Below are 71,353 nucleotides of genomic sequence, written 5' to 3'. Positions count from 1 at the left end.
GTCCGGGGCCCGGAGCTCACTTTCCCCAGTCTGGTCTCCCCAGAAGGAACCTTTGGCCCCAGAAGGAACATCAGCTGCCTCCTTGGGACCTCCTCACTCTGCCTTCCACATGGGAAAGTCTTTGGGGGGGGGGGGAGTCCGGCTGCCGCTTACTATCTGACCCTGGACAAGCCACAGCCTCCAAGATGAGAAGGCCGGAGCCTGTGGTTCCGAAGCTCGCTCCCCGCTGGAAACCCCATCGTTCGGCTCTTCCTGAGCCCTAGGATGGACCCTAGGATTGGCTCATTGATAACAGGTCTCCTGGAGCCTCCAGACAGCTGACATTCTCCAGCAGGCAGTGGGGAAGCCGGGAGCTCCCTGCCACAAGGACCTGGAGGGGAGCACCAGGAAGGGTTAATTCTCACTGGCTGGCCTCTCTCCGCTGCTGCCATGGTGACAGGCATGGTCTGAGAGCAGGCTGGAGAGGCCTGCCCCCCTCCTCCTGCCTGCCTCCCCCTCCCCCTCTGCCCTTCCCCCCAGGCCCTGGACAGCTGAGCTCTGGCCCTTGGTGGAGAAGCAGAACTGGAGGCTTGGCTGGATGGAGCTCCGGCCTCGCTCTGAGAGTGGGAGACCAGAGGCCTGGGTGGGCGGAGGGGGCTGTTCTGTCTCCCACTAACAGGAGAAGGGGGAGGCAAAGCCGGGTCTGCGCAGAGCGGGGGGAAGGGCTCACCTGCACAATGGCCCCCCAGGGGGCTGTGAGGAGCTCCCTTTGTCAACCTGAGCGCCATCTGCGTGTGGGAAAGGGACTCCAGCAGGAACACACTACTGATACAGATATATATGTAACGTAGTGGCGCGAATAACAAAAAGAAGGCTCTGCTTAGTCTGACGGTCATCGGGCCGGAAGAACCACGTGCGCGGAGTCGCGAGTCACACCCGGGTACCCCGGGTTCGAATCCTGCTCGGGGGCCACGGCACACGGTGGGAGGAGAGCCCGGACCACGGGCCGTGCCTGCGCCCCGGGAGCCCCCCGTGCGGCAGGCAGGTGCCAATTGGGCGGCGGGGGGGCAGGGAAAGGGCTCGAGATGGCCGGGGGAGCCCCTCCGGACCCCCCACGTTGGCTGTGTCCCCCGTGGGTTCGGTGCCAGACTAAGGGGAGGGAAAGGAAGCGCTGGAGTGAGTTATTAGTGTCAGAATGAACTTCCCAGACAACAGCCCTAAGGGACGGAGCCCCCGGGACGGGGAAATCCGGTGGCGAGCGGGGAGTCGGGAAGTGTCTGGGGCGGGCTGACCCCCGGGGCCGCCTCTGTAACCGGCCATTTCCTACGGGGTGCTCTCACGTACCTAACGTCCGTAAGCAGCACACAGTAGGCGCCATATAAATGCTTACTCCTACTCCGCGGCTGATTCCCCCTCCCAGTGACAGGAAATGGCCCAGAGGTGACCAGACTCCCGAGGGAGGGAATCGGGGGAGATCGGATCTTCCCGAGGGCGGATTTAGTAACCGCCCCGGGAGGCAGGCCACGCCCCCAGCTCTGGGGTCCCCGGGCTTGGCAGAGGGGCTGCTCCTCTCAAATGGGAAGACGCCCGGGGCGGGGCCGTGGGCACAGGAGCCCCCAGCTTTGGGCACGGCCTCCCGCGGGAACGCCCCGTGCCTGGAAACAGCCCGGGAAAGCCGTGCCAGGAGCCGCGGCAGCCCAGCCCCTCCCCCCGCACATCACAGATGTGCCGAACAAAGCCTTCGGTCCTTCAAAGCGGACGGAGAGGCTGCCGGGAAAGCTCCCCCCGGTGCGAGGCTCCGGCGTTTGATCTCGCGCTAATTCTTGGCGCGAACGCGCGGGCTACGGAAGGTCGGCCAGCCGGGGAGCGCGCCAGGCTTTGTGCCCGGCTCCCTCCCGCCGGCAGCCTGCCAGGGGCCGGGGGCGGGGAGGCAAGAAAAGATGCGGGGGCAGCGCGGCCGCTCGAACCCGGCCCCGAAGGAGGGGGGGCGCGGGGGCCGCCCCCTTCTGGCGCCACCTCGGCAGCCTTTGTGTACAAAGACCACCCGCGAGCCCCGAGAGCAGCCGCCCGGCCTGGGGAGGGGCCCGCCACCCAATGACGTACAGGGCCGCGGCCCACTTCCTGCCCGAGCCTCGAGACCCCGCGGGGGAGGGGGAGGAGGAGGAGAGGCGGGAGCACCCCCGCTAACAGAGACCCCCCTTCCCTTCCCGGTCCGCCGCATCCCTCCCGCGGCCGGCCCTCTCTCCGGGCCCAAGGCTTCGGGACCTCCCGCGAGTCCTCCGGGCCGGGCCCGGAGCTCACCTGCCTGGCCCCAGCCCGGCCTGGAAGCGTCCTGGGCACATTCATTAGCCGCGACTCCGGGGGCCGTTTTTCCGAGCCGGGAAGAAGGCCGGAGGCCGCCCTGGCCCCTAATTAGCTCCGGCTGAGGGAAGGAAACCGGACGGGAGGATAAAAAGTCAAATACAGGAGAAGGGAAAGGGAAAGCGAGGGGAGTGAGAAACGAGCGGGGTTTAGGGGCGCTGCCCAGAAGGGGAACATTCCCGGCTCTTCGGGTCAAACGGGATGGCAGAGGTGATCCTGGAGGTGAGGAGGGAGGCCCTTCTGGGGATGACTGAAGAGATGATTGACACATTGGTGGAGAGCACTCAACGGGGAGGACTTTGCCACAGTCCACGCGCGAGGCTACAGGGGTTGGGGTTTATGCCACAGCCTTCAGGAAAGTGATGGATCTATGGGCCTGGGTGTACGGTGGGGGAGGGAGGAGGGAGAGCAAGGCGCTGAAGATGGCAGCCGGGTAGCGAGCCTCGGCCCCGGAACAGAGACTGTATCTTCCAAAAAAAGTTTTATTTTCCTCAATTACAGTTTTTGTAGTCGGTTTAAGACAATTTTTGAGTTCCACATTCTCTCCTACGCTTTCACCAAGAAGGCGAGCGATTTGCTAGAGATTATTTATGCTCGTGCAGTCGGTGCGAAACATTTCTATTTTATTCAGGTCGTGAAAAGAAAGACTAAGAAACAGTTTTCTTACATAGTAGGCTTTTATTTTCAAAATATATGTAAAAAGTGTCCAGCATCCCCCCTTGCAAAACCTTGTTCCATTTTCTTCTCCCTTCTCCCAGCCCTCCCCTGGACGGCAAACGATCCAGTCTCTCACACGTGGGCAATTCTAAAAATGTTTCCACAGTTAACGAGCTGCACGAGAAAATCAGACCAAAAAGGAAAAAATGAGAAAAAACCCACCAACAACCACAACAAAAAGATGAAAATACCCCGTTGGCACGATGGAGGAGGATGGGTAATTTTAGGGTGTGTGTCTTTGACCAAACTGTTCTTTTCCCATGATTTTTTTGCATCACTTATTTTTTCCAACATTTTCCCCCCATTTGATTTTAAATATTCTTTTTGAGCTGTTCCAGGATTTTTTGGGGGGGGGCGGAGTCTGAGATCAATTTGCATTTTATTTTTGCTGAATTAATTGGGGTTAAGTGACTTGCCCAGGGTCACACAACTAGGAAACGTTAACTGTTCCGATTCGATTTGAACTCTGACCTTCCTGACTTCAGAACTGGTGCACTATCCACTGCACCACCCAGCTGCTCCCAATTTACACTTTTTTTTTTTTATTCATTTTTCCAAATTTTCCCCTCCCTCCCTCCTCTCCCTCCCCCCCATGGCAGGTAATCCCATACGTTTTACATGTGTTACAATATAACCTAGATACAATATATGTGTGTAAATCCCATTTTCTTGTTGCACATTAAATATTAGCTTCAGAAGGTATAAGTAACCTGGGTAGATAGACAGCAGTGCTAACAATGTACATTCACTTCCCAGTGTTCCTTCTCTGGGTGTAGTTGTTTCTGTCCATCATGGATCAGCTGGAAGTGAGTTGGATCTTCTTTATGTTGAAGATCTCCACTTCCATCAGAATACATCCTCATACAGCATTGAAGTGTACAGCGATCTTCTGGTTCTGCTCATTTCACTCAGCATCAGTTGATTAAGTCTCTCCAGGCCTCTCCGTATTCCTCCTGCTGGTCATTTCTTACAGAGCAATAATATTCCATAACCTTCATATACCACAATTTACCCAACCATTCTCCAACTGATGGACATCCATTCATCTTCCAGTTTCTGGCTACAACAAAAAGAGTTGCCACAAACATTTTGGCACATATATGTCTCTTTCTGCTCTTTAGTATTTCTTTGGAATATAAGCCCAGTAGCAGCAATGCTGGGTCAAAGGGTATGCACAGTTTGACAACTTTTTGGGCATAGTTCCAGATTGCTCTCCAGAATGGCTGGATTCTTTCACAACTCAATTTACACTTTTCTTGAAGGCTTCGGATTTTCTTGTCACCATAATAACTTTCTATGGTCAGGTTCTTGATCACTTTTCCAGCCTATTTCTTGACTTTTAAGTGCTCCCAAGTGAAGGGGGCACCAGCCTTGGTGGCCGAGGCTTTCAGATTCAGGGCTAGGGACCTGTAAGGTTTTAGTTCCTCCAAGGGAGTACGGTTTAAGGAGGGGGAGGGGGTCACGCTCTCCTGGCCTGTAATCTAGTCTGTAAGTGGCCACAAACACTCTTTACCCTGTGGTTGTGAGCACCCTCTTGCTCTTCCTGGTTTCGAGCTCCAGATCTGCACGTGGCCCTCGTGGGCCTCGAAGCGGAATCCTGCCTCCAAGGAAGGAATCCCTGTAATCTTGTTCTGACCATAGTCGGATCCCTTTATCACCTTTGGGCCCAGAGCTCAGGAAGGTTCGGTTAATGATCCAGTTGCCCCCAAGGCTGCCAGTCTTGCCTGCCCTGGATTGCACTCCACTTTCTTCCCGATAGGATAGAACCTTTCTGCCAACCTCATCATCTTGGGCTGGAAAACTGCTTCGCCCCAACCTTTTGTGGGTTCTATTTTAGGATTTGTTTCGAGGTGGTATTTTAAAGCCATCTGGAGGGGACTTGGCAGAGCTGGAGCGAGTCTTGCCTTTTTTTTTTTGCCATTTAGGCTACGCTCCTTTGAGCAACCTTTGAGAGCAACAGGAATGTTAGGAGCAATGGAAGGTTAGGAAGGTGGAAATAATGAACATAATGGCAGATAACTGGAGTTGATGTTTGTGAGAAGTTAAATTTAAGGGATATGTTGGAATTGCAAGACTGGCAGTCAAGAGAGAGGTTAGGGCTGGATAAGTTGATGTGAGAATTAATTAGCAGCACAGAGAGAGCAATTAAATCCAATAGGATCCGCTGAGATCATCAAGACAAATCATATACATGGAGGGAAAAAAAAAGAGGGGCAAGGGCAGAACCCTAAGGGAAACCTGGGGAGTGATTTACATGAAGATCCAGCAAAGGAGAAAGGAGGGAGGGTGGAGAAGAACCAGGAGGCAGGGAGTTCCAAAAACCCAGAGAAGATAAAGGACCAAGGAGAAGTGACCAATGGTGTTCAGAGCTGTAGATGAAGAAGTGACCAATGGGTCAAGGAGGACAAGGAAGAGACCTTCACTTGGGGAGAGCCATTTCAGCTGAGTAAACTATAAACTAGAGAGTATTTCCAAGAGAGGAAAGGAACGGAAGGCTTCTCAAGGAGGGCAGCCACGGAAGAGAGAGCTTTGGCTAATGGATGATGGGCACAGAAGGAGCCAGTCAGGGTTTTTGAGGATGGGGGATGTTTGCAGGCAGACAAGGGAGAAGTGTGGCTGAGGGAGGAGATGGGATGGAACAGTAGCGATTGTACAGGGAGAGGGGTTTTCTGGGTAAGGAAACTGACCACCTTGTCACATGAGATGGCAGTGAGAAGGTAACAGAAGGCATCTAAGTGATGGGCGATGAGCAAGAGAACAAAGAACCTTGTTTTTAAAAAATGAAATATAAAGCAAGAAACATGGTGGAATAAGACAGGAAGTACCAGGCCCTCCAATTTCTTCCGCAAACAAGGTAGAACATCACCAGAAAGTGAACATAGAGCGGCAGAAGTAAACAGGGGTCAGGGTAACGCAGTTGCCTCCCTGAGACAATGTGAGAGAATTCTTCCAAATTCTTGTACTCTACAAAGTGGAAACCATTTTTTTCCTAGGCAATATAGCAGTTTATTAACAATCTCGAGGCCCAGGCTTGGCCAGACAAGTGCAAATTCTCTCCTGGCAGACAGCTCTGAATCAATAAACTGGAAGCCCCAGGGGCAGTTGGGTTGGAGGCAGCCTCAGCCTCAGGAACTTTCATATCACAGTGTGGGTGTCCCATAGCTGAGGGGGGGAAGACTAGAGGATCCTTGGCTATCTCTGGATGCCAGGGATGTCCAGCTGTGTTAGCCAGATGTAGCCCCATGCTGTGGCTGTGGGTCAGGAGGCAGCACATGCCCAGTGAGTCTGGTAGTGGAAGCTCAGGGACCCTGATGGCCCTGGGCACTTGTAGGAGAATGGAGTCTCCGGTTGGTCCCAGAGAAAAGGGAAGAGCTGCAGATTGTAGCCACAGGAGTGACTTCAGGAAGCAAGAGCAGCTGAAGGGCCAAGGCCTGTGGCTCAGGGCAGAAAAGAAAGCTTAGAAAACACCCAGAACTACAAACTGACTATAATGAAGAATCCACTAATAAATAAATGAAGGAACGAAAGAGCCCAACCATAAATAGCAAACTGACTATAATAAGAATCCACTAATAAATGAAGGAACAAAAGAACGAATGAATGAAAGAATCCAACCATAAACAGCTACTATGAGGACAGGGAAGATCTGATTTCATACTTAGGGAAAAATCCTGAAGTTTCAAAAAGTCACTCCTTCCCCCCTCCAAAAAAAAAAGTCAAATTGTCACAAGCCCGAAAAAGGTTCTTGAAAGTTTTATTTTTTTTTATTTAGAATTTTTTTCCACAGCATATATGCATGAGTAATTTTTTTTATAATATTTTCCCTTGTATTCATTTTTCCAAATTATCCCCCTCTCCCTCCATTCCCTCCCCTCAATGACAGGCAATCCCATACATTTTACATGTGTTACAATAAAACCTAGATACAATATATGTGTGTAAATACCATTTTCTTGTTGCACATTAATTATTAGCTTCCGAAGGTATAAGTAACCTGGGTAGACAGACAGTAATGCTAACAATTTACATTCACTTCCCAGTGTTCCTTCTCTGGGTGTAGTTATTTCTGTCCATCATTGATCAACTGGAAGTGAGTTGGATCTTCTTTGAAAGAGTTTTAAAAGGACTTTAAAAGTCAGAGAGACTGAGGGAAAATTAGGAAAAAACAAAAGACCAATTCAAGAAAATTATGAAAAGAGTCAACCAACTTGAAAAAGATCAAAAACCTTAAGAAAAAAATTAGAATCGGGCAAAGGAAATCTAATATTATAAAACACCAAGAAGTATTTTTTTTTTAAAAAATCAAAAGAATGAAAAAATAGAGAATGTGAAACATCTCAGTAGAAAAACAAAAGTTGTGAGGACAGGTCAAGGAGAAACAATACAAGAATTGTTGGGCTATGTGAAAGTTATGATTTATGAGATACAATATTATAAGAAATTGTTTAGGAAAACTGTCCTGAAGTTCTAGAACAAGAAAGTAAATTAGAAACAGAAAAAAAAAAATCCATTGATAAACACCCGAGATTCCAAGATGAAAACTTTCAGGAACATTATAGCCAAGTTTCAAAATTCTGAGGTTAAGGAGAAAATACTCCCAGCAATAAGAAAAAAAAATTACCGAGGAATTACATTAAGGATAATACAAGACCTAGAAGCTTTCCATTAAAAGACCAAAAAGACTTGGGACATTCTATTTCTAAGAGCAAAGGAGCTGGGTTTGAAACCAAGAATAACTTTACTCAGCAAAGTTGAGTATAATTCTGAATGTGGGGAAAAAGGATATTTAATGAACTAAAAGATTTTCAGGTATTTGTCACAAAAACACCAGAGCTAGATGGAAAAATCAACATATAAAATATAGGAGAAACAAACATTAAAGACTATAAGGGATTCGATAAAGGAAAATGTTGGAATGTTATTACTTGGGTAGTTAGAAAGACCATATATAGACAGAAGACTTGGGATTGAGTTGAGTATGATAGGATGATTCTAAAAAATTAAATTGGACAGGGAGAGGTAAAATGGAGCAATTATTTCATACAACAGAGATGAATGGAAGAACTGTTACAGCAGAAATAGGGGAGGATGGAAGGCTTGTAGTTCTGGAACCTTATTCGCATCATAACTAAGTTTAAAACGGAATAACATCTAGAAAGGTATAAAAGTCATAAAATAATAAGAGGGTGAGAGGATAGGATAAGGGAAGGATTTCTAGAAAGGTATCTAGAATCCAACCATTCTGGAGAGCAATCTGGAATTATGCCCAAAAAGTTATCAAACTGTGCATGCCCTTTGACCCAGCAGTGCTACTACTGGGCTTATTTCCCAAAGGAATACTGAGGAGGGGAAAGGGACCTGTATGTGCCAAAATGTTTGTGGCAGCTCGCTTTGTAGTGGCTAAGAAGCTGGAAGATGATGGATGTCCATCAGTTGGAGAATGGTTGGGTAAATTATGGTATATGAAGGTTATGGAATATTATTGTTCTGTAAGAAATGACCAACTGGAGGAATACAGAGAGGCCTGGAGAGACTTACAACAACTGATGCTGAGTGAAACTAGTAGAACTAGGGGATCATTATACACTTCAACAATGATACTGTATGAGGATGTATTCTGATGGAAGTGGATATCTTCAACGTAGAGAAGAGCTAATCCAATTCCAATTGATCAATGATGGACAGAATCAGCTACATCCAGAAAAGGAACACTGGGAAAGGAGTGTAAACTGTGAGCATTGTTTTTTTGTTTTGTTTTGTTTTTCTTCCCAGATTATTTTTACCTTGCGAATACAATCTTTCCTTTGCAACAACAACAAAATTCGGTTCTGCACATGTATATTGTACCTAGGATATACTGTAACATATTTAATATATATGGGAATGCCTGCCATCTAGGGGAGGGGGTGGAGGGAAGGAGGGGAAAAATTCAGAACAGAAGGGAGTACAAGGGATAATGTAAAAGAAAAAATTACCTATGCATATGTACTGTCAAAGAAAATGTTATAATTATAAAAATGAATAAAAAACAAAATAAAAAAAAGAAAGGTATCTAGATCAAGAAGTAGAGCATGAGGAGAGAGGATAAGGGAGGGATTCTTCTTTTTTTAAAATAACTTTTATTTTCAAAATATATGCAAAGATAGTTTTCAACATTCATCCTTGCAAATTCTTGTATTCCAATTTTTTTTCTCCCTCCCCTAGATAGCAAGTAATCCAATATATGTTAAACATGTATAATTCTATATATATTTCCATAATTATCATTCTGCACAAGAAAAATCAGATCAAAAAGGGGGGGAAAAACAAGCAAACAATAAAAAAGGTAAAAATACTATGTTGTGATCCACATTTAGCCCCCAGTCTCTCTCTGAGTCTAGATGGCTCTTTCCATCACAAGTCTATTGGTTCCATCATCTCACTGTTGAGAAGAGCCCCATCCATCACAGTTGATCATTGTATAATCTTGTGGTTGTTGTATACAACGTTCTCTTAGTTCTGCTTGGTTCACTCAGCATCAGTTCCTGTCAGTCTCTCCAGGCCTCTCTGAAATCCTCCTGCTGATCACTTCTTATAGAACAATAATATTCCATAACATTCATATACCATCACTTATTCAGCCGTTCCCCCAACTATTGGGCATCCATTCAGTTTCCAGTTTCCTGCCACTACAAAAAGGGCTGCCACAGACATTCTTCCACATGAAGGTCCTTTTTAAGGGAGAGATTCTTAAATGTTTGGTAGTTTAAGAAACAGGAGGATAAAGGGAAAGGAGAAAGGAAAAATTCTTATGAAGATCAGGAAGCTATTGGTTAGGAGTAAATCAGAAGGGTGAGGGGTAAGAGTAAAAAGAGAGGGTGAGAAAAATGATAAAGAAAAATGGGATGAAAGGACATTCACAACTAGTAATTATAAACCCATAAAACAGAAAAATAGCAGAATGGATTTAAAAAAATCTAAATCTAATATGTTTACAAGAAACATTTTAAATTGAGAGATACCCCAAGAGTTAGAATATAAAACTAATTAATATTCAACTGAGATTAAAAAAAAAAAAAGCACAGGGATAGCAATCATGATCTCAAACTTAAAGCTAAAAAAGATCTAATTAAAAGAGATAAAACAGAGAAGCTACATTATGACAAAAGATACCATAGAAAATGAAGAGATAATGAAACAATATCAGTACTAAACCCATGTGCCATTCTATAGCATCTACATTTTTAAAGGAAAATTTGAATGAATTACAGGTAGAAAAAGATAGTAATACTATGATAGTGGGGGACTTGAAACTTTCCTCTCAGAATTAGATAAATCTAATAAAGAAAGAAGAAAAAAGTTAAAGAGGTGAATAGAATTTTAGATAAGCTAGATATGATAGCTATCAAAGAGAACTGAATGGAAACAGAGAGGAATATAGCTTTTTCTTAGTGATACATGGTATCATCACAAAAACTGATCATATATTAAAGCATAAAAACATAATTAAATGTAGAAAAACAGAAATATTAAATGTACCCTTTTCAGACCACAATGAAAATTATGTTCAATAAATGACCATGGAAACACAGATTAAAAACTAATAGAGACTAATAATCTTAATTTAAAAAATGAATGGGCTACAGAATAAATTATAAAAATAATTTTATTAAAGAAAATGACAAGACAACATATCAAAACTATGGAATATAGCAAAAGCAATAATCAAAGAAAAATATATATTACTAAATATTTCATATCAATAAAATAGTAAAAGAAGAGACCAATGAATTGGGTGTGTGAATTTTAAAAACTAGAAAAAGAACAAATTTTAAAAACCCCAATTAAACACTAAATTGTAAATCCTAAAAATTAAAGGTGAGATTAATAAAATTAAATATTAAAAAACCACTGAATTAATAAATAAAACTAGATGTTGGTTTTATGAAATAGATAAACCATTGATTAATAATAGAGAGCAAAGAAAACTAAATCACTACTATTAAAAATGAAAAAAAGTGAGTATACCACTAATGAAAACAAAATCAAAGTAATCATAAGGAGTTATTTTGTCTAAATTATAGGCCAATAAGTTTGACAATGTAAGTGAAACGGAAGAATATTTCCAAAAATATAAACTGCCTAGAGGAAACAGAATGTCTAAATAAACCTATTTTAGAACAACAGGCTTCCTAAGAAAAAAGCATCAGAACCAGAAGGATTTACAGGTAAATTCTACCAAACTTTTAAAGACTGACTCATTCAAATGTCAAATAAATTATATTGAATAATAGGCAGAGGAGTTCTATTTTTATGCAACAAATATAATACTGACACCTAAACCAGGAAGAGAATAAACAGAAATAAAATCACAAATCAGTTCTATTAGAGAATATGGATGCAAACATCCTAAAGAAAATACTGGCTAGGAGACTACAACAACATATATTACAAGGATCATACATTGTGACCAAGTAGGATTTGTATAGGAATGCAGGGATGGCTTAACATAAGGAAAACTATTAACACACTTATTTAGATCAATAAAACATAACAATCATATGATTATGTCAATAGAGTCCAGTTTTTAACATAATACTATTCTTATTCCTATTAAAAACAAAAACAAAAACAAAAACACTTGCAAGCACAGATATGAAAGGATTTTTCCTTAAGAAGAGTCTACCTAAAATCATCAACAAGCATTATTTTTAATATAGATAAGCAAGAAATTTTTCCAATAAGAATGGGAGTGAAATAAAGATACCCATTGCCACCATATTATTGAACATTGTATTAGAAATGCTAACAGCAGCAATAAAAGAAAAAAAAATCAGAATGGATAATGAGGTAATTTTAATTTAATTTTATTTTTTGCTGAGGCAATTGGGATTAATTGACTTGCCCAGGGTCACACAGCTAGATTTGTTAATTGTCTGAAAGCAGATTTAAACTCACAGGGCTGATACTCTATCCACTGCGCCACCTAGCTGCCCTGGTAATAAAACTTTTTATAGATGATGATGTACTTTGAAAATTCTAATCAACAATAAGGTTAATGGAAATAATTTTAGCAAAGTAGTGGGATATAAAATAAACCTGCAGAAATTATTAGCATTTTTACAAAATTCTGTAAGAAGCGATAATAAGGGATAACCCATTTAAAATAATTGTAGACAGAATGAAATATCTGGGAGAATCCCTTACAAAACAAATCCAGGAACTATATGATCATAATTATAATTTTTTTTTACCAAAAAAATTAAATAACTGGAGAAATATTAATTGTTCTATACTTTAACATATTTAACATGCATTCGTCAACCTGCCATCTGGGGGTGGGGGGAAGGAGGGGAAAAATTGGAACAAAAGATTTTGCAATTGTCAATGCTGAAAAATTACCCATGCATATATCTGGTAAATAAAAAGCTATAATAAAAATAAAAAAGAAATAGTAATTAATTGTTCATGGGAATATAGAGTCAGGATAACAGAAAAGACAATTTTACCTAAACTGATCTTATTTATTCAATACCATCCCAAATAAATTATCAAAAAAAATTATTGAGGCATATGTAAAATTCTTTTGAAAAACAAAAAATTAAGAATATTAAATAATTTAATGGAGAAAAAAAAAGTTTAATAGTAGCCAGATTCTTAAAGTATACTAAAATATAGTAATTATCAAAATTATCTGCCACTGTTAAGAAAGGTAGACATGTTCAACCTATACTGGATTACATGACATCTAGGGGAAGAGTGGGGGAAAGGAGGAGGGAAAAGAACACAAGGTTTTACAAGGGACAATGGTGAAAAATTATCCTTGCATATGTTTTGAAAATAAAAAGCTTCAATTAAAAAAAAAATGTAATGTAGTGAATTAATATTGTTGCAGAAACTTCAACCTTGGCATTTATTACTTTCTGTGTGCTTGGGTATTCAACCTTAATAGAGGTAGTAATGCTTTAATATAATTAAGTATTCATTTTCAAAGTTTAAAAGACAAAAAAACCACACACACAAAGAAAGAAAGATAGAACAGTGGAACAGAGTAGATATAAAATACATGGTAGCAAAGTATAGTAATCTTTGTAAAACTATAAAGATTTAAACTTTCAAGATCATTGTTTGATTAAAAAAACCATTATTGATTTGGGAAAAGTGGAAAGCAATCTTATAGAAATTGGGCATAAATCAATATCTTACACCATTTGCCAAGATAAAGTCAAAATGGATACATGATCTATATGTAAAGGGATATATAAGAAAAGTAAAAGAACATGGAAAATATTACCTATAAGAACAATTTATAAATAAACAGGAGAGAAAGCATTGTTAAGGTATAAAATGGAAATTTTCTATTATTACATTAATTAATGTGAAAAGATTTTGTACAAATAAAACCAATGTAATCAAGATTAGAAGGAAAATTGGGGGAAAATTTTTGTAGACAGTTTCTCAAAGGTCTTATATCTCAGATATATAAAGAACTTTGTCAAATGTATAAGAATACAAGTCATTCCCCTGTTGATAAATGGTCAAAAGATATGAAAAAGGCTGTTATTTGATGAAGAAATCAAAATAAATAAATATATTTAATATAAAATAAATACATATATAGTCATATGAAAAAATACTCTACATCATTGCTAATTAGAGAAATGCAAATTAAAATAATTTTAAGATATCATCTCACCTAATATATTGGCTAAAATTATAGAAAAGGAAAGCAACAAATGTTGGAGGGGATATAGAAAAAACGGGAAACTCATTGGTGTTGGTGGAACTAATAGGTGGAACTGTGTATTGAGCCAACAATTTTGGAGAGCAATCTGGAATTATGCCCAGAGAGTTTTTAAACTGTATACCCTTTGACCTAGCTATACCCCTTGGGTCTGTTTCCCAAGTTGATAAGGGAAAAAGGAAAAAACAAACAAACAAAAAAACAAACCTCCAAATGTTCTAAAATATTTTCTGGTGGTAAAGAAAGGAAAATGGAGGAGATGCTCATGAATGAGTAATGGCTGAAAAAAGACGTCTGTATGATTGTCACGGAATACTACTGTGCTGTAAGGAATGAGCTCAATGATTTTAGAAAAAACATGTAAAGACTTGCAGGAAATAATGAAAAATGAGCAGAACCAGCAGAATACACAATAATAGGAATATTATTCTAAGAACAATTTTAAACAAATTATTTTGAGTATTACATCAGCTACAAAGGACCTATGAAGGAAGATGCGATTGTTAAGGAATGTTAAGGGATCCCTTGACCTTTTTGAGTTGCTACATTTTCTGGAAACACTGGACCAGAGGATACAGGGGAACCTGAATGTGTCTACAATGAAGTCTCACTCCCACCCCACCCCTAGCTGACATAAAGTGCTGTTTGCATCCCAGGTACCAGTCAGTCTGAACTAGAATGAGAAACCGTGACCTTGTAAATAAGCAGACTATTCTATCTTCACAGTTTCATAGTTCCCAAGGAGAAAGAGTAAGGTTTTTGCCATCACTTTGCTCCTCCCTTTTTGGGAGGGGTTTTGTTCTTTACCCATTTTTATTGCATCTTTCTCCCCACCTGAGCCACATCCCTTTAGGGGGAGATTTTTATTGTTTTTTTTTTTTTTTTTTTTTTTTCCAACTCCTTTGATAAGGGACTGGCATAAATGTACTATAATATGCAAGCTTTTGTATGGATTGTGACCTCTTTGGGTTCCACATGCATGTTCATTCCTCTTATAATAAATTTAGCTTTCCCTAAGTTTTGTGAAGTTGTAATTGTCTCTAGATACTATCTACGTCCAAGGAAAGAACTGATAAACAGAAGTATGCATGGTATGATTTTACATATTTACATACATATATATTTGTCTAATGATATTTTCTGGGGCAAATGGGGAGGACTGAAGAAAAAAAATAAGAAAAATAGAAAAGCGGGGTAGCATTTATTCCATAGGTTATTTTTGTTTTGTTTTTAAGTAAACCATAAGAAATGAAAATTCATGAATTTATTTTGGATCCTCTTTTTATGTTGTGCTCGTGGAAATTTTTTTTTTTGCCTTTTTATATTTAAATTCAAAATGAAATAAAACAATTTAAAAGTGAAACATAAGGCAAAATTCTCAGCTGAAAGTTTGGTGGGAATGGGAGGTCTAAGGAAGACTGAAAATATTTGGAAGAGTGAAATAGCCATAACTATACTACTGGGGCATCTCAACCTCCCTCTATCAGAACTAGATAAATTGAACCACAAAATAAACAAGAAAGAAATTAAGGAGGTAAATAGAACTTTAGATAAGTTAGGTATAATAGACCTTTGGAGAAAATTAAATGGAAAAAAAAGAGATTATACTTTTTTCTTAGTGGTACATGGAGCTCCAAAACTCTTCTTTCTTTCTGACTTTGGAGATGAGCCATGAGGTAAAGCACTTGAGAAGCTCCTTGAAGGAAAGAGTCTCCTTGAACTCTGCCTCTGTGAGAGACCCGCCTCAGAGAATCAAAATAAAGTGGTTTATCTTGGTGGGACTAGTTGAAGTCATCTCATTTAGCTAGAGATCTAGATTTCTATTGACTCCTACTGTTGGCTCAAAACCATTCCCAGTAAGTGGTCTCATCTAGGCCTGGGGGCAGTGACAGCATTGAGGGAATCTCATTGGGTTGAAACTTCTGTCTCAGATTACCTTATAAAAACAATTTAAAACTCAGTCCTTGCAAAGGACCTAACATGACAAGGAACTTCTTTCTCCCTGGCATAGCAGTAACCTCTGCCTGCTGAAATAATATTCTCTTTCAGCATTACCGTCTCTTTATCTTTCTTACCTATTTCTCTAACAAGATTTTATACCTCTCTGTCGGGATTTCTCTGCTAGAAACTATTTCTCTGCCAGGACCTAGCCACCAAGGAATTCAGTTTTGCTATTCATGCATAGCAAAGACTGACTTCCCAATGCCAATAATAAACTTCTTTTACCAGTCTAGCTTTTCGGATTCATAAATTCTTTTACAAAGGACTTCTTCAGTGCCAGAAGGGAGTTCCCATAACTCCCTACCCTGCGCCAAATCCTAGGGGGATTTAGGGGAGCCAAACCTCTTCATTTGGTTCTGAACCCAGAACCTACCACTAACCTCATCATTTAACTCCCTGACCACCAGGAACCCTAATCTCATCATTTTGGTTCCCTGACCAGGAACCCCGAAATCTAGACCTCATTATCTACACAAAAATTGGCCATGTATAAGGCAAAAAAATTTTACAATCAAATGCAGAAAGGTAGAAAAAGAACATCCTTTTCGCACTCATGATGCAATAAAAATTACGAGCAATAAAGAGCAAAAATTAATTGGAAACTGAATAATCTAATCCTAAAGAATGAGCAGATAAAACAATAAATCACAGAAACAAATGATAATTTCATCCAAGAGAATGACAATTACGAAATAAAATACTTTTATGGGATGCAGCCAAAGCAGTTCTTAGGGTAAATTTTATATCTCTAGCTGCTTACTTGAACAAAATAGAAAAAGAAAAGATAAATGAATTGAGCAAGCAACTAAAAAAGATAGAAAAAGAACAAATTATCCCCCCCCAATTAAATACCAAGTTAAAAATTCTGAAAATAAAAGGAGAGATTAAAAAAATTGAAAGTAAGAAAACTATTGAATAAAGAAAACTAAGTTGATTTTATTTAAAAAAATCAAATAATCCTTTAATTAATTTAATTAGAAAAAAGAAAACCAAATCACCAGTACCAAAAATAAAAAGAATAAACTTACCTCCAAGGAAGAAGAAATTAAAGCAATAAGTAGGAGCTATTTTGCCCAACTGTACGCCAATAATTCTGATTAAATAAGTGAAATGGTTGAATACTTACAAAAATATAGATTGTTCACATTAACAGAGGAAGAAATAAATTAAATAGTCCCATTTTAGAAAAAAAAAATTGAAGAAGCTATTAATGAACCCCCTAAGAAAAAAATCTTTAGGTACTAGTGAATTCTATCAAACATTTAAAGAACAATTAATTCCAACATAATAAAAACTATTTGGAAAAATAGGGGAAGAAAGAGTTCTACCAAATTGCTTTTATGACAGATATGGTGCTTAAACCAGAAAGGGCCAAAACAAAGAAAATTATAGATTAATTTCCCTAATGAGTATTGATGCAAAAATGTTAAATCAAATACCAGCAAAGATATTACAGCAAATTATAACCAAGATAATATACTATGACCAAGTAGGATTTGTACCAAGAATGCATGGCTAGGTTCAATTATCAGGAAAGCTATATCAATAACATAATTAATCATATATTAGAAATAATATAATCAATAACAGAAATCACATGATTCTATCAGCAGATCCAGAAAAAACATGACAAAATACAACATCCATTCCTATTAAAAATACTAGAGAGTATAGGAATAAATGAAGTTTTCCTTAAAATAAGTAGCGTCTAAAACTATCAGCAAGCATCATATGTAATGGGGATAATCCACAAGCACTTCCAATAAGATCAGGGACAACAAGGTTGCCCACTATCACCATTACTATTCAATATCAAATTAGAAATGTTCGCTTCAGCAATAAGAGAAGAAAAAGACACTTTTTTTTTTTGTGGTTTGCTTGCATTTTGTTTTCTCTCATATTTTTTTCCTTTTTGATCTGATTTTTCTTATGCAACATGATAATTGTGTAAATATGTATAGAAGAATTACACATTTAACGTATATCTGCTGGTCTAGGGGGGGAGATGGTGGAAAAAGAGGGAAACAATCTGGAACACAAGGTTTTGCAAGGGTGAGTGTTGAAAATTATCATCTATGCATATATTTTGTTTTTGTTTTTCTTTTTGCTGAGGTAATTAGGTCACACAGGATCACACAGCCAGGAAGTATTAAGTGTCTGAGGCCAGATTTGAACTCAGGTCCTCCTGACTTCAGGACTGGTGCTCTATCCATTCACCAATTAGCTGCCCCCATGCATATATTTTGAAAATAAAAAGCTTTAGTAAAAAAACAAAAACAAAATTAAATTAAAGGAATTAAGAGTAGGTAATAAGAAAAACAAAATTATCACTCTTTGTAGATGATATGATGGTATACTCAGAGAATCCAATAAAAATATACCAGAAATAATGAACTTTAGCAAAATTGCAGGACATAAAGTAAATCCACATAAATCAATGGCATTTCTATATTACTAACAAAGTGTAGCAGCAAGAGATAGGAAGAGAAATTCACTTATAATTACCATAGATAATATAAAATAATTGGGAGTCTATCTGCCAAGACAGAGCCAGGAACTATATGAACACAATTACAAAAAGATTAACACAAATAAAGTTAAAGCTAAACAATTAGAATAATAGCCAAGTGCTCATGGATTGGCTGAGCTAAAAAAATGACAATTCCACCAAAATTTATTTATTCAGTGCTATGCCAATCAAACTTCCAAGAAATTACTTTTTAGAGCTAGAAAAAATTAAAATGCATCTGGAAGAACAAAAGGTCAAGAATTTCAAGGGAATAAGAAAAAAAAAAGCAAACAAAGGTGATCTAGTTGTATCAGATCTAAAATTATATTATAAAGCAGTGGTCATCAAAAAAATGTGGTACTGGCTAAGAAATAGAGCAGTGGATCATTGGAAGAGGTTAGGCTCATAAGATACAGTCAATGACTACCGTAATCTAGTGTTTAATAAACCCAAAGATTCCAGGTTTCTGGAATAAGAATTAACTATTTAACAAAAATTGCTGGGAAAATTGGAAAATAGTATGGCAGAAACTAGACACTGACCAACATCTAACTCTAAACCAAGATAAGGTTGAAATAGGTTCAGGATTTAGACATAAAGGGTGATGCTATAAGCAAATTAGGAGAACAAGGGATAGTCTACCTCGCAGATCTGTGGAGGAGGAAGAAATTTATGGCTAAAGAAGAACCAGAAATCATTATAAAATGCAAAATGGATAATTTTGATTGTATTAAATTAAACAGTTTTTGTACAAACAGAACAAATGCAGCCAATATTAGAAAGGAAGCAGTAAACTGGGGGGGAAATTTTACATTCAAGATTTCTGATAAAGACCTCATTTCTAAAATATATAGAAAATTGGTTCAAATTTATAACGAAAGCCATTCTCCAATTGATAAATGATCAAAGGATATGAACAATTTTCAGATGAAGAAACTAAAACAATTTGTAGTCATATGAAAAAATGCTCTAAGTCATTATTGATGCAAATTAAGACAACTTTGAGGTACCACTTCACACCTCTCAAAATGGCTGACAGGAAAAGATAAATGTTGGAGGGGATATGGGAAAACTGATGCATTGTTGGTGGAGTTGTGAACTAATCCAACCATTCTGGAGAGCAATTTGCGCATACTGTGATGCAGGAGTGTCTCTATCCCAAATAGTGAAAGCGAATAGTGATCATGTCTGTATCAGAAAGATATCATAAAAAAGGAAAAAGATCCACATGTGCAAAAATATTTGTGGCAGCCCTTTTTGTAAACTAGAACCAGAGTGGGCGCCCATCAGTTGGAGAGCAGCTGAACAAGTTGTGGTATATGGAATGTTATTCTGTAAGAAACGACCAACAGGATGATTTCAGAAAGGCCTGAAGAGACTGCCAGGAACTGATGCTGAGAGTAGAAGGACCGAGAACATTGTAGACTGCAAGACTGACCATCAACTGTGATGGCTATTTTCAACAGTGAGGTGATTCTGGCCAATTCTAATGGCACTGATGGAACCGTCTGCACCCCGAGAGGGCTGTGGGGACTGAATGTGGGTCACATCACAGCATTCTCACACCTTTTGTTTGCTTGCTTGTTTCTTCCCCCTTTGACCCAATTTTTCTCATGTAGCAGGATAAATGTGGAAATATGTTTAGAAGAACTATACATTTAACCCTAAAACCTGAAAAAATGAAAAATAAAGGTACCACTAAGGACAGCCTGAGCTGGACAGGACAACCTGCTTCAGACTCACCTTCTGCTCCAACTCCGGTGCTGCCACGTTCTTTACAGTGAACAACTGTGCGGAGAGACTCTTTCCGTCGAGGCAGGCTGGCATGTGTAGCCTACAGGGTAGTCTGAGACAGGGGATGGCCGAGAGCCTGGCCAGAAGCAGACAGCTGACCCCAGGGCTCCTACGGGTCATGGTCTGAGTAATCACTTCACTTTCCCCTGGCCCTCCTCTAAGGTGGGGGTGGCTTGAGCCCCTTCCCCCTCCACAGCATTGATATCCTCGGACTCAATTAATACAATACAAATGGACAGCCTGCTTTTGAACATAATTCTTGGACACCCATCCTCCCCACCTCAGGCCTGTCTGTGGCTCGCCTTGGGCACCTGGGAAGCTTCCACTCTCCTCCTGAAGTCCTCTTTACCAAGATTGGCCATCCCCCAACAGATCCCCTAGCCCCCATTGCTCTTGTCACAGAGCAGGCCTTCTCTGTGTAGTAAAGCTGCCAGTCTCTCCTGGCTTGGGCCCTTCTGCTTGACCCGCAGAGAAACCACCGATATGATTCCTCCACTTTCTGGGCACAGCGGGGGGGAGGGGAGGGGCCCTGCTGGCAGAAAAGGGAGGCAACAAGAGGGAGCAGCCCCCTCCCATCTATTCTGACGAGCACCAGACAGCACAGGCTGGTAGAATTGGCTTTATTTACAGACAGTGAGGAAAGAAGCAGTCTTACACACAAGCTTGGAGGCTGCACAGCACACGGCAGGGTCAGCGGGCCCCTCCTGCAGGGCACCGGCTCATTTTAATGCTTTCTGCAACATTCCCCAAGAGCCGTCAGAGAAGAGGAACAGCTCCTAGTCAGTCTGTACCGAGGCTCCCCGAGAACAAGCCCCAGCCTACCCTCTGGTCACTGCAACCGGGGAGGGGGGCAGGACAGCACTCAGTACAAAGTGAACCTCCGAAGACACAACCCCCAGCCCTCAAGGCCAGGCTCTGACCCCCCCCAGAGGAGGTTTGTTTGGGGGGGGAGAAGAAAGGCTGTTCCCTTTTTCTCCATCCCCTTCTTGAAGCAACTGCAAGTCTACTGAGGAAGACTGGCAGGGGCTCCCATGGGGCAGGGACTCCCACGGGAGGGGGAGGCTAACCCAAACAGGGCGGGGGGAGGAGGAGGGGCCAGGGCAACTTCATTCACTCCACTCACACACTTGGCATATGCAACTTTAATCAAACAAACAAAAAAAGGGGGGGAGGAAGAAGAGTCCCAGATGTACATTAAACGAAAAACTCCAAAGTGTAGACACAACTAAAGCTTCGCGGAGTCCGGCTACTTTTATGTACAGCTCCAGTTCCAAAAAAGCCATCCCAGGTATGTACAAAAGGGGTTTATACACAAGTCTGTACACGAGAGTCTATACATTTATTTCTGCAGAGCAACCCTCAGGCGTGACCTCTCAGGGAGGTCACCTGCACATCATTCATTCACATATCTTACAAAAAAAACAAACCAAGACAAAAGGGCCCGGTGGGCTGGAGGTGCGGCTGGGCGTCCAGCCGCCGCTCGAGGCTCCGCTCCCCGGCCACGCGGGCTGCTCGCCAAAGGTTCTCGGGGAGCGGGGCCGGGCGTGCCCGGGGCCCGGGTGTCCGTGTGCCCGTGGCCCCGGGCCTGGCCCGGCTTCACTGCCTGTACTCCAGTTCATCCACGCTGATGACTTTGGAGGGCATCGAGGGCAGCGGCTGCTGCAGCACGTCCGAGCCGAACCACTTGGCCAGGCCCACGGGGGAGGCGCTCCTCTGGCTTGGCCGGGGCTCCAGCTGCGGGGGGATGTGGGGCAGGCCCGGCCGGCCCGGCAGGTTCTGGGGGGGCGTCTGAACACCAATGGCTGTTCCCTGCGAGCCGGAGCCTGGGGGGTGGAGGACTGTGGAGAAAGAGAGATGGTTAGGAACGCCCTGCAAGCAGGAGAGACCCCAGAGCGGGCCAAGTCCGGGGACTCATGCCCTGCCCAAGGACCAGGAGCAGCACCACCCGGTCCTTCTGGAAGGGACTTTGACAACAGCCCAGGGAGAACCCAGATATGACCTGCCCGGAGCTGCCCACCTCGTGGGTCAGGGCTGAGTAAAGCCGGACGTGGTCACTCCCCAGCCCAGCACCCAGGACACCACAAAGACCCAGAAGCTGGGCAGTTGATGTCAGGGTGCCGGCTCCTCTGGAGAGCAGGGCCCCCCCAAATAGGCGCCAGGCCCAGCTCTGGGATGGCAGCCCTCTGCAAGGAGCTCTGAGGGATCTTTGCACCAGGAATGTGCTGGAAAAGATCCCCAGAAAGGGAGCAACTGCTCCTGGTGGCCTGGTATCAGTCCTCAGAGAACCGACCCGAAGCCCTCAGAGGCTTGGTGCTGTGGGGCTGTCGCTGCAGGACCACGGGTGTCGAGAGCTGGAGAGGCCCCCACAGACAGCCAGATGCCCGGCTCCTCGGGTTCAGGAGCATCCCCAGGCAGCCAACAATCGTGGCTCTCAAAGCCAGGTCCCTTGCCCCCAGATACCGACCCTGCCAGGAGCTTTCCTAGGACCTACCTGACCGCTGCAGCTGCTGCTGCATCATTGCGAGCTGCAGAGGGGTCCCCGAGCGAGGGGTCAAGAGAGGGTGACTGGCCGCAGGGAGGGGGTAAAAGGGCTGCCCAAGGAGAGGGCCGGAGATCCCCTGCAAGTGAGACAAGTCCATCCCAGGAGGAAGCATACCTGTCACAGAAAAGGGCAAATGAAGTTAGAGTAACAGTCTCTGGGGAACGCTCAGAGCCACAGCTGATAGCATGTGTTAAAGGAGAGGCTAAGTCCCAAGAACCCGGCCTAAGAAGGCACATCCCGGACTTGGTGCCGAAAACCTTGGCACGGCCTAGCGTCACGAGCTCAGGTGTGCCCAGGGTCCCAGGGCTATTAACTCAGGCCCAGACTCTAGAGAGCCGGATCCTGGATCTGGAGGGATTTCCCTCAGCCGAGGCCCAGCAGATGAAGGGCCTGGGCACGGTGCCCCAGAGGGAGGAACCAGTTCTGTCAGCCAGGGTGAAGGAAGCTGCATGGGGCTTAGGGGTATCACTGTCCCAGGGCCCAGCACCCCCTGCAAAAGAAGAACTCACCAGCTTGAAGCAGAGATGGAAGGTGCTGAGGATGGACCCCCTGAGCAAGCATCCTTTGGACCAGTCCTGGGTGAAACTGATGAGCAGGCCGGACGATTGGAACGTGGGAGACAAGCGGGACCTGGTGGACAGGACGGAGGAAGGGGGCCCCGGGCACTGGGGAAGCCAGCGTGGGGGTCTTCCTGCCTGCTGCCTTAGGCCGGTAGTCCTGTTCTTTGGTGAAGCGGCTGGTCTGGGACAAGGGGGTGGAAGATGTCGATCGCTGCAGCGTGGAGAGTTTGGGGTTCATGGGAGGGGACGTATCGCGGTCTGGATTTGCCATGGAACTCAACAGAAGGTTCTCTGTAATGAAGCAAGCAGCTCTCTCACCACACTGACCCAAGAACCCGCCACACATTCGCAGACCAGCGAGTCTCCAATGGGCACTGCCCCGGCCTCCCTGTCTTACATTAGCTCAGTCTGAGGAAGGAGGCGAGACAAGAAGGCTCCCAATTGGCAGACAAGAAACCTGTAGAGGGATGCCCAATGGCCCAAGACCACCAGGGCCAATTCAGGCCTCCTGCCTCCAGGGCAGTCCCTCTGCAACCACAGGTGGCCTTGCCCCTCCTCACCCCACCCTACATCACAAACACAAGAAACAGAGAAATAACGAAGATTTCGCCATGGAACCAGCACCTGATGGGGCACCAAGGTCCTGGCCTTCCCTGCATGGGGCCAACAAGGGGAGGAGCCCCTGAGGCTGGCAGGCTCTTCTTGCCCCTTTCCTCTGGGCTGAATGTGCCCAACTCTAGCCACCAGCCTCACTTGGCATCATGCTGGCTCCCCCTGCACTCTAAGGGATCCTGTTCCAATGATCAGCTGCAGGGATGGTCTGAATCGAGGCCGCCCCCAGTGACCGCCGCTGCTCCCCCAGAGAGCTCTTCCCGATCTGAGAGGTTCATTCCTCATGTTCTCTCTCAAGATAAAGCATGGGGATTCTCTCTTCTGCCCACTTTTTAGGTGACCAGTCCATCCCCTGGGACCTATAAGCCCTTTCCTGACAAACAAGGGCTTGGGAGAAGCTGGGGAACGTGGTACCGCTTCTTCCACGAAGCCCTCTCCCTGAGGTTAGGTCCGGTACCCGCCTCGCCTCCAAAACTGGGGGGCCGAACTTCTGACGAGCATTCCAGCCTCCACTCTGGTCTCCAGAAAATATTAGCACAAAAAGGGCCCTGTACTCCAGGCAGCAGCTTGGGGGCTGGTCAACCTGCCAAAGGTGATCTGGCCCGGCCTACCTGCCTCCTGGTCAATCCTGAACTTCTCTGTTTACACCCAGAGACAAATTCAAGAGCCCATGGCCTTTCCTGGCTGGACCCGGGGCAGGGGACTGCTCTGCTCCAGAGAGCTGCCCAACACGCTCTACAAGGACAGACACTGGCAGGCTCTCCTCCCAGGAGGCCCTTGTTAGGTGGGTCTCTGTGGCTATGGAGAGTGCCCGTAATGGTCTATGGCATCTTTGCTGATTGGCACGTGCCCCCTGGCTTGGCTAGATGCAGACCTCCCCAGAGAGCTCTGTGAGCACAAAGTTGGATGGTCTGAGAGGAAGCCAGAAAGTCTTCACTACCAATAAGGTTGGATCCCCCCCCACCACACTGAGCTGGGAAACCATCCAGAGCGGCTCGGCAGAGGCCTAGATGCTCTGCCCCTCTTTGTGGGGTTCAGGGCCATGATCCAGACAGGGGCAACCCAGAAAATGGGCAGGCACATCCCGTCACTCCTGCTTACTGACCCTGACAAGACGAGCCTGGAGCACCAGACCCAGGTCAGAATCCTGCTTTGGCAAATGACTATTGGGGAACCTTTGGGAGAAGCACTCCAAAATGAGGGGGCACCCTGAATGGCGGCTCCGGCTCTCCAGTCTTGGCATTCTAGGCTCAGCCTTTGTTTGTTTGTTTGTTTTTTTTTTTTTTTAGAAAATCCTCAACAGGTTTGTGAGTAGAGCATTTCTCCAAGCCAGAGGGGCCATGAGCTTGGCAGCTGTTACACCCCCCCCCAAGATGCCAGGCTTTCTGCTGTGCAGGGCACCCTAAGTTTCCCTAGACTAGAGAACTGGAGCCACCATTCAATTTTGGAGTGCTTCCCCCCACAAAGGCTTCCACATGATGCTTTGCAGAGCAGGATTCTGGCCCAGGTCAGGTGCCCCACGCTGGTCTCAGGGTCAGTGGGCAGTGTTCCTTCCCCTGCTCTTCCTTTCACTCCCTTTCCCAATGACCACTTCTCTCCCTGGGACAAAAGCCCATCAGGACAGACCATTGCCCAGGGTCCCTCCCTAGCCAGGCCCCTTTCAGAAACGTCCCCATCAGAGAAACAAGTTCTTCCTTGTAGGGTTCCTCCTCTTCTCTCAGGGGGCCGAATTATCTCCCTCTTGCCAATGACATCAAGGACAAGTCTCAAGGCACTGCGGGCTGACTTAAAGAGCCTCTCCCAGCTCACCTGCCCCCAGTGACGCAGCGAGGGGCAGCGCCTCAGACAGGGTTCCCTGAGCTTCCTCCAGATGTCGCCCCGCCCCAGCAGCCCCTGCTCAGTACCTTCATTTGCCCTCTGGCCTTCCTCTTTCCCGTCGCTGGCCGGCTTTCCAGAAATGGGGTCTTCTTTGCTCTTCTCTTTGCTTTCATACATCCTGCGTATCACTGAGGTAGGAGTGAAGGAAGGAGACAGCTGCAAACAAAAGCAACATCCAGCCTGTTAAACACCAGCCTGACTGCCCAAGCCCCACCACGGCCGCTGTCCAGGCTCTGACCACACGAGGCCCTGGCTGCCTACTCCCAAGCCATCTCCCTTGGGCCCAGACAGGCTATATTTGTGCTGTGTCCCAGCGTCCTGGGGCAGACCCTGCATCAAAAGGCAAATGTGCGCTGCCTCAACGCAGGAGGAAACCCGGGGGGGATAGAAGCACTTGCTGAAGGCTAACATTAAAAGACGTGTGGAGGGTCAGCCAGAAGACGCCCAAGCACAGGGGCGTCCGGGGCAGGCCCATCCCCAGGCCCCCTCCTCCAGACCGCTCCGGGAGAGGCTCCCAGATCACTCCCATGTGCCCGACTCTGGTGCTTGTCTCTTGAGCCCCCAACCTAACCCACTCCCAAATGGCCCAATGTTCCTTCACCTCCATCAGACTGCTCTCGGACCTCCTGGGCCAGCAGCTCCCCAGGACAGAGAGCACCCCATTAAAACCACCTCCCATCACTCAATCTTGCCACCAACATAGGTGGGGACGAGGTCTAACACAGACCACGAGAACACTAAATTAGAGAGACCCGAGCCACAGGAGCGTCAGACCAGCCTCAGGAGGACGAGCGTCACCCCAAGGATCCCCTCTGGCCGCCCCTGAGGTGCTTCCTACCAGGCTTTCCTCACCCTCAGAAGGGACTGAAGTCTTCTCTCCACATCCTCTAACCCCAAGGCTGAGGACGGGTCTCCGAGGTCCCACCCCAGGACCAGGTAGGACAGCCCCGACTCTTCACAGAATTTACAAAGGGCTGTGGGGTCTTTTCTTTCCTTTTTTCCCCCTGAGGCAATTGGGGTTAAGTAACTTGCCCAGGGTCACACAGCTAGGAAATATTAAGTGTCTGAGCCAGAAATGAACTCAGATCCTCCTGACTTCAGCCATTGCACTACCCAGCTGCCCCGTGGGGTCTTTTCAATAGAGAAGGGAAAGCACAGGACAAGGCCAAGAGAAAACAGCCTCTGGGTATTCCAACAAGGATTTGAGCTGGCAAGAAAGGTTCAGGATGTATAAAATGCCCAAATCTCTTCCCACTTCCTCTCCTGCGTGGCCTCTGTAGCCGGGGCAGGGCCAACGTGGACAAGAGTGGTTCTGACTCCTCTAGATAGCCCACCACTCACCATGCTTGTGACAGCAGCGGCGGGCGCAGGAGACGCAGAGTTCCCTCGATGCCCAGGGGCTGGCGATTTGGCCACACGCTGCTGCCTGTCAAGAGAGGTCAGCCGGTCAGTGAGAGCGAGTGCTGGAGCCCCGCTCTCCCCCCATCCCGCCTCACACTGGGCGAGAGCACCACACCAAGTCCCAGGAGCAGATGATGGAGGAGCTGCTGAGGGCTCAGCACCGCCAAGCCCCATGCCCGCCCCAGAGGAGCTCGGCCCCGTGTAGCCCCCTGCCCATGCACTGGCTGACCCTCCTGTCTCACTTTTTCCGACACTCTGCTCCTGGCCCTCAGGAGACCAAGCACAGAACAGCCTATGTCTTCACCGGGCCTTTACCTGTAGCCCAGCAATAGGCCCCCCCCGATACTCCCCCTTTTCTCCCCCCACCTCGTCTCCACTCCTTGCTCGTGCTCGTCCAGAGAACAGTGTGCACAGGAGCTTCCAGTGAGGTCCTCAAACATCTGGGAACAACATAGCTGCGAGGTCTTCCTCAGCTTCTCACATCTTCTCTACTCTTCAACAACAGAACTCTAGAGCCCGCTCCGCCCTCACCGAAGGGTTCCCACTCTCAGGGTTCCCAGCCCTCTCAATGTCTGGCCGCTCCTCAGCCTCCGTGGCTCCTCAGGTCACCTCCATTCTGGGCGTCTCCCAAGAATCCATCCTCTGCCTTCTCTTGACATTCTCTTGGTGACGCCATCAGCTTCCCAGGTTTTCCTATCTCCAGAACGCTAACTTTATTCCTAATTTCTCCCTGAGCTTCAAGGTCTACTGTGTCCCCCACGCTGCTCACCACGTCCAAACACACCTCATTTTTCTCCCCAAAGGCAGCAGCCATCTTCCCAGGCTCCCTGAGCACTGCCATGGACATGATTCCATTTCTGCCTCTCCCTCTCCCTCAGCAGCACCACCTTAATTCAAGAGGATCCTCCTCATCTCTAGTCTTGGTGAGGGCACTAGCCTGGGGCTCACCACCCTCCTACCCATTTCCCACACTTCCCCACTGCTGCTCTCCTAAAAATTAAAGACCTCCAGGAGTGGAGGGCATCTCACTGTTGTATTCCTAGCGTTCAGCACGTGGTGGCACTTAATGCAATAAAATAAACACCTGCTGACTGATTCCTTTGGGCCCAGAGCGGCCCCCACATCCAGAGAGTATTTCTCATCTCCACCTGCCAAAGCCTTTCTGGGGGAGACAGCCAGGATTCCACTCTCCATCTCCCTCTGCTCCTGGGCAGACCACCTGAGCCTTCAGATTCCCCGGGTCCCCTTTAAAAGGGGGCAACCGTAGCATGCAGGCTCCCCAGTTCTACACACACATCAAGCTCTGCTTCGGCCCGGGTTCTCTCCTCCAACCCAGCACCCCTAACCCTTGCTTGCTCTGACCCACGGGCACCCCTGTGTCTTCAGCATTTCTGCAACCAGACTTCTCTGGCCGGCCCAGGCACGGCTCCAGTTCTCAGTGCCAAGCCGCCGCCAAGGCCACGACTCAGAGCACTAGAGACCTAGAGGATGTCCCTAATGAGGCTGAACACCTGCTTGTGCTGGAGTGGTCGAGGACGGAGCGCCCACGTGGGAGACTGATGACTCGTCTTGGAGACCACAGGTGCCCAGAGCCTTCTTTCCTGGACCTTTTTGCTGTTCTCCATCACGGTACATCTCCAAGTTGCGGGTATCTCCCAGGGATCCGTCCGAGGCCCTTTTCTGATTCCCCCCATGCTGCTTTGTTGAGTGACCCCCTCAGCATCCGTGGACTCAGTTCTCTCTCCTCTCTCTCTTTAAACTAGCAAAGCTTTAACAGCTTGAAGCCACCCAGTACAGCTAACCAAATCTTTCTCCTCGGCTTCAGGCTCACAGCACCCCTGCCTTTCAGAACGCTCTATGGGCACGTCCTCAAGATGAACTCGGCACACCCAGAGCAGAATTCTCTCTTCCCAACTTCCTCATCACAGCTACGGGCTCCTCAGTGTCATCCTCGACCCCTCCACAGCTTCAACGGCCCAGTCTGACCCTGGCCTCCGTCTCTCCTCTACCCCTCTCCCGCCCAGGAGGGCCTTCAAACCTGGCGTCCCATCTCCACGCTCTCTCCTATGCTGTCAACCTAGATTTGCCCTGTGACTGCTGCTGGCTTTCTTCTGCCCCCTCCCACAAACTCTTCTGTTCCCCTAAAGACCTGTGTCATTTGCTGGGTCCATAGAGGAAATCGTTTTCCTCTTCTGAGGCAGCTTTTCCAAGTCTCCCCAACTGCAAGGACCTTCTCCCCAGACACGGCCTCTCACCTACTGTCTCCCTCTTCTACATCCCTGATATGGACATTTTGTCCCCTTTACGATGGCAGCTCCTAGGGCAGACTCTCACTACTTTTGTAAGCCCCAGAACCAGCACCGGGAAGGGCTTGGTGCTTGCTGCCTTTTTGGGAGCCAGGCCTGGGGAGGGGGAAGGAAGGGAATAGGGCGTTCTCAGATGCCAGTTACTGACCCTGCCCACGAGTCACACCAGACAAGGACCATTGATGAACATAGCCTTCGATCCAAGAAAAGAACCAGCATTCCAGAAGCTGAGGGGACCCAATGGCCTTCTGGGAGCGAGCAGCAGCCCCGCAGTGTTGTGACCAGCTGGCACCTTGTGGAAAACATACTCCACAAGAAATTGTCTTTCCAGTCTGACTGCCGAGATTCCCACAACTATCCACCGATGGACTCAAGACAGACCGGCAGCCAACGTCTGGGGCGCCAGGGGGCCATGATACCCGGACCCCGGCACAAATTAAAAAAATTAAATCCAGAGGCTTTAAGAGGACGCAGGATGAAGGCAGGAGGTCCCAGGTCTGCCATTCCAGGTTTTTTGAGTCTGGCCCTAACTTCTTCTCACCTGGTCTCCCGTCCCCCAAATTGCAGCCAAACCAGAGGATTCCTTCTCCTGAACTGATTCTTTAGGTTCCAACTCCCCCCATCTCTGCTTGGATTTCCACCCGCCCACGCCAACGCCGCGAGTCCTCTCTTAGCTCCAAACTGGAGGTCACAGCTCTACATCCTTCCAACCATCTACACACCTCCTCTGCCCCCAGTACACTGCAGTGTGGAGACCACAACTTACTCTGCCTCGTCCCCCCAATAGTAGCACAGAGCTCTCCCATATGACTTCCATCTCCTTTAATTATGCAGCACTGTTTCCTATAGACTTGTGTGTGGCTCTTTTCCCTCCAGAGTGAGAGCTCCCTGAGGATGGGACCAGGACCTGGGGGCTCCCCAAGGATGGGGACCCAGACCAGGCAGGTTCCCTGAGGAGGGGACCGGGACCCGGGAGCTCCCCCAAGGACAGGACCAGGACGCTCCTGGCCTCCCTAGTGTGCCTAACCCACAAGTGCAAAATAAATGCATCAGAGCCCCACGGCTGCACAGGAGCCTGGTCAACAAGCATTTGTTGGTGCCAGGCCCTGGGACAAAGAACCACCCAACCTCTCCTCCCAGGGAGTTCATCAATAATGTATTCATTTGCACACAGCCCGGCTTAAGCCCACAGAAGCACACCTGTTCCTAAAGCCATCTCTGCTTTTGTCCATCTGCGATTTGCCGAAGCTGGGCTGGTAAAAGCTGGCTGCCTGCATGGCGAGCTCGTGGGGCAGGCCGAGCCCCTCCAGGGCAGGGTGCTGCAGCTCCAGCTGGCTCATCTGCGCAAGGGGAGAGAGCAGGGTCAGAGGGGAAGAGCCGGTCTCCTCTACAGAGACCCTCCCAGCGATTAATCTGCCGGCATCGTGAAAAGGGCCCCACAAAATGTGTTCTATGGAATGAAGCCCAAACAGCCTTAATTCTACCAAGTCCTTAAAGCTAGGGGAATGGCCATTACAAGAGTATCTGGATCTAGAATGAAACCCCTAAGCCACGTTTCACCAGGAGCTCAGCCTGACCTGTGGAGCAACAGGGCTCATTGATTTGCGCATTCCATGAAATGGATCTCCAAGCAACTGCTGAGAACTGGGTCCAAAACCTGCAGAGAGCATGAGGAGCGAAGGGAGGTCAGATGAGAACATCTCAGCAAATATCTCACGGGTGGGACTGACCCCACGCCATGTCACAAGCGGGACAAGAGGGAACAAAGCTCCCAGGCCAGCAGCTTCAGAAGGGTCACGTGGCCGCAGGCCCCACCATTTAGCTAAGACTTCTCCAAAGTAAAGGGCTGTGGGATGACTTTCCAGAGCAGAGCTTCTTCATCCCCCCCCCCCAAACCTTTTTTAAGAGTAGTTTTTGTGTGCCCCGGGGTAAATAGGTGTTTAAAACAGGCATACCCACCAAGCATTTACTGACAGTAAATCATAAGTGCATCGCCTCTTCTCCCCCATTCAGTTATGTGACTCACAGTCTAAGTAGCTGGGTTCTGTACCACCCCCTCTGCCAAAACCTACCCAATCTTCTTATCTAGCGATATTTGTCTACTGTTTCTCCCACAGAATGTAAGCTGAAAGCAGACACTGTTTCAGTCTCACTCGTGATATGCTAGTCATATCAAAAAATGCTCTAAGTCAGTATCGCTTAGAGAAATGTAAATTAACACAACTCTGGATACCACCCAGGCCTCTCACAGTGGCTAAGATGACAGCAAAAGATAATGATGAATGTTGGAGGGGCTGTGGGAAAACTGGGACACTGATGCATTGTTGGTGGAGTTGTGAAGTGATCCAACCATTCTGGGGAGCAATCTGGAACTTTGTCCAAAGGGCTATCAGACTGTGCATCCCCTTTGATCCAGCAGTGCCAATACTGGGTCTGTATCCCAAAGAGATTATAAACGAGGGAAAGGACGGCCCTTTTTGTAGTGATAAGGAACTGGAAACTGAGAGCTGGAGAATGGCTGAATATATTAAAGCATATGAATGTAATAGAATATTATTGTTGTGTAAGAAACGACCAGCAGGATGATTCAGAGAGCCTGGAGAGTCTGACAGGAACTGATGCCAAGGGAAGTGAGCAGGAGATCACTGTACACAGCAACAAGATTATTATTTATGATCAACTGTGACGGACGTGACTCTTTTCAACAATGATTCAAGCCAGTCCCAAAAGACTTGGGAGGGAAAGAGCCATCTGCATTCAGAGAGAGAGAGACTGTGGGGACCGGGTGTGGATGAAAGCAGAGGATTTCTAGACTTTTCTTGTTTTTTTAATTCTCTCAATTTTTTTCCCCTTTTGATCTGATTTTTCTTGTGGAGCATGATAAATGTAGAAATACGTTTAGAATTGCACATGTTTAACCTATATTGGATTACCTGCTGTATAGGGGAAGGGGACAAGGGGAAAGGAAGGAGAAAAATTTGAACATGAGGTTCTGCAAGAGTGAATGTTGAAAACTATCTCTGCATGTATTTTTGGGGAAAAAACCCCCAAAAAACTACTACTAAAAATTAAGGCAGAAAAAAGATGTGGCCTAAAAAGTTTCCAATCTAAACAAAGGCCTACTTACCAATGGGTGAAGGTATCCTCGGGCGCAAGTAGTCTGCGGAGGCCGCTCGAGTCGGAAACACCTGTGAAATGGGAGGAGACGGGGCTCTCTGACCCAGCAACGAAGCTGTCGGCTCCAGGCTTCCCATAAGGCCACTCAGGAGATGAGAAGAAGCTGGTCTTGTCACGGGTGGACCCAGAAGCTCCTGGATGGAAAGAGAGCTGAATAATGAGTGTTCTCCCCAGCATAACATTCTACCCCCGCCCCTTGGCCCCACCATTCTCAGCTGAAAGTACAAGAAATATGCCCCACAAACGTGCTTGGGGGAAAGACCGAGTAGCTATGAATAAATAGACCTCTCCCGCTGCCACAAAAAGTGCAGTATCGCACAGCTGGCCGCACTCTGACGCACTCCACCCCAGACGGCGGGCTGAGTCCCTGGGAGCCTCTACCTACTGACCAAGAGGAGGGCGGCCCCAATGCCAGTGGAACATCCCTGCTTTTCCTAGAAAGGGCCCAAGTGGCAGGAGAGCACATCCAGGGCTGGCCCTGGGCCATCCCCAAGCTCAAGTTCCTCTCAGGAGCGTAGGAAGACGGGAAAAGCCTCCACAAGCCAAACTCAAAGTTCATCCTTTTTCCTCTCAGTTTAACCAGGAGACAGCAGCCCCGGGGACCGAGCCCGTACTAGAAGAGACGCAAACTGAAGGCTCAGAAGGAGAAGGAAGATAGCTACCTGTAAGATGTTCTTAGGGAGAGGCTGCCCTGGGATCTCAGCGGGGGACATCAAATGGCTTTCAAGGTTTCGCTAAAAGTCAGAGGAAAACGGCATGTAACCCTTGTGCACGTAACTGGAGCGAAAAGTCAAAGGAAGAAGAGAAAAGGCCCGGCCCCTGCCCGCCCAACACCAGACAGCAGTGCCATCCCACTTTCACTGGGAGTCTTCTAGTTGTGGAACCTAGCATCATGGGGACCCCCCCAAAGAAGGTGGAGGGAGGGGTGTCTCACATGTGTGTGTACACCCACAGCACAGGTCTGCCGCTCACTCACTCTCCCTCACTCACACATCTCTCACACTCCTCTCTTTCTCTCTCTCTATCACACTCTCTCACACACACATACCTCTCTCTCTCACTCCCCCCCCCCACTCCTCTCTCTCTCTCTCTCTCTCACACACACACACACACACACACACACACACACACACACACACACACTCTCTCTCTCTCTCTCACACACAGTCATCTTCCTCTCATACTCGTGTCTGTTTGTCTCTCTCTCACACACCTCTCTCTCTGTCTGTCTGTTTCTCCTCTCTCTCTCTCTCTCTCTCTCTCTCTCTCTCTCTCTCTCACACACACACACACACACACCTCTCTCTCTTTCCTCTCTCTCTCACACACACACCTCTCTCTCATTCCTCCCCCTCTCACACACACCTCTCTCTCTCTCTCTTTCCCCTCTCTCTCACACACACCTCTCTCTCTTCTCTCTCACCCCCCTCTCTTTCTCTCTCACATCTCTCTCTCTCTGTCTCACATCTCTCTCTCTCTGTCTCTCACATCTCTCTCTCTCTGTCTCTCACATCTCTCTCTCTCTGTCTCTCACATCTCTCTCTCTCTGTCTCTCACATCTCTCTCTCTCTGTCTCTCACATCTCTCTCTCTCTGTCTCTCACATCTCTCTCTCTCTGTCTCTCACATCTCTCTCTCTCTGTCTCTCACATCTCTCTCTCTCTGTCTCTCACATCTCTCTCTCTCTGTCTCTCACATCTCTCTCTCTCTGTCTCTCACATCTCTCTCTCTCTGTCTCTCACATCTCTCTCTCTGTCTCTCTGTCTCTCTTCCCTCCCTCCCTCCCCTCTCCCTCTCTCTCACCCACACACACACACACACACTCACAGCTGCCTACTGCTCCCAGGCTCTCTGACAGTGTCGAGGAAGGTCTGACCTCACAGCACCATTCTCCTGGTGAGCCTCTGTGGGCAGCAGCCCACCCATTAACCTCACTTGCCATTGTTTCTGATGGCAATACACTAACCAGACAGACACCACCTGCAGTGATGGACTAAAGAGAAAGTGCGCGCTCAAGCCAGGCCGAGGCTGGTCACGTTGCAAAGAGAACTCCAAGGGACAGATAGAGACACACCTGCCTTATTGGCCTGGAACGTCCAGAGAGCCCTGCTCCTTGTCCTACCTGAAATCCGAGCCCTCCCCTCCAGGCCCAGCCCAAATGTTCCTTGGTCCACAGGCTATTTTTCTGAACCTATCTCTTGGTAGTCTTGCCCTCCTCAGCTCTCTACTCTAACAGTGCTTCACCCATAAGTCTCCTGGGTATTTCTACTTTACTCTATCATAGCGATCCATGTGTCTTGACCCTCCTATAAGACTAAGCCACGTAAGGATTTGTATACTCACAGGGCCCAGGCCTCTGTCCATTGGACATTTGAAACATTTACTGAACCAAAGTTCTTCTCGTCACCTTCATTTCTCAACCAGCAAGATGAAAAACAATGCACTGGAGAGACTACTGAGTCCTTCCTTTTCTGAATTAGGCACAGCTCCAACATGTTAGGGGAAAAGCAATGGAGAAAGCCCTGAGCTGCTGCGTGGGCTTTGAGGGTCCTGACCAAATTTCTACCTTGGGCGGAAGCAAGAGCTTCCCTCGTCCCCACCCCCCAAAGGTCTCAGCTGTCATGGCCAGCTTTAAAGCTGGTAGCTTTTCCTGCTCTTTCAGGGACTTGGATTCAGACACAAATTATAGGGAATCACCAAGAAAGACATTTTAGCCCCCAAACCCTCGTCACAGTCTGACAATTCCAATCTGCGTCCGAATACGAAATTTCCACTTGCACAGAGTTGAACCCCTGGAGATTACATTGCCCGTCTCCAAACAGCCCACCCAACTACAAGGAAGCAAACTATGACCCGGAAGGTCCGAGAGGCTATTTAGTTCCCACTCTTTCCCCCAAGCGTCCTCCCCTTAGTCCAGGCTCAATCAGAACCCGGAGAACCGGCAAACATGAATGAGGGCCTGGAGTGAGGAAGGCCTGACTTCAAATCCAGCCTCCTACCAGACGGGCCAGCTGGGCGATCCTGGCCAAGTCTCTCGAAGCCTGCCTGCCTCCTCACCTGTGCAAACTCCTCATCTGTCTCCCAGATTGTTGAGAGGATCAAATGAGATAACAACAGTAAAGTGCTTAGCACAGTGGCCGGCACACAGCAAGCAAAAGTTTAAAAAAAAAAAAAAAAAAGTGATCCTCCTCCTCCTCCTCCAGAACGAGACTTCACACAGATAATGTTAAGTCATTTTATGAACTGATCCAAGATCCACACACTGGGAAGTACCAAACCCAAGTAGAATCCTGCAATATGGGAACATGCAAACTCGGGACATTTTCCCGGCTCAGTTGGCCCAACAGTCTTTCTATAGATCAAGCAAGAGAGGCCATTCTAAGCCAACGGGCCCCAAAGCACGTGCTGTCTCCGGGCTGGAGGGGCCGGCTCCAGGCCCCTCCACATCCCATATGCTGAGGGGAGCAGTGAATGGATTTTGACAGATGTGGATTTCTGTTGTACACTTTATGATTCTGAGCAGGGGTGTCGAGGCTCACCAGCCGCCCCACAGAATGGACAGAGCCTGGGCAGGCCCCTAGGGGCAGGTCGCTCCCAATTCCACATATATAACATTCAGCCGGGTTTAAAGCCCCCCCCCCCAAAAAAGCTAACTGATAACCCCTGGGTCAGGACCCACCACCTGCACTTCTCTAAAAGTCATCAGCATGCCTCCATGGGCCAAAACCTCTCAAGAAGAAAAAAAGGGGAAGGAAAGCCCCTGCCCCAGAAGCCTTCTAGCAGGAAGGCTGGCCATAAGGAGGTCTCATTTACGGACACATCTAAGCTCCTTCCCAGCCAAGCAGAATGGTGAGAGAGTCTTTGAAGGAGGCCGATTGTCTTCCTGCCCAAAGCTGCTATCCGTACCTGACTTTTCCCACAATCTCTAGGCCAGCCACTGTCCCAGAGGAAGCCAGAATGTCGTGAAATCTACCCCGCTCACATTTCCGTCACCTACAGGTTGGGAGCTGGGACAGCTAGAACACCATATCTGCACCTGAGAGGGAACCAACCCCCGGGCAAGGACGTGCCCCTTCCCTGCCCAGCAGGCGAATCCTCAGACGCTTAGCATGGACAGAAGGCAGAAGTCGCCCCCCCTTTCCTGCCCTCAGAAGCCCCGAGCCCTGCTGTCAGGATGCCTGCTTTTCTCAGGCAGTGAAGCGCAGTAGCAAGAGCCCTGTTCCTGCTGCTTCCTATCCAGGGGCCTCAGGCCGACCTTTTATCCTGCCAAGGCCTCGGTCTATAAAGAGGGAAGCTGGCCGAGCTGGTTAACAGCCTGATGGCTATGATCTGGAACCTCTGATCCCATGCTCACGCCCCACAGTTCTGCCGGCTCTCTGCCCCCCCCCCACATCCTCTGCTCAAATGCAAATGGCTAAGTCGCGGTTTTCCTGCCACCCCCAAGAGGAATTCTGGTTTCACACTAATCTCCAAATAGCAGAAACATGCGTGAACACACACTTGTCACCAAGAAGGAATCCTTGAGTTCTTAGCCCAAGGAGAGCTTTAAGGCTTCAAGGACTCTAATCTGAGGTGGGGTTAGCCTGGCCCACACGAGGCGAGGGAAAGCATTTAGACAGACTGGGAAAGGAGAGAAGGGGCTGGCGAAGAAGTCGCCCAGTATAAAACCCCACAGCCGACAAATGGAAGTCCATCTAAGCGCTTGTCGGACACACCCTTCTTGCTCCAGAACCCCGGGACCCCCGTCAGCACAGGGGATGCTTCGGCTGTGCAGTGGCGGCGAGCCCACCAAGAACATCCACTGTACTCCAGATCCCAGGTTTTGAATGCATTTATTGAGGCTTGGGAAGGCGAGACACGTGGTTCCCATGCACTACTTACATTGACTTTGGGCTGTGAAGGCAGAGTGCCACTCGCCTTCATGGTGCTCACTAGCTTGTTAAAGGCAGACATATCACCATCTTTGGCCAGCGGCCGGGAGCCAGCCATAGCCCCCAGGGCCTCGTCTGAGCGCTCGGCCAGGAAGGGCGGGCCGTTCTTCCCTTGCTGGTCCACTCGCAGGCCTTTCAATCCTGCTTCCACTTCTTCCACTGAGAGTACGACCCCTGAATGCGCTGCAGAACAGAGAAAGAAAGAGTGTCTTTCAGGAAACACTAGCCCACTAGTAGAGTCAGAGGCTCCCCTCTCCCTGCCTCACAGCACAGGAGGGCTGTCTCGGATAAGGGAACAGGAACGCCCACAGTGGGGATCGGTCATACACATTTAGGGCCCAGTCTCCCAGCGACTCCCACTAGCTCTGAGCCTCAGGTGACTTCCTGAGCACAAGCTCTCCTTCCCCTCAGCAATATGGCCAGGCTTTGTCCAGCCTTGGGACTCTGCTCCCCTTCATCTAGACAAAGGGCCACAGGATGAGGGGCGGGTCTCACGCTGCATATTCCCCTGAGGGGCTAGGATGCCCACAGAGCACTTCAGAGACTGTTTCATCAATGCCCTCCTCAAGCTTGACCCTCCTCCGCCCCTCCAGGAAACTCACAGCTCTCTTTCAGTTTTTCCTTGTTAGCAGAAAGACTGGAGAGAAGCGGCTTTAGGTCCACTTTGGCCTTCTGGAGCATTTCTAGAATGTCTACTTTGTTTTCAGCATGGTCTTCCAATGGTATAGGAGCAAAGTAATTTCCTGAGTTCTGGCCCGGAGACAGAATTGCTTGTTCTAAACCTGGATCAACAAGGATAAGAAGAAATGGACCAACAGCACCACGGGGTTAAACACCAACATTTTAGGGGGGGAAGGCACTGGGCTTGACAAGATGGAGAGCTAAGGGAGACAGCACTCCACCAGCCAGTGGCAACCCAAGGAGGAGCCGTATGACCCTGAGCAGCAGTCACCGACCCCAAAAGCCAACACGAGAGCGTGGCCATGTGCCGCATTACCTGCAAGTTTCTCCAATTCTTCATGGGGCGTCGATCCGAGGCTGCTGGAGCGACTTCCCGATCGACTGGGATTTGAAAACCACCTGCTAAATCTGCTGGCAGAGACGGAACCTTCTCCTAGAACATCTTCTATCATCTAAATAGGAGAATAACACTTTTAAAGCACCATCTCAGGAAAGGAAAGAACAGCGTGCTAGACTGAGATCAGAAAGGGAACTTACTTTGTACAGGCCTCCAGAACTGAGGGATGGGAGCCGCTTTTCAACTTACTTTTCTTCCCCAGAAGCTGCCTCATTTCTGAGAAGCAACCACCTGGCCCACATTTGACCATGATCTCTTTACTTTTATGAAGTTTCCACTTTATGCAATATTCCTTTTTGTCCATTCTCTGTCACCCTGGGTAGCCCAAGCTCTACCTGCATTTATCCTGGGGGAGGCTACTTATAAATACCAGGAAAAAGACAGGGATGGGGCATCCTCTGGGCAATCCCCCTTCCCCTGATCACGGGACCATGGCTCTGACTGTGAGGGGCAGAAACAGGCCAGGAACACAACTGGGCCAATCAAGGCTGCACTACCAAAGCTTGACAACTTCATCCCAGCAGAGGAACCCATAGTTGATCCATGGGAAGGCTAACCGACTCCATTCCACTTAATTGTTTTAAGCAGAACAAGCCGATACGGAGGGAACTTTTGCACAAGGACCCAGGATGCTAGGAAACTAATAACTGCTACTGGCCGTGCTCAAAAACTTTGCGTAAACTAGGGCAGCAAATGGAAGTGGCTCCCTCATAAAGGTCTGAAGAGTCTCGGCTGAGAAAACTGGAAAGCAGCAGCTATTACACTTTGCATTGCAATCATCTCCAGAGGAAAAAACTGAAGAAAAGCAGGAAGATGGAAGGAGCTGCCTTTCAAAACAATGGCCATGGGGAGTGTTCTTAATGGTAAAATAAGATAACCACAAAAACCCCTCAAAATCTGTGTAATAAGAAAAGCTTTTATACAACAAAATAAATAGGAATAGGATGACAGAAAAGCTTTCAAATCAAACATCTGAGAGAGACCCACCAGACATACAGAATTTATAAATAGAGCGCCAACAGCTAAATGGCCAAAGGCCACGAACAGCTCTCAGAACAAACGGATGAGCCATCTAAGAAAACGCTACGAGTGCCTAATAAATTAGACAGAAGAAAATAAGGCTGGAATTTTATCTCATAAGCAAGACAGTCCAAGATGAGAAAGACAGAGATGCTCAGTGTAGGAAGGGCTATGGGAAAGAAAACAAAGACCTAACTGGTGAAGAAGCTATGGATTGGTCCGATCGTTTTGGAAGCTAATTTGGCACGTGAGTAAAATCACTAAGCCGTTCAGATCCTCTAAGCCAGCAACCCTACTGACCCCAAGTCACTCTGAAGGTCAGACAGAATAAAACATCCATGAGGCATTTCAGGCAGGGGGGAGTAGAAATGATCAACAGGAAAAGAAGGGCAGCAACTGGGGAGATGACTGGCCAGAGCCGACGGTGTGCGGAGAGCATGGATTACTGTCCGAGCGACAAATGTGAATTGCAAAAAACTTGGGACACATTGGGATGAACTGCTGAAAAAGAAAGAAAAATGAGGAGACTCCAGAACCCAAATCAATGCAGAAAACCAAGAACGGGCTGCTCTGAGACTACAGTCGCCACCAGCTGCCCGGCAGGTTTCTTTAACTCAGTGTTTGTCCCTAGAGAGGGTGGGGAGGAGGGAGCAAGTACTGGGAAACCAAGGCACTGTGAAGGCTCAACTAGTCATAGATGCTAAGAGGGGAAAGGGCGCCTTAATTTACCTTCTTCCCTTTAGAAAACCAATCGGGTGTTTTCTAGAAGTCGATTTAGTCATAAGCTAATTCTTGAAACTTGCAGTTTTCAAACTGGCCTTTAATAGCTCTCTCTCTAAATTAAATGATTCTTTATTTTTATTTTTAACTTAAAAAAAAAGCTCCCATCTTTGGCAGATTTTCACCGTTACTTAAGAGTAAGCTGAACAATTATTCAGTTCTTTCTACAGTTAGTCAGTGACCAATCAAATAAGGCCAGAGAGTCCATCTCCAGGCCCTGGATTATGGAAACTTGAATTAATACACAAAAGGGGATTATAGGATTATAGAATCTTATTCCTTAAAATCTGTGAATTGCAAGATGTTACTTCAAGACATCTTCCCCCTTCTAATAAAAAGCAGACTTTTTTTCTCAAAATTACTCAAAACAACTCGGATTTTGTTATCTATTTGTACAGATCTTATAACTTAAAAGATAAATTCTGAATTAGAACCTCTTCATTTGCAATTAAGATCCAATATCGAAAGCTGCCAAGTTTCATAAATAAAGTTTTCAAATTATATGCAAATTCCAGGAGCTTCATCACTGGGGATGAAGGTAAAGATAACTGGAGTCCCAGGGTCGCCCCAAACGTAGCAGCAGTAATCATTTCTGGTGCCTTCTAACAACCCTGGGAGGGAAAAGAGGAAGGTGCAGTGGCTTAGCCAGGGTCACAGTTAATAGCACTAACAGTCAGACTCTGGAGATGGCTTAATTAGCTCATTGGAGCCTTACATTAATGCTGGGAAGTTGGTGCCTAGAGTTCCCATAGATCAGACGAGGGCACTGGTGCCAGAGGCTCCCTGGGTCACCCTGTGCCAGGTGTATGAGGCAGGATTTGAACCCAGCTCTTCCTGACCCTAAGGTCTGACCTTCAAGTTTCTTTTGTCTCCAGATGGTTTATTAATCCCAGAAACCCCCAGGAAAGTCCTGAAGCATCAACCACAGCTGAAAACTGCCACAGGTCAGAAGGGAAGGAGGAACCAAGAGGAGGAGCCAAGGGCACGACCCAAGCCACGAGGCTCCTACCCAACAGCAGTGGGCACCTGGAGCACATTCCAGCAGCAGCCGTTAGGCTGGGTGCTATGTCCAGGACTTCATGCCCCATATTAAAAGGGGAGACTCCCTGGGGGCAGCTAGGTGGCGCAGCAGATAGAGCACCAGCCTTGAATTCAGGAGGACCCGAGTTCAAATCTGGTCTCAGACACTTAACACTTCCTAGCTGTGTGACCCTGGGCAAGTCACTTAACCCCAGCCTAAGGGGGGGAAAAAAAGAGGGAAGACTCCCCTTGATATTCCAAGGACTGATCTCCTGACCACTAGGTTATTTTTTTACAGAATCCTCTCACAAGTCCTGCCCACAGGCTTGTCTCCTCAAAGCCCCTTGCAGAGTTCTCGCTGGGAAGGCCTGGGAAGTCTCCCCATTCGGGCCATGGAACAGGCCCATCTAACTCAGAGAAGCCAGGAGGGTAGAAGGCCCACTTCCCTCCCAGAGCTTCGAGTCCCTGCAAACTCACCCCCAGGGGAGGAAGGTGCCCCAAGCGATGGGCATCAGGACTAGAGGAAGGGAACCAGGGAGCCACAGTGGGAACAATGCGAGCCTCCCACGGGCATCTGTGGGAAACAGGGATGCAAGGGCCCCTGTGCATCAGCCAATCACAGGACGGCTGCTGCTGGGCTGTGCTATAGTTCTGTCTTAAGTCACTTTGTTTTATCTAAAACAGAAGAGAATGACCATTGCCATAAATTTGCAAGTTATCATCTTCGATTCGAGCAGAACCTTGGAAGACCAGGACCTTGTTGGCGATGCCCTAGGACTCTGGGCTTGGCTGAGGAGGCCATGGCCGCGGGCTCATGAGCCGACAAGAATCCGAATGTTTTTAGTAGGGCATGGGAAAAGGAAGTCAAGACCAGGGGTTCTCTCCCCAAATACTGCCCCCCTCCCATCTTTGTTCACAGACCTGGGACCAGCCTGCTTGAATCTCTACACAGCTCTCATCACAGCACATTGACTCGTGAGCTCCTGGGGGGCAGGGACCCCAGTGCCCCTTCCCCCCTGCCAAGGTGTTTCACATACAGGGTGCTCGTGGGAAAGGACGCCTGAACAGGAAGCTGGCTGAGAGCCCTCTTTTGGGCCCTGGGACCAACCACAAGGACGTGCCCATTACCACCAGGGCGCACAGAACCTGTAAATCCCATCTGTACAGTGGCCTTCAAATGCTAGATATAGTCATACACGTGTGTGATGGATAGTACTGGGCCACAGGGAGGACGACCAAGGATACGGAGCATGAAGAGCCACCGGAACCGCTTCGGCGGGCAGACTCAGTCTGCCCCAAACCTACTGCAATGCTAACGACCAAACGGAGCGCCAAAGAGACAAAAGCAGACTTTCCTCCTCCCCCTTTCAACTTCAGGGAATGGCTCGGGGAGGTAGACGATAAAGAAGCAGCTGCCAGCCTTTCCTTCCACTCACACAGACCTTCCTTCCAAGGGGACCTAAGTCTGTGCATCACAGGAAGCCCCCCTGTCTTTTCTCCCAGCCGTGGGGCCTCAGGGGAGTTCTCACCCCACTGGGGATCTGGGTCCCCTCTGTCTGACCTCGCCGGCTCTAGGTAACGAGGCTCCAGGGAGAGTTCCCAGTTCAATCACCTGATGCGCCTCTGGGGCCGCCGGCCCAGACATGGCAGCGAACTCATGGGGACAGAGGGAGGGGATTCCTCCACGGGGCTCCTGACTGCGTCCTTAGGTTCCCTTCTTTCTCGGCAGAGGGCGAGGGCCAAGGTGGCAGAGAGGGCGACTAATCTACCAGGGCTCATGGAGAGGCAAATCCACATTGCTTTGCACTGGATGAGACGTGGCATCACCATCCAAAACCAGTCTGGGATCCGAGGATCTGCAGATCCCAGTCTGGGCCCGGATCCTCTCGTCTCGGGCCACCCCATCTCCTCCTCCTCCAGAAGGCCCAATTCCAACCTCAAACCAGCCGCGACCAACTAAGGCAGACCAACCGGCAGAGCCTCAGCACTGAAAACGCAATTCTAAGCCGGCAAGTCTCACAGGAAGTACAAACACTCCAAAAGCCCCAATGAAGCAACAGCATAACAAAACAAAAACGTCACAAAAGTGCAGGGGAGCAGGGGGACACTCTGCAAACATCAGTCCAGCGCTTCCCAAAGGGGGGCCGCCCTGGAGCACTCCTGGGCCTGAAATGCACCAATGGGGCCCACCGGTGCTGGGGAGGGGGGGTGGAGTTAAGCCAAAGACCATCCGTGTAGTGTGTGCCGTCACCAAGGGGGAGACTCGAGCTGGCACCAACATCCCCAGGGCACCCCTGCGGGCAGCATGCACAACACCAGGGCTCCCAGGAAGGTTTGGGAAACGCTGCACTCGACAGACCACATCCATGTTATCAAAAACATAGTGGACAAAGGCTCAAAGAGAAGGCATTACCATGTGGTTGTAGCCACATGGGTGGGTTCACTCACCGAGGCCAGGCCTGGCACCTTATCAAGGTTAAAGAACTCATTAAAATCAAATTCTCCTGGCGACTGTTCAGGCAGCACTGCTTCCCTGGGCACTTCCTGATCTGCAGCGGGCTCCTGGGCAAGAATGACCTCCACTTCATCCTCTTCTGCAACGCCTCCATTGAATTCTGAAACTATTCCTTAAGGCAAAACCACGAGGACAAAAATCAGATCTAATCACTGCGAAGCAGCTCGCTCAACATTCACAGCTTGGTCCTGCACAAGCAGAGCCAGACTGGGGCTGCGGGAGGCCCCCTCGGCCTCCAAAGCGGTCCGGGAGCGTTTCCCCCGGCCCCCCGGCGTGGAAGGCACTTCCAGGCAGGTGGGAAGCAAACTCGGCTTTGCCTTCCCACCGAGGACACGGCTACCACAAAGCTTTGATTCAAGATTTAGCAACCTAGGGACTCCACGCCAAAGATGGCACCTCGGTCAAGTTCCAATAATAGTAAGTCTCATCTATACAAATTGAAGCAGGAATCCTAAGAAATCCGAGCTGCAATCTCTGGACTTCGTTATAAATGGGCGTGTGGAAGCACAAGCCACAAATCAAGTCACCCTCAGGTCATTGCAAGACCTAGCACTACTATCTCTACAAAGCTAGAAAAAATCCTGCTGTGGCATTTTTTAGACATCACTGTATACCTACCAACCTGCTTATAAATATTTGAGAATTATCCTTCCAAGTTATTAAACACAGAAGGCCCCCTCCCCACACAGTCATCTTTGTATCTGACCCAGAGAGGCTTTTTGAGGGGAGGGAGAACAGCGAATAGAGGGCAGAGAGATGGGAGATGTTGACCCATCATTTCCAAATGAATCCACGCTCTTGACAATTCAGCGTCATTAGTGTATTAGTCCCCTGGAAACAAGGACCCAGGCCCTGCCTACAGAGGTACACCTTGTCAAAGGTACCACCTGGTCGGGCCTTCCCATCACACAACCAAAGTCAAAGCCATGCATCCCGGTCCCTTCGTTGCCTCCTTCCCCTGACAGCTTCAGACCCCGGCCATTTGGATGAATTCTCTGGCCCTGGAAGTCACCGTTGCCAATGTAATCCACTTGCAATACTAAAAAAGCAGCTCATGTTTCCATAGCATGTCCAAAGTACTTTCCTCATTGTTCTGAGACATAAGAATCACACCCATCTCATGGGGAAACAGAGGCCCAAAGCAATGGTCCAGAAGAGCAGCTCACAGCCTGGGGAAGGGGGAGTACAAACACCAGCCCCCTTTTAGGTTTGGGGCCTAGAATTCATGGAATCATAGCCGGGGCTACTCAGATGGTCTTGGTGCCCAACTTCCCTCCCCGACTCAGCCTCAGGGACCCCAAGCCCAGGTCTTCCAACCCTCAACCCAAAGTTCCTCCCGCTGTCTGACACTTTGTCTTAACTGACTCCCCCCCAAACCTCATTCTCAGGAAGAGGCAGGTGGGCAGGTCGGGCTGGGGTCTGGGGAGAAGTTGTATCAGACAAGGCCAGGGACCCGCCCCCTTACTCTGCAAAAACATGGCTGTCTTCGAGTTCTGTCAGAAAGCAGTAAAGGCCTCAAAACAGAAGGCAAACATTGACATCTTTCCTTCTTTTAAGAGACAGTGAGACTGGAAGATTTTATGGCCAAACAAAACTGGCTTTCTTGTGGCAGGGGTTAAACCTGCTGCTATTTAAAAAATAAAGTTAAAAAAGCCCTAGCAGTCTGCGTGTGCATTTCTGGCCCAGCCGGATCCTGCCTAGAAAGTGGGCTGGCTGTGAAGCCCGACAGCGCGGGAGTCAGCCCAAACATCAATGAGGGTGGCAACGGGCCTCGCACGGCTGGCTGTTTACATAGGGCGACCTGTGAAGGCCTGGAGGAAGCGTGGGCCCGTCCCACGGGAGACAAGTCCCCTGGAACAGTGTGGGCTAATGGCTCCTGTCACTAACACTAACAATTAACCAAAAGGTGAAGCACAATCTCCTTATTAAAATAAATAAATGTCTCTAAGGCTCTAGGAGATGCTGCAAGTTACTACTAGTTTAGCCCCTTCCCAACACTGAGGCGTTAGTCTGAAAACATGAAGAGCACATTCAAATCTTACTTTAATGGAAGTAATTTTCCTGGAAAGAATTAGTCATCAACGAAGGAGAACGAGAGCTAAGCATACGTTAGTAAGGAACGTTGCTATGAAGGATCCAGAACGGCCAGAGTCCCTTTTTCTCGTGGCAGTGGCTGCCTTTTCTCGAGCCCAAGTCTCTTACAGACCAAATCCATCAGAAACCTCTCGCCCAAATGTTAAACCAGCACAACACACTAACGCATAAAAGCTAATGACTTATGCGTGGAATCCGTGGGGGGGGCGACAGAAGAGCGGGCGCTGCAGAAGAGCCAGAGCTTCTCCTGAGAGAACTGGGCAAGGGGAAGAAGAGGGGAAGGAGATCTGAAGATGGAGAGAACACCAGAGGCAGAAGAACTGAGCTCTAACAACCAAGGCAGGGGAAGAACTCTGGGGAGTTTGTGGAAGGGGCCGCCTGCAGCCCCTCCCCTGGGAATCCTCAATGCTCACACTTGGTGTCCAGCACCCAGAAGCAGCTCCTCCTCAAGAAGTTCCTCTGCTAGCTGAGTGGTCATCCCTCTAACCTCCCTGCAGGAGAGGCCACTGTGGCCCCGGAGGCTAACCTCCCATCTTCAGAGCTCTCCCATCTCCCTAGCTGGGTCCTAAGGTCCCTTAGGATTGGGAAATGTCAGGGTTCCAATGAGGTTCTGCTCAAGCTGGATGATGGGAACCCAGGTTTCCCTCTTCTCCAAGGCAAGGAACAGATCTACTGAAACTAAAGGTTCTCCATCCACCATTCTGAATCAATTGGACATAAAAACACTTGGAAGAACATCAGGTTAGAATCATTTTGGTCGCCAAGATAAAAGAGACCATGGCAGCTCAGCCGGGGAGCCAAACTACTGAGGAATGGCCTGCTTCTGCCCTTGAGACCCAACCTGGGATACCAATTCTCATCTCTCAGCCAAAGCTAACAAGTTTCATAGTTCTACAACGCCATAAAATGAGGAATGGCTTCACAGATTCATGGATAGTGAAGAGTTTGGTCAAATCAGCTACCTCTACCCCTACCGCTTCCCCCCAAAAAGGACCCGCCACCATCCCTCTTTCTCATACTTAACCCTGTATCCTGACTGGCAAGGGGCCTTGACTAGGTGGTCCAGGGGCCGTGCCAACTCTCATGCTCTCTGACTTTCCTCTGAATCTAAATACCAACACGCTGGTCGGTCCAGAGGAAAAGCAGCAGAGAGCTGATGGCAAGGCTTCCAGAGCTCACCTACCCACCACCCCTTTCTTGGGGGAGACAAGTCAGACTCACAGCGCCACCCGATGGGAGAAACCAGAGCTATGAGGCCCCCTGAGGTGCTGCCTCAGTCAGGGACCCAGAACAAAGCAAGAGCAAGATCATGAGGGACCCGGGACATGGCCCCTCACAAGCTAGCTTCCATGGGTGCTGACTAGACTTCCCAGCTCTGAAGGCTCCCCCCCAAGGCCAACAACCTTTGAGGTCTGGTTCGGGAAAAGCAGGGCTAGGCTCATACCAACAGAGCCGCCTTTCATGGGATGGAGACTTCACCGCTTTTCACCCCACCGTCCCCATAAGGGGGACAAACACAACTAGGTGCAGGCCCCTCCTGGCAACTGACCTTCCTTCACAGATGGGGCGCGTCGTCTCGTCCTTTTTCGCCCTTTGTGATCTTCTTCCAGAATCTTGTCATCAAAGCCTGTGAGCTCAATGGTCTCAGACTGACTCGTGGGTCCGGCAGAAAACCATTCGGGCTCCTCTTCTGTATAGGAATCATTTCTTCTGCGCTCTCCAAAGACACGCTTGCTGTCTCCAAATTCTCTCTAATAGAACAAAGAAAAGAACAGAGGCATTACAAAGGGGCCCCTGCCAGCCACCCTGTGTCAATCCCAAGCAGTGCTATGACCCCAAAACCTGCACAGAGGCAACACAAGTGATTCCCGGGCACCCACGAAAGACGCACCCTGAAACGCTTATCTTTGTAGTCTCTCTCCCGGTCTCTCGAGTCTCGGCAGTCCCTCAAGTCTTTATCCCCACTGCGGTGGTCCTTATAAGAGATGATCCTTCCACTGCCAATCCTACGGCCTCCCATCATGCGGATGCCATCGCTGTCCTTCTCCAACGGGCTCCCTGATCTCCGGGAGCTGACCGAGGTCGTGACATGACAGCCCCCTCCAAAACTGCGTCTCTGGGGACTTAGAACAACATCTAAATCATCTTCTTTTACCCGCTCTCTTGGATCTGTTATAAAAAAAAAAAAAAAAAGGCAGGGGGAGGAACAACAACAGCATTACGTTCCTCTTTGTGGGACCCTACAGAGCAAACAAGGCTACCGTCAGTCAAAAAGGCAGGAATGCTTTCCATTTTAAACAGAGAGAGTGCACGGGTTCTGCTTTTCTTCCCGAGAACGTTCATTGTCACAATTCTATGAAATCTGGACCATCAAGAAAACAACAAATACTGTGGCCCAACAATTAAGGCATCCAGTTTTCCTACAAGACACTTGCATCAGCTCGCTGTGGCCACAACTGTGAAGGCCCATCTCATGCTGAGCAAACCAAAATCCCTCAATAAATCACATCCTCTCTGTAAAATGCTCGGAAAGCAGACAACTCCCTTCTCAGGCAGAATGTCTGTGGAGGCCACCACTGTCCAAGCCCTAGTCTGTTGCTACCTGTGGATTTTACTTCAAGCTACTGTTATCACAACCTCAGTGAAAGGGATTCCAAAGCAGACTAGACTGCTGGGGGAATTGGGGCTAAGGCCCGACTCTGCAGTTCTCCTGCAGGAATGAGGCCGGACCCCGGCCTCCAAAGGGCCCAGAAGAGCTGAATGGACAGGACGGTTTCCCAATTAATGAAAATCTTTCCTGGCAGGAAAACTTGGGGACCACCATCTTCCCCAAGGGTCCTGTACATTCCTATCAAGGTTCTGGGAACTTGGATGTTGACAACCATTCCATCTTCATTTTTATTAACCTCGAGCATTTTCTGTGATTATCTGTCACTGTGACCCACAAAGAAAGGGTTCAAAGGCTTTCAGGAGCCTATGTTCAAGAAAGCCCTGTTCTGACTAGTTGAGGGATCCGTAATCTCTTCGAATGGGGCTTTCCCGCCCACAAGGCCTCTGCCTGCCGCCCCCTTGCCAACAGAGGCTTACCTGCCGCCTTCCGCATCAGGGGCCTCTCCAAGTCCAGCTCTTTCTTGAAGTTTTCTACCGGAGAGCTCCGCCCTGAGGTTGGGTAAAGGGACGCGTGCCACTTCTCAGGATCCCAGACGCCATCGCTGCAGGCCAAGGGAAAACATTCAAGTCATGATACTGAGGAAAGGCAGGGGGTCCATCCTGACCCCAGGTTTGTGGGCAATCTGGAGATGGGCAGGGCAGCAGAACAAGCGCTAGCGTGGCCTCCCTCTACACTTCTGCAGTCAGGGCTGTCTTGGTTGTCCCTGCCTTCCCAATGCCCACTCAGAAGAGCACATACCTAAGGCTGCCCTTTCCTCCAAAGACCGTCCCCAGAAAGCCCGCCTCTCCCCTCCAGGGCTAGGCACAGCCCGGGACCCAGAGGCAGCCACCAAAGGACTAACAGTTGTTTGGGATTTTATTTCTCCTCCTTTAGGAGGAAAGCCTGCCTCCTAACAGCTAGTAAGTACCGAATCCTAGAGCACACCAGAGTACCGGCTCTGTGCTCTCGTTAGAGATGGCTCCCAAGAATTCCAATCCCCTGCTAGGTGACCAAGTCATCTGTGATTGGTCTGTTCGATTATCCCCTCCAAGTATATTTTTATGTTTACCTTTGAGGAAACTAACACCGACCGAGATTCAGTGCCTTGCCTAGAGCCAAGCTGAGAAGTGTCTAAGGCTAGATTTGAACTCAGGTCTCCCCAGTTCCAGACCCAGCATTCTGTGCATGAGGCCACCCCCAGCTGTCTAACTTTAAATAGGGAGAGGCATTTTCACAGCCACCCAGCTTTTTCTGGAAACGACAGTTGGGGCAAAGTGGAAAAAGAAAAGTTTTCAATGGGGCCTGTCTTTATTACTGAAGAGAAGTGGCTTGGACCCTTGAGAAGCAGCCAAAGAAAGAAAGAAGGCACTTTCTCGCTGTTTTCTAGATGAGGGGATGGGGGAAGAGGGAAGGGGGAGAGACACTGAGACACACAGGGGTCTCCCTGCAGGAAACTGGGGAGAGGGTGAGCTATGGAAACATTAGGCAATTAACAGCCGACACAGGGAGACACAGTATTTGTCTATTACAACATAAAACACATGGCTGCATTCAGACAGTTCTAATATGATGCAGTGGCAGATAAAAGCTGTCTCAAAAGCTGGCAAGAAAGAAATGAGAGAGACACATACACACAGACAGGGAGAGAGAGAGAGAGGCATGGCCGGTGAGAGAGAGAGAGAGAGAGAGAGAGAGAGAGAGAGAGAGAGAGAGAGAGAGAGAGAGAGAGACTACTAAGGAGGCTGAAGACCAAATATCTGTTCGTAATAATTACAAAGATCCTTCTCATTACAATCTAAATACGGCAAACCTTCCTTTTGCTCCAAAATTAGAAATGTAGTTATTGCCCAAGTGTCAACCACAGCAAGAAAATCTCTCAAAAAGAGAGAGTCAAATAGTAAACATACCTGTCATACTTCTCAGAAAGGCATGAAGGCCGTTGTTTAGAATGAGGGCGTTCTTTAATGTCCAAAAGTTCCTCCTGAAAAGAGAATTAAACGTGCTGCTCTGAATCACACTTACAAAGACATAGATCACCGAGTTATAGCTGCCTCATTCCTGAATATGCCTCTTACACATATTAAAATCTAACATATGAGACAGTCCAAATGGCACGAGGAAAGAAGCTGACTCTCAGAACAGCCAATCCGGTTCTGATGAACATGTCTGTGCTTCTTCCGTGCAGGGCAAAGATCATCTTTCAGTGACACAGAAACTATTAATGGCAAGAAAGCTCCACTACCCAAATGCTAACACACCTTCAAGGCAGCACCGGTTGCAACAGTAAGGGAAGAAAAACTGTATCCTATTTAGTGCTACTTCACCAAAAGGCATTTTAGAAAAGAGCAGAAGGAACCCTAACAATTCCCAGTGAGATGCTCGCCACTGCGCTGGCACCTGAGACCCTCTCCTAAGTGGTAGTGTTTCACATGACCAAAAGCCACCCAGTCTCTTTTGAGAGGGGACCCGAGTCCTCTGGGAGAACGCCGTCACCACTTCCATTTCAGAGGTGTGGAAGTCCTCCCTATGCAGGGTTTAGCAGGAGTAGACAGGCCTAGGTTTCTAATATCTCCCCTGCAAAACCAGCTAAGACTCAAGCAACAAAACCACCAGATCTGAGATCCAAGAAATCATTTCCCAAGAGAACTCAGTGGAGGCTCAGCCTATTACAAGGGCTAAGAGTCTCCCTTTGGTCAATCCCACCTCCTCAACTCCAGCCAGCCTCCTCACTGAGGCCCTTTGTGAGCACCCGCCTGCCTTTCTGTCCCTCGGGCTCCAGAGCCCAAGCTGACAAGTCTCTAATGCCAAACAACTCCTTTCCAGACACTGCAGTAGCTCCCTATAAAATACGGGCTCTGATGTTTGGCCTTCAAAGCCCTTCTTGGCCAACGAGACCGGTCTACTGCCAGTCCTCATAACAACCTCCCAGCTCTCATTTCAGCACCTCTGCATGCCTCAACTTCCCAACTCCTGATGGCCATCTTTCCAGCTTAAAACAGTTAAGTTATGATATATAGGTTTTCACTTCGCGCCACCCCCCCCCCATGTATCCATACAACTGAATTTACTAACTCCTTGAAGACAGGGCCTAAGGATTCTGTTTGGTGCTTTCAACACATCTAGCAGAGAATGGTGCATGAACTGGACATTAATGAAATGCTTGTTGCTAATGACCTGACAAGAACATCCAGCGGCTGACTCTTTAGGGTAATGAAAAGGGTGAAAAAAGCTGCAACATGAAGAAGATTCAAATTACCTGTTCACCTCTGGTGAATATATATAAACTTACAAATAAAAGTCCCATACCTTCTATTACAACATTGACAATACTTCCCCATAAAACAGGGGAAAGAGGACAGGGCCGTCAGCTGTTTTCAATGTATTTAGTTTAATAAACAGAGCTTCACTCTAGGGTACCCAGATCTCAAATACAGGCAAGGCCAGGCTGGAGTTCATCCCTAACTGAACATATTTGAGCAAGTCTGCTTCAACCCTCTATAAGCCTCACAAAAGGGGGAGAGCTCATCCAATCCTCACACAGGATTCTGAGAGCAGCAGTGCCCCCCCCCCAAATCTGAGGATCACTACACAAGGAAAACTGAAGCTGCCCTTTCCAGTTTCTCTTGGAAGAAGAATTCGATCCTTCCAGTTACCTTCTGGTTCTTGGTTGAGAAGACCACTTTCATCCTAAGCAGGAGGAGTACTTTGTCCTTAAGAGCCCAGGAGAACCCAAACCTGCACCAGGGTTCCCAAAAAGAAGCATGCTGCAGATGGGGTGTTTTAGCAGAATCAATCGTGCCGCTAGGGCAGCTGGGGGAAGGGCTTTCAAGGACACTGCAAAAAGGGGTTTCTTTCTTTCTTTTTTTTTTATTTAAGGGGTCTGTTTCTTGAGGCTGTCTCCATTCATAAAGATCTAGGAAGACAGAGCTGCCACTGAAAGGAAATGCTTAGTCCGGCTGCTACCATTCTCCTCCTAGTCCAACCTCCATTGAGCCCTACAGTGATTTTTCTAAAGTAGGGTCTATGTCACTCCCTCTACAATAAAAGTGGCTCCCTATCACTTCCAGGATCAAATGCAAAATCAGTTGGTGTTCCAAGTCCTGCTTGATTTAGCCCCTACCCTATCTTCCTCCTCCTACAACACTGGCCTCCACCTCCTGACTCCTAGCATTGGCTCTGGCCACAGTGCTTCCCCTTCCTTCAGGTCCCAGTTGAGGTCCCATCTTCTACAGAAGGCTGCTGCCAACAGCCCTTAACTCTGGGGCTTTCTCCCAATGACTCCCTCCAGGTGATCCTTTCTGCAGATTGTCCACTCGGCTCTTTGTATACTGCCTCCTCATATTCCAGGACAAGAACCTGGAATGTTTGTATCCTCCACACTAGGCACACAATAAGTTTTTAAAAAATGTTTACTGACTAATGTTCCTTCAAACAACGAAACTTCAGAAGTGAACATTAAATGCATTTTGTGGAATTCTAAGCACTTTCCTCACAACAACCCTTGCAGGCCTATGAGTCCAGGAGAACGCAAAGTTCTGCTAAGTCCAAGACAAACTGACAAAGAAGCGTGGCTCCTCGGCAGGCTTCTGGGGCGAGTCACCTCTGAGGAAAGGTCCTTCGTGTTTTGCCTGTCTTCACATGTATAATTGATGGCATAATGCCTGTCCTTTCAAGGAACTGGGGAACTGCAACAGGGAGGGGAGAGAATTCAGAAAACATTTTTTAAAAACAGATGATAAAAATCCTAGAGGTTTTTTTAATCAAGTCACTCAGCGGTTAATAAAAAGAGAATTGAAATACATGACCGATGAAGCAAATTCCAAGTGATGGATTTGGAAAGAAATAGGAATTTTTTTGTAAGCAAGTACTATATGTATTCTTCAGCTTTCAATATTAAGGTTTACAAAATACTTTATGTAAACTAATTTGATTTGTACAGAAACTCTGTGAAGTATATACTACACGAATCACCTACATGTGACAGAAGAAAAAAAAAAAACAGGAACAAAAAATGACTTAAGAGGGGTTTCCTGGCGGAAGTGTCAGACTGAAAGCAGGCCTCTCTTGCCTGCCTCACTTGCCCCACACCAGGTTGCCTCTATAAAGAGAAGTTCATAGCTTATTTTAGAAATGAGAGTTTCATTGTGGCTGCTCATTCTGGGGTCCTAGACTCATACTAGAAAAGGGCTGGAAGGGGCTTTGGAGAAGATGACCTAATACAGTGGTCCTCAAACTTTTTAAATAGGGGGCCAGTTCACTGTCCCTCAGACTGTTGGAGGCCAGACTATAGTAAAAACAAAACCTCACACTGTCTCCGCCCCTCAGCCCATTTACCATAACCCGGGAGGGCCGCAGTTTGAGAACCCCTGACCTAATATAATCCTCTCAATCTCACAGTGAAAAAAAATTAAATTCTCCAAGGGGCAGTGCCGGCCCAAGGTCAAGTGGCTAATAAACAGCTAAATTTTAGCTACAGGCTCTGCCCAAGGCCTTGTAACACCATGAAATTAGACCAGATGATCTTTGCTTTAAAGGTCAGAACCCCATCCTTGGAATGGGATTCCAAGAATTCCTGAGTTTCCTTAAGAAACTCAACTCTAAAATAGGAAACTGATAACTTGAAATTGAAAAGCTTCTGTACAAACAACATTAATGAATCTAGGCTAAGAAGGAATGAAGGGGAGGGGGGGAATCTTTGTCTCAAACTTCTGATGAAAATTTGGTATCTAAGATGTAGAAACAACTAAGAAGTCAGTAAATAAATATATATATGCACACATACACACATATATGTATATTAAAAAAACAAAATAGATATTCCACAATAGATAAAACAGTCAAAGGCTATGGATAGTTTTCAAAAGAACTGCAAAATACTCAGAAGCACAAGGAAAAAGCTACAAATCACTAAGAGAGAGAAATGCAAATCAAAACAATCCAGAGGTTCCGCGCCTCACACCTTGCAAATTGGTAAAGATGCCAAAAAATAGCAAGTCCATGTTGGAGAAGCTATGAAGCGATAAGCACCTTAATATATACATTGTTAGTAGAGCTATGAAACAGTATTAGCATTATAAAAAGCCATTTCAAATAAAGTAACTAAAATGTTTCTTTGATCAAAAGAGTCTATTACTTGCCTTATAGCTCAAGGAAGCCATTGGTAAAAAGTCTTCCCAGACTCCAAATTATTTTCGATAGTATTTTTTTTGTGACAACAAAGACTTGGAAATAAAGTAAATGCCCATCGATTGGGAAATGACTAAACAAACTGTGGTATAAGAATGTAATAGATTCCTATTGTGCTATAAGAAATGCCGTACGTGAGGAATACAGAGAAGCCTGGAAAGATCTGTAAGAACAGTCAAGGAAACAAAAGATAGACATAACAAAATGATCAAGTTCAAGTGGGACTCCAATGAAAAAAGATGAGAAGAGGACCCCCCCCCTCACCTATCCCTTCATAGAAGTAGAAAGTCCATGGGTACACTGCACAGATAGTCAGATTTTCTTAATCTATTGATAAGTTTTGCTAATGTTTTTTCCTCTCAAAAAAAAAAAAAAAAAAAATCCAATTTATCATAAAGGATGGCTCTCAGAGGAGGAGGGATACATGGATTACGAGGAGAATCAGAAAATATCAATAGAAATATTAAAAAAAAAAAATGCTCAAGCATCACTTCCCTAGAAATGACTTATCTCAAATTCTCCAGGAAAAAATACTTTGTTCAAAAACAAAAAATAAAACAAGAAAAAAAAACCAAAAAAAACCACAAAATCTTCTGGCAACATAACCCTCAGACAGATTCATGACAAAAACACTGCCTCGGCTTCCACTGAACAGTTTCTATTTACAGAGAAACAGGGATCCCAAACTTTTTAAGGCTATTCCTGTGCCTCTTGGCTCCCAATACTGTCTTCTTTTTCACTCATTCTTCACTATTAAAAACAAGTTAAGAAGGTTGCCATGCCATGGACCCACATTTAACACCACATACTAAGATAAGATCAAAATGGGTCCAAGATTTAGGCATAAAGAACGAGATCATAAATTAGAGGAACATAGGATAGTTTACCTCTCAGACTTGTGAAGGAGGAAGGAATTTGTTTCCAAAGGAGAACTAGAGATCATTATTGATCACAAAATAGAAAATTTTGATTACATGGAATTAAAAAGCTTTTGTACTAACAAAACTAATGCAAACAAGATTAGAAGGGAAGTAACAAATTGGGAAAACATTTTTACAGTTAAAGGTTCTGATAAAGGCTTCATCTCCAAAATATACAGAGAATTGACTTTAATTTATAAGAAATCAAGCCATTCTCCAATTGATAAATGGTCAAAGGATATGAACAATTTTCAGATGATGAAATTAAAACTATTTCCACTCATATGAAACAGTGTTCCAAATCACTACTGATCAGAGAAATGCAAATTAAGACAACTCTGAGATACCACTACACACCTGTCAGATTGGCTAAGATGACAGGAACTAATAATGATGAGTGTTGGAGGGGCTGTGGGAAAACTGGGACACTGATGCATTGTTAGTGGAGTTGTGAAAGAATCCAACCATTCTGGAGAGCAATCTGAAATTATGCCCAAAAAGTTATCAAAATGTGCATACCCTTTGACCCAGCAGTGCTACCACTGGGCTTATATCCCAAGGAAATACTAAAGAAGGGAAAGGGACCTGTATGTGCCAAAATGTTTGTGGCAGCCCTTTTTGTAGTAGCTAGAAACTGGAAAATGAATGGATGTCCATCAAATGGAGAATGTTGGGTAAATTATGGTATATGAAGGTTATGGAATATTATTGTTCTGTAAGAAATGACCAGCAGGATGAAAACAGAGAGGCTTGGAGAGACTTAAATCAACTGATGCTGAGTGAAATGAGCAGAACTAGGAGATCATTATACACTTCAACAATGATACTGTATGAGGATGTATTCTGATGGAAGTGGATATCTTCAACATAGAGAAGAGCTAATCCAATTCCAACTGATCAATGATGGACAGAATCAGCTACACCCAGAAAAGGAACACTGGGAAAGGAGTGTAAACTGTGAGCATTGTTTTTTTTGTTTTGTTTTGTTTTTCTTCCCAGATTATTTTTACCTTCTGAATACAATTCTTCCTTTGCAACAACAACAACAAAATTCAGTTCTGCACATATATATTGTACCTAGGATATACTATAAGATATTTAATATGTATGGGAATGCCTGCCATCTAGGGGAGGGGATGGAGGAAAGGAGGGGAAAAATTCAGAACAGAAGGGAGTACAAGGGATAATGGTGTTAAAAAAAAAAAAAAAAATTACCTATGCATATGTACTGTCAAAAAAAAATGTAATTATAAAATTAATAAAAAAAAAAAAGAATGTTGCCATGCTCTAAATGAATATGAAGAACCCAGAAAAGTATGACAAAACTTAAACTATTGCAGAGTAAAAATCAGGAAGATAATATATATATTTTTTATTTATTTAGAATTTTTTTCCCCACAGTATATATGCATGAGCAATTTTTTAAAATAACATTATCCCTTGTATTCATTTTTTCCAAATTATCCTCCCCCTCCCTCCACTCCCCCCCCCATGACAGGCAATCCCATACATTTTACACGTGTTACAATATAACCTAGATACAATATATGTGTGTAAATACCATTTTCTTGTTGCACATTAAATATTAGATTCCGAAAGTATAAGTAACCTGGGCAGACAGATATTAGTGCTAACAATTTACATTCACTTCCCAGTGTTCCATCTCTGGGTGTAGTTATTTCTGTCCATCATTGATCAACTGGAAGTGAATTGGATCTTCTTTATGTTGAAGATATCCACAGGAAGATAATATATACAATAATGGAAAGGTAAAATGTTTTTAAAAGGGAGAGAAAATGAAGGTAATTTACATGGCATTCATTAAAATGATCAAATGGAACCAAAAGAGTCAAGGCAAAGGGCTTTTATTAAGCGCCTGCTATGAGGGCAGACTGAACAAAGACTGGGACCCAAAGTAGGAGTATGACAGGGACAAAGGGTGCCTGCCTTCGAGGAGCTTCCCATCCCCATGGAGAAGTACAAGCAAACCAGTTCTGGGTGCGGCAGGAGGCACTCTCCCTCGCTCCAGGAGTCCTCCCTTCCCGGCAGAGCTGGCAGCCCTCGGGTGTGGACAGTGCCCGTCCTACCTGTCTCTGTGGTGGTGGGGGGTCAGTTTTACTTGCCCTTTTAACAAAAGCAAGGGAGGCAGGGCAAGAGAAAAACCAAGGTGACACAAAAACAAGGGTCAAGAGACAGAATTGAAAGAAAAAACAGGGAAACGTGGAAATACATTGTTAGCACTTGCTGACTGATTTCACTTGAGGGCATCCGCCTTGTGTTCTTAGTGATTCTTCCCCAGGGAGAAGATAACATAGGGAAAAGGCAAGGAGATGCCCCAGAACAAGAGATCTGGGTTCCAATACGCTGGCTGGGGGACCCAGCAAGTGGTTTCCCCTCAAATTAACCTAAGTGCAGAGGCATTGGGGGGTTCCAGAGAGAGTGGGGTCTAGTGTCAGGAAGAGCTGTCTTCAAACCTGGCTTCCACTCCCACAGGGTAAGTGATCCTGCCATCCCCAGGAGTGGGGTGGATCTCCTGCCATCCCAGGGGAAGATCCCCTTCCACTACTTACAACACCATCCCAAAGGGGTAAAGTGTAAAAGTATTACAGAAAAGCTCCCTGTCATTGTAGAGGTGCCCACTGTTACAGGGAGTTCCTCATACAAAAGAAAACCAGTCCAGTCCCCATCCTAAGCCTGAGGCAAGTGATCAGATGAGGGACCCAGAAATCCAAAGAGATCAGGCAAGGCCTGGCTGGGTTCCTCTTAGGGGATGGGAAGATGGAGCAGGGCAGGGTTCACAGAAGTTCTTGGTCCCCCATCACACAAGGGAGGTTGCTGGAGCCCCAGCCTCAAGGGGGGGCCTGCTGTTCAGTACTTGGCATTGAAAAAAAAAAAAAAAAAAAAAAAACACCCAACAACAACCACAAACAAGACCTAAAGCAGGCTCTTCCCCTCCTCCAGGACTCTCCATCTTTTACCCCTGAATCCCCAAACCTTCCTTCTACCTGGGAGGCTCTAAGGCACTTAGGGCTTTTTGACATGCCTCAAGTATTAAGATTTATAGTTTCTAGACAAGCACATCACCAAAATGCATCTCCGGTAGCAGAAGCATCATTGTATCTAACAACCAGCTACCACAATCTATATCTGATCAATACACTGACCCTTGCAAAACCTTGTGTTCAAATTTTCCCCTCCTACCCCTCAATACCTCCCCTAGATGGTAAGTAATTCCCTTTCTTTTGAAAGAGTGCTTAAATCCAGACCCTCAATATCAGCCCGCTGCTGGTTTAAAAAGGCATCTCACATGATCTCCAAGTAAATCAATGGGCAACAAACAGTGGAGTAAATTCAGTCACCAATGATCCAAGATCTGAATAAAGTAAGGGCCTCAAAATTCCATTTGTTAAATCAAACTATAAAGATCCACTTTCAGCTCCTTAGCCTGGGAAGTCTTGGGTTTGGAGTCTAAGACTGCATGGGTCCAAGCCTCTCCTCTTTCTGTTTTTTTTTTTGTTTTTGTTTTTGTTTTTTTTTTAATTAATAATTTTTATTTACCAGATATATGCATGGGTAATTTTACAACATTAACAATTGCCAAACCCCTTGTTCCAATTTTTTCCCCCTCCCTCCCCCCACAGATGGCAGGTTGACCAATACATGTCAAATATGCTAGAGTATAAATTAAATACAATATATGTATACATGACCAAACAGTTGTTTTCCAGCTGTACTTCTGATGACCTTTTCTAGCTTCCTGTGACACACTACCATTTCAGAGGCACCAACAAGCAGAAATGACCAAAGGGGGGAAAAAAAAAAAAAAGACTGAGACAAACATCCTTAGATAAGCAGCCTACTACAGACACAAGATTGCCTGCTAACAAACATTAAGGTGGAAGTGAGAGGTACACTGCCACAGGACAAAGTCAACAGGAAGGCTACTCCACTCCTGAAGAGTTCCACTTTCCCTTGGGCGACTTGCTAGCCAGGAGTTTTTATGCTGGATTATCTAGGGTCCCTAAAACAGAGGGCTTGGGAACATGCTTATAACATTTAAACATTTAAAACAAAACGTCCACTTTGCGATAACTTACTGTTCGTACTTTAAAATTAGAGCTATAAAAACCTCCACATGAAGATTCTCAACAAGATGTAATAAATACACTTGGACATCTTTCTAAAGAGAAAACATGCATAATTTCTCATTAGCTAGATCATCTCCAAGCCTTCCAACAACCCACAGGTTAGCAAAAGGAAAAGTCGATCAGGATCTAAGGATGGTTGAACCATCTCAGAGAAGACATCTGAATTTGAATTATGTACATCAGCCCTTCTACTTGGTTCTTGGCAAAGTTCTATTTCATGTATCCAATGAGAGAATCTTTACCTGAGGCATTCAAGTGCAAACTTTTATATTGCTACAGTATGGAAACTCCTTCCACCTCTAGGAGTGTCTCTCCAATTTAGTAAGAAGGGCTGGGGAGCTGTCCAGGGTCTCATGGCTAGTAAGAGGTAGAATTTTGAATCCAAGTCTTCCTACTTTCAAGCTCATTGCATTCAGAGACCAGAACACTAGCACACTGTCCCATGTCCATTTTTGGAGCAAATGCCAAGAACAAACTAAAGCCTATAACATTGAAACATTTGATTCCCGTAATCCAAGGGAAGAACATGTAGCCTGTTATCAAAGGCAAGTCCCCTTCCACCAGTCATGATTCTCGCTTTTGCCATTCACATGCACTCCCAACCCCCAATAACATACTACCTATCCCACTCCAATTTACCACTGAGCTCATTAACCACTGTAGAAACACCTGGTCTGAGGAAGAAATGGTTAGGGAAATGAGGAAAAATTATCTTTTACCTCATCTCACTCAGAAAAAAAGCCTGTGATACCATCTTTCAGAACCACTTGTATACCAAAGAGCTAATGCAGAAGGATACCCTGATTACTCTGACCTCATAATTCAGTCCTTCTGACACTTCCCCACTGATCGATCTCAAAACTGATTGTTCAAAAACCACTGGCATAACAAGGTCCCTATGTACTTGTCAGATGTAGTGAAATTCAGGTGAAGTCTTAAGGATTACTTATATTCAAGAGTAATACATTTCCAAAACCTGTTTTGGAGATTTCTCTAAGCTAAATTTTAAAAAAACTTTATTTAATATTTTGGTTTGGGTGATATGAAAGTTTTAAGAGCCAAAACTCACACACAAAAACTGAGATATACTCACAGAATCATAGGATTTAGAACAGCAAATGACCTTAGATGACCAATTCCAATTTTCTGATTATTTATGGAAAAGGAAACCAAGATCCAGAATAAGAGACCTGTTCAAGGTCCCCCAGGTTGGCAGGCAGGATGGGAAGCTATGTCTGTGGTCTCTAAAACCCAGCACTCTAAGGCCACACTTCAGATAAAACAGACACTCATTGATGCAATGATGCAGAACAGGCCGGGTCGGAGAGGGGAATAGATTATCAATCTTTTAATTTCACTTCCTATGGCCACATTTTAGTGAAACAATTTGTGTCCCCTGAAACAAGATTTGAACATTTGGAAATGTGGCACAAAGCACCTTGAACCAAACCTGAAATTCCCTGGTTTCAGAAGTAAAGTTTTTGTACTCGGAAGCAGCTAAAGTGATGAAGGCTCACTGAGAACCCAAGCTTTGCTCCAATACTTCCTCTATGGGTAAGCAATCAGCTCCCTAAACCCACTGTCATCCTCTCTACAAACAATCTGGTGAAGCACATGCAGAGAGCCAAGTGCTTTAGCCCTCAAGTGCTCCTTATCAAAGAAGATTGTTTCCCCCATCAAACCTATACCAAAGTGTTTCAAAATCATTTTCCTTTGACATAAATTTTTACATATGGAGAAGTCATACCTTCCCGCTCACATGCCTATTTGATAAACTAAAATATGGAGCAATTAAAAAGGCATTTTCAAAGCTATCAAAATGGGTACTAGTCAAGTCAACTAGCTTGCAAGACAGAAAATTCAACCAAGATGATGAACCAGTGGAAGGGGGGAAAAAAAAATCGTATCTGTCACTCTTGTTCAACTACTAAATTTTTTATATTATTGAGGAGGAGGGGGGAAAATCCAGGTGAAGTGACTTGCCCAGAGTCACGCAGCTCGAGTCTGAAGCCAAATTTGAGCTCAGGTCCTGCTGACTCCAGGGCCAACGATCTATTGCACCACCCAGCTGCCCCTCCTTTGTATTTATTGAAACAACCTGCTAAATAACAGATTTTGGAGCAAATGATTTTGTGGGTCTGGTTTCCTGTAAAAAAAAATTTTTAAACCACAAGCAAAACCAAAAGGTACGCTGAGGAACAATACTTAATCTTAACTTTTTAACACAGGAATGGCTATGGCGAGGAGCAGAAAGCAAGGGGAAACCCACGCTCAACAGCATTAGCATCCACAGAGACGCCCGGGACCGGAGCTGCTCAGCTGCTTCCCATTGGTTCTCACTTGAACCTCAACCACTTTACCACAGATCCCTTAGCCTGCTAAATTAGATCTGACCCAGAGAAAGAACAGGGATACAAGAGAGTTTCTTCCAATAATGCAGAGTTACTGAGTGTGTTAAAGCACTCTAGATATTCTCACCAGCATTAATATTTCTCATGGGCAACTGAAGTGCAATGGCCTCCTGTTAATGTCTTAGATCCGCTAGGCAGCCCTATCCCCCTATAATGAAAATAAAGTCAGAGTAGGAAAGTCTGCAAAGCTTTTCCCCCGGAAAACACGGAAAGGCTAAAGAATTATAAATGTCGTATAAGATCTTTCACCTGTAACTACCACAAAAATCTTTGAAACACTTTCTGGGCCCATTGTAACATTCTGTGTAACAATGACAAAACTTAAAAAAAAAAAGTTTCCAGTGCCTAATTTAGAATGTAAGGAAAAAACAAGGAAAAGGGGGGAAAACAACAAACCTCGTAGCCAATTAATCTGGACAAGCACATTAGACAGCATTCCTTTCAGGAACTAGGTCACCTCCTGAGAAAATATTCCACACAAGACACTCACGCTCTGGGGATCATCCCGGAGTTCATGTTCGCAGAACCACCTGCAGCAATAACACGCTAGTGCAGAACTTAGAGAATTTACCCAGCACTGTCCATAAAAAGCGCTTCCACACTGGAGTGAAGACGACTCCGCTGAGGAAGTACTCAGACCTAGCACTCGCTGCACAATTCAAAACCGTCACCTGTAATCAAAACCATCTCCCACATACAGAATACTAGCTGCTCAATGGTCTTTCCCACGGCCGACACCTGCTGTGGCGGGGCTTACTTTTGTGTACCGGTGTGGGGATTTCGATGCTGGCAGCTTCTTCAGCTCAAGGAAGGTTTCTCCGTTTTCCGCCTCTCCCACTCCTCTTCTATCCATGGCTATCTGCTGTGGGTCTTTAACTCTATGCACCTGAAAGGAAAAGCAGCGCAGGTTATGGCTCAATCTAAGGGGCTTTAGAGACTTCAGGGGCTCCTGCTCCCCTCCTAAGAGTTCACCGGGTGGCCGAGAAAACGAAAAGCAGTTTCCTGAACGGGAAAGTCCTTTAGCTTCCAGGTTAAGAAAATTGGGCACAGAGAAGGGACGTGGCTCCCAGAGCAGCACAGCCCGCAGCAGGCAGGCGCAGATAACCGGAGATTAGTCACTGCCAGAAGAGCGGAGGGGAAGTTTGGGGAGAAGAAAACTTCCCCCGTCAGTCCTAACTGCACGGCCCGGTTTAACGAGAGCCCAGCGTTCAAAGCAGACGCCGGGCACCGGCTGCCCCTCGTTACACGGGCTAGGCCGGACTTGAGTCCTCAGACCTGACCGAAGAAATCCCCGCCCCCAACTCGGGAAAGAAGGAATTGTAGCCTTCTTCCCCAGGGAAGAGAAAGGCCCGAGAATGGGAAGACTCCGAGCTTCCATTTGCCTTGGCCGCCCCCCCCCCCCACTCCTAGCTTCCCGGGGGAGTCCAGCAGCCCTGAGCTCCGCTCCAAGGGGAGCACTCCTCCAGGGGAGCCCTCTCCAAGGGGAGCACTCCTCCACGGGGGGGCCCGTTCCACGGGAAGCCCTCCGGGGGCCAAAGTCTGGCTTCACTCCCTCCGGCCGCCCGGCTGACCCCGCACAAGCCTTCCAGCCTGCCGGGACCGGACAGGGGCAGGAGCTCCCGCTGCCCCGGGTCCCTCCGGTCTCCGAGTGCTCGGACCTCCCCCCTCACCGCCCCCGCGGCGGCGGCCTACCTTAGAGAGGAGAGCAGAGGCTAGGCCCGCAGCCCACCCCGGCAGGGCCCCGCCCCCGCCCCGCCGCTCGGCCCCGGCTCGGCAGGAGGAAGCCCCCGGACCCGGGCAGACGCCGGGCTGGCCGCAGGCCCCTCCTCCCGGGGGCCGGGCCGCGCACTCACCGTGCGGAAAAGGGAGGCGGGCAGGGACGACGAGAGGAGCCCCTCAGCAGCGCCTCGGGCCGGGCTCGGCCCAGGCCCCGGCCCCGGCGCCGCCGCCGCCGCCACCGTCACGGCCGCCGTGCTGCCGCCCTGTGCTCGTCCGGCCTTCCTCGCCTTCGGCCCCGGCCCGGCCCGGCCCCGCGGCTGCCCCCGGCCCGCCCGCTAGCTCGCCCTCCTGCCCGCCTGGCTGCGCCTCGCGCCCCGAGCGAGCGTGAGCGCGACGGCGCGTGCGCAGGGAGGTCGAGGGACGAGGGCCGCCTCGAGCCTTCCGTGGGCCCCCCGCGCAGCCGCAGCCCCGCGCGCGCGCGCTCCCGAGCCCGGCTGACCCTCCCCCAGACACTCTCGGGCCGGGCCCCACTGCCGCCCCACCCTCCCCGGCTCCGAGCGCCAGATCGTTTGCTAGTTTCTTTTTCAGAGCTCTGAATCTGTCTCCCCTCAGCCGCCGTAACTGGGACCTTCACTCCGCCCCCTTTCCCCGCCCCTTTAATAACTCCCTCCACGCACCGGCCCTTGCGCTTGCGCCGGCATCGCCACGGCTGACAACACTCCGGCCTCCCCCGCCCCCTGTCCCCGGATAGGAGGTGTTCACGGGGGAGCCTGAACGGAAAGTGCAATTCTTTGCAAATTAAAGTGAGAGGGTCGTCATCCCGAGAGGGAGGATTCTCGCATTTTGACTGATTGCCCGCATCCAGCGGAGCAGATTTCGAAGTGAGAAGTGAAGGCTCCCGTCAGCTATAGTGAGAGCCAATGGTCGAGAGGGCGAGGGCCCCTCAGGCGTTCGGCGAGGGCAGGCCCGAGGGCCGGGAGCGCGCGGCGGGGGGCCCTCCCGACTCTGGCCGGGGCTCGGGCGCGCGCTGCCAGGCGTCAGTCTTTGCGTCCGCCTGTGCACGCGCTCAGGAGGGTGGCGCCTGAGAGGGAGGAAGGAGCCGGAGCCTTGACGTCCGGGCCACGCCTCCCCGGCTTCTGAAAGGCTTTCCAGCCTCTTCCTCCCTCCCCCATCCTGTGTTTACCGCGGGGGGGAGGGGGTGGGGGTGGGTAACTCCTGCCCAACTCTAACTGGGCATCTGAGGCCCGGAGACATTAGCGCGGAAATGTGTCCGAGTCAGTGTCACAGCGCGTAGGCAGGAAGAACCGCTGTTAACGAGCCGCCAGGGGTTGCCTGAGACTCTCCCTCCTTCCCCAGCGCTTATTGTGGTGGGCCAGGTGCTGGAGAAAGGGAGCAGCTCTTCCCAAACTTCCTCGCTCCTCCCCAACTCAGGCAAAATGTATTAAGCATCGCGGGGTACAAAGAGAGGCACGTGACAGTCCCTGCGCTCCAGGAGCTCCTACTACGGGGGGGGGGGGGGCGACAAAGGGCTAATCATCATCCACGAAGCGCGCTATGTGCAGACAAACAAATAACGGGGGGAGGGCTCCGGTGAGGTTAGGGGACTTAGCAGCCGCATCTCGCGTTCATTTAATGGCTACCTTCACCTTTGAACCTTGGACGTGGAAGGGATGTCAAAGGTCATTGATTTTGAAGGGACCCCCCCCCATTAGGCAACACCTTGCTTTGAAAAATAGGGAAACCGAGACCTAGGACACCTTGCCCGAGCTCCCCAAGCCTCTGTCAGCGGCTCAATTTGAACCCAGGTTTTCTCCAGCGCCTTCTGGAAGCCTCCATCTCCCTGATAAGGCGAACCTCTCCCCCTCCATTGGGGGGAAGGAGGATTCCCGGAGCACCTCCTAGGTGCCTGACAAATGTCCCACCCGGGATCCTCACAACAACCCTGTGACGTCACCACTGTTATTGTCCAAATTCTACAAGGGACACCAGGGCCGCAGACATGAAGCCGGGGGCTGCGTTTGAACGCGGCTTTCTGACCCCGGACCCGCCTTCCAGCCCCTGCTGCGCCCAATTGTCCCGGGAGGGAGGTTCGGGCGTGGGAGCCTTCCCCGAAAAAACTCCCAGGTGTGGATGCTCCGGCGGAAAAGCTAAGAGGCCGCTCCGGGAGCTCGTTAAGGCGGCTCCCACAGCCCTAGTGGACCTCGGAATGCAGGCGGAGGCAGCTGTCGGGGCTCCAGACCTCCTCCTTAAAGATCCACGATCCCCGGGGCTGATCATCAGGAACGTGCAGTTCTGAGGTTGCCCCTAACACGGGTGGGCTTGGGAAAACCGACCCCCGCACGAGGGGAGAGTCCGTGCGGGGGAGGCCGGAGAAAAGCAGCCTCGGAGCCGGTGAGCAGAGGCCGCCTCTGAAGCTGTTCCCCGCGCTCTCTCCTGGGAGATTTAACGCTTCTGCGAAGTCTGTGACCCCAGAACGGTAGGAGAGAGGAAGCCCGAGCAGATGGAGCCCCAGAAAACCCTTCCAACTGCTGAAAACAACGCTCGGTCCTCCGGGAGAAGCGCTTCCTTCCCGCCCTCGCAGGACTCCAGCGCTCTGCTCACATGGGGCACTCGGTGAAGGATGCTGGAATGGAATGAAGACGGAAATCTAATCCAAAAGCAAGCTTCCCTCCAGTCAAGCCGAGGACCTGAACGGATAGCCCGTGCGGGAAAGGAATCCTGCAATAAGAACAAGGAGTTCTTATTGGAATATGTAGGAATTATGATATATGGGAGTTGTAAGGAATTCTGCTTCCACACCTTCGAAGGAGGCACCTCTGGCTCCAGACACCGGGTCATTCTCTTCATCTGTAAAATGGGGATGATAACCCTTCTTCTTAGGCCCGCTGTGCGGATCTGGCAAAGTGATGTTTGTAAAGCACTTAGCCAGTGCCTGGCAAATAGCAGGTGCCTAATTGTTGCTTATTCCTTCCTTTCCCGTTATTCCTCGTTCTGCCCATTGGGGTCAAACAACCCGTTTAATTCCCATTACTCAAAGCTGTTGATCATGCTTTTCCATCTTTTCTTTCTCTAAACTTCTCTTTCAAACCAATTAAAAATAGGTTTTGTAGAAAAGATATTTGAATACGGATAATATATTGTATTTATATCATCCTAGGATTTATTCTCTTTTTCTATTTTTAACATAGACTTTAAGTTTTCTGTTCTACAACCCAATCATTTCTGGAGGTGCCTCCCTTTGCCGGGCACCCCAAATGGTGTTCTCCCTAGAAAGAGAGAAAGGTAGTTAACACAAGATCCTGGGTGGAGGCGCGGGGCGAGGTGGGAAGGGGCGAACCGTGAGTCAGAAAACTGGCTCCAATTCCGGTTCTGCCACTTACCACCTTTGTCGGCTTCAGCAAGCCACTTCTCCCCTCGTCTATTCCAACCCTTCCTTTTAGAGACAACGTCCGTGGTTCTTTTAGTTGGAGACTAAATTCTCCAACTCTCAAATTCTCTTCAAGCCCTAAGATTTCTTCATGCTGTATCAAACCAAGCTTTCTCTAGCCTACGCTTGAGAAATTGACTTTTTTGGCCCTGTATAAGACTTTGTACTCATCCCTTTGAGTTCATCTCATTAGATCTAACCCTATGTTTGAGCCCTAACAATCTCTTCGACTACTCGGCCGTCGTGTACCGTTAGCCGCCATCCCTCCCAGCTTGAGGTCGCCTGCAGATATCGGGAACGCCCTGCTGCCTACGGTGCTTTTTCCCAATCCATCCCCTACCATAGCAAGCTAGGGAAGGAGGCACGATGAAGGCTGCTGGGCTCCTCTTGTGTCTTTCCGATCTTTTCCTTCAGTGACCGAACTGGAGTCGGCCTCCTCCATCTTCTGGAAGCACCGAACTCTGAAGAGACGCAGGGCTTCAAAGAAAACCTGAGCTGTCTTTTCTCCGACTCTTACTGTAATGTTCTGTTCTCTGAATTGGAATCGTTCTCTTGGTGCAGGATTCTTGGGGAGTTTCTGGAGGCAGCCTTAGTTTCAGTTCATTACAATAGTCCTAACATCTTACCAATTCTACGCCATTCTTCTGCAGCCTTGGTGCCTTGATCTCTACCAGTAAGGAGAGAGCCCCATCAATGGCTTTGGGACGTATGTTATCACTTTACTTGTAGATCTCGCTTGCAGTCCATTATCAGAGGGTAACAGAGTGGTTGCTGGGTTGGCCACCTCCCACGGAGTTAGACGTTCTCTCCAGCCTCTCATGGTGGGACCTCTGCCTTACTGGGATGACAACACAACTCTTGATAGGTCTCTGCTGATGGGGGTTTCCATTGATAGTGTCTGACAACTCGGTCCCAGGGCCAGTGCTGGAGGTGCTAGAGTAGGAGGTAGAGTGCACTCTGTGGGCTACAAGATGAAGACAAGTTGGCTCTCTCTGCCTGTTTCAGACTTGTTCCTTGGAGTTCATACTCTGAGCTTTATTTCCAGCAAAGCATGAGATAGAAATTTCTCATCCCAACCCTTCCCTTCCTTTCCCCTCGCATCCTTCAGCAGCAATGGTGGCCCCAAGTACAGAGCAATGAGAACGTGTGCTTATCTGGGCAGCCCCCAGAGTCCCTAGCTGCTATCTTCCATTTTCTGTTCCTTCCTTGACCATCAACCAACAAAGTAGAGACATGGACATTTCCAGCCTTGCCAGGATCCTAGTTTTCCTAGACTTCCTGAGGCTTCCCAAGACTTCCTGAGGCTCTGAGTCCTCAATGAGAGTTCTGCAAGAGTGCCATTGCCAGGACTGAAGGACAGAAGACCATAGCCAGCTGGCTAGGGCTGAGCTCATCAGTTCCCAAGGTTTCATTCCTATCCCTATTTTCTGTTCTTCAACCTTCCTTTCCTGCCCCAAGCTCTTTGCTGACTCAAGCCTCTCACCTCCAAGTGAGACATCTTGGGCTGGAGGTAGACATCTTAAGCGCAATATATCTAAAAACAAACTCATTCTCTTTTCCCCAAACGTTCCCCTCTTCTATCTTCCCTCTTTCTGTGCAGGACACTAAACCTGTCCCAGTCCCTCAGGCTCCCAAGCCAGCCCTCATCCTCGTCTCCTTACTATCTCTCATCCCCAGATCCAATATGGGCCCAAGATCTATCGATACCACCTTTGCAGAATTCACTCCTTTCTTTCCTCCGACTCTGCCCTCACCCTAGTGTGGACCCTAGCATTTCCTTCCTGGATCATTGGAATAGATGATGGGGATGGGGATCGGGAGAGACTGCTTGCTCAAGTCTCCATTCAGGGGTTCTTCCTCCATTCAGCCCCCAAAATACAGGTCTAATCACCAAAGAGACTGCAGGGCTGTCTGTTACCTCCAATGGGCATTCAAAGCTGCTTTTCTAGCTTTCTTCTACCTTGCATACCCCCTCTAACACACACACACACACACACACACACACACACACACACACACACACACACACACACACACACACACACTTCTTTCTTACTGTTTTTTCCCCCTAAACTGAGGCTGACTTGCTTCAGGATCACACAGCTAGTAAGGGCCAAGTGTGTGAGTTCAGATTTGAACTCCTGACTCCAGGAGGGGTGCCCTATCCACTGTACTATCTAGCTGCTTGCTTCTATTTCTTGCCCAAGACACTCCATCTCCTGATTTGAGGCATTTCCCAGACTATCCCTCTTCCTTCTGATTTCACTGACTTCCTTCAGGGACCAGCTATAATCTTGCTTTCTATACCAGGCCTTTCCCCATTTGCTTTGTGAAACGAGAGCCATTATTCAGTAATTTGAGCATTCCTTGGTATTACCCTTCTTTAGGTTTGCAAGGTAGATTGATCTTTTCCAATCTGGTGACCACATTGAGCTTTCCCCAATTTGCTAGTATCTTGAGTGCAGCACTTTAACAGAATCATCTTTTAGGATTTTAAATAGCCCTACTGGAATTCCATCACTTACACTAGCCTAATTATTTTTTTTAATTTTATAATTATAAAATTTTTGACAGTATTTATGCATGAGTAATTTTTTTATAACATTATCCCTTGTATTCATTTTTCCAAGTTTCCCCCTCCCTCTACTCCCTCCCCTAGATGACAGGCAATCCCATACATTTTACATGTGTTACTGTATAACCTAGATACAATATATGTGTGTAAATCCAATTTTCTTGTTGCACGCTAAGTATTAGATTCCCAAGGTATAAGTAACCTGGGTAGATAGACAGTAGTGCTAACAATTTACATTCACTTCCCAGTGTTCCATCTCTGGGTGTAGTTGTTTCTGTCCATCATTGATCAGCTGGAAGTGAGTTGGCTCTTCTTTATGTTGAAGATTTCCACTTCCATCAGAATACATCTTCATACAGTATTGAAGTGTACAGCGATCTTCTGGTTCTGCTCATTTCACTCAGCATCAGTTGATGTAAGTCTCTCCAAGCCTCTCTGTATTCCTCCTGTTGGTCATTTCTTACAGAACAATAATATTCCATAACATTCATATACCAAAATTTACCCAACCATTCTCCAATGGATGGGCATCCATTCATCTTCCAGTTTCTGGCCACTACGAAAAGGGCTGCCACAAACATTTTACACTAGCCTATTGTTAACAAAGCTTCCTAAAGGCCCATTTGATGTCCCTCTCCAGGATTTCCAGATGATTAACCACACCATTATGGTTATCATTAGCATTAAACCCTTTTTTGTATAGTTCTTTTTTGTATTTTTAAAAATATAACTTTTTATTTTTCAAAATACAGGAAAAAATAGTTTTCAACATTTACCTTTACAAAACTTGTGTTCCAAATTTTTCTCCTTCCTTCCCTCTCCCCTCCCCTAGACAGCAAGTAATCTAATAAAGGTTAAACATGTGCAGTTTTTCTAAACATATTTCTACATTTGTCATGCTGCACAAGAAAAATCAAATCAAAAAGGGAAAAATGAGGGAAAAAACAATGACAATAAAGTGAAAATACTATGTTGAGTTCCACAAGTCCATTGGAATCACCTTGAATCACCTCATTATTGAAAAGAGCAAAGTCTATTACAGTTGATCATCACATCTTGTGCTGTATACAGTGTTCTGTTGGTTCTATTTATTTCACTCGGCATCAGTTCATGTCATTCTCTCCAGGTCTTTCCCTTATATAATCTTACCACTTTTTCTTAATCTCTTTTGCTTCTGTAAATCTCTATCATTTTTTCTTTAATCATCTCTATTTTTGGCATGAAACTTTCCTTTGATATCTTTAATTTTCTTGACAAGATCCCATCTTTCACAATCTATTTTTTTCCCCTCTTTCTTTGCATTGCTTATTTAGAAAATCC

The 71,353-nt window shown here is 47.2% G+C and overlaps 1 protein-coding gene across 4 annotated transcripts; it reads right to left on the bottom strand.

Annotated features, from left to right (window-relative positions):
• Positions 1-20,687: 20,687 nt before the first annotated feature.
• EIF4ENIF1 (eukaryotic translation initiation factor 4E nuclear import factor 1) lies at positions 20,688-64,459 on the bottom strand. 4 transcript variants are annotated; one of them, XM_074293138.1, is made up of 19 exons: positions 64,166-64,459; positions 63,070-63,198; positions 50,555-50,628; positions 49,085-49,209; positions 47,889-48,166; positions 47,547-47,748; positions 43,837-44,015; positions 38,488-38,623; positions 38,093-38,272; positions 37,441-37,673; positions 33,223-33,294; positions 32,511-32,694; positions 30,961-31,040; positions 30,584-30,723; positions 27,018-27,102; positions 25,703-25,832; positions 23,136-23,477; positions 22,576-22,740; positions 20,688-21,922 (listed from the first exon to the last, which is right to left on the bottom strand). In XM_074293138.1, the coding sequence occupies exons 2-19, from the start codon at positions 63,163-63,165 to the stop codon at positions 21,681-21,683; spliced, it is 2,943 nt and encodes a 980-aa protein (XP_074149239.1). In that variant the 5' UTR covers positions 63,166-63,198; positions 64,166-64,459; the 3' UTR covers positions 20,688-21,680. The 4 variants fall into 4 exon arrangements, with proteins under 4 accessions (XP_074149239.1, XP_074149246.1, XP_074149256.1 ...); XM_074293145.1 differs by lacking the exon at positions 64,166-64,459 and adding an exon at positions 64,005-64,078; XM_074293155.1 differs by lacking the exons at positions 33,223-33,294; positions 64,166-64,459.
• Positions 64,460-71,353: the final 6,894 nt, after the last annotated feature.

This window comes from Sminthopsis crassicaudata, chromosome 1 (genome assembly GCF_048593235.1).
Source record: "Sminthopsis crassicaudata isolate SCR6 chromosome 1, ASM4859323v1, whole genome shotgun sequence".
Lineage (NCBI taxonomy): Eukaryota > Metazoa > Chordata > Mammalia > Dasyuromorphia > Dasyuridae > Sminthopsis > Sminthopsis crassicaudata.
The sequence above is the reverse complement of the archived record's forward strand: the minus strand, read 5'-3'. Positions and strand labels throughout refer to the sequence as shown.

Excerpts from the sequence above, each read along its gene's own strand:
- EIF4ENIF1 (XM_074293138.1), bottom strand. The coding sequence starts at position 63,165 with ATGGATAGAAGAGGAGTGGGAGAGGCGGAAAACGGAGAAACCTTCCTT. Across the intron at positions 48,167-49,084 it reads CCTGATGCGGAAGGCGGCAG|ATCCAAGAGAGCGGGTAAAA; the intron begins GTAAGCCTCTGT and ends TTTTTATAACAG. Across the intron at positions 44,016-47,546 it reads CGCCCCATCTGTGAAGGAAG|GAATAGTTTCAGAATTCAAT; the intron begins GTCAGTTGCCAG and ends TTTTGCCTTAAG.